The following is a 70,701-nucleotide window of genomic DNA, read 5'->3' on the forward strand; positions in this document are numbered from 1 at the left end:
TATATGTTACCTATGATTGAACCAAACATGTGTAGTAGATGATGAATTCTTATTTGTGAAGCAATGTGTGGTGACTGGTAACATTGCATGTACTAGCTAGTGGTCCGTAAATGTTGTTGGGCTAATTAATAGATCGGAAGCTATAATTCTTTTTTTTTTGGTCAAACGAAATATATAATAATTCACACGACAGTTTCGTTACAAAAAGTTAAATTCGATCAACAACAGGAAAAAACAATCATCTGATTGAGAAAATAAGCTCAACGGAACGGACAACGGTAGATTTTTCTATAACGGTAATTAGCTTTTGTTCTAATCACAACATGTCTCATATGCTAAGCAATTATTATGTTTATAATTCATGATTACAAATTACTGTACTTCCATAATGTTGTAAATGGCTGAATTTGGTTCTAAAAAGTTTTATTTCTTTAGTGGAAAAGTTTGAAAAAAAGAAACAAAAGAGGGTTTAAAGCAAATAGAAAAAGTTAATAAAAAAGAAAGAAAAAGGTAATAAAAAGGGAAACAAGCTACCTGAAAAGGGTCGCAACTCGCAAGGAAGAGTCAGAGGCGCGAAGGCTAACGAACTATTAACGTGGCGCCAAATCAACTGTCAGGAGGATAGGATCCAACCGAGATATCACTTTACCGAGTGGTTAGAAAAAGTTACAGTTTTCTCGGCGTCAGTGATTTAATGAGTTTTTTTGGTCTAACAATTTAAGAATGAGTTATTTTCAATTACATTAATGAAACTATACAAGTATACATAATGCCTTTACCAATTTTAATTCTGACACAGCATAACAGCCTTTAGCGCCAGAACCGTGCTCTGTTCAACAGCAACAAACCAATAGCATCAGGTTTGTAAATTGGTTACGTCTTTTTTTTTTGGTTAACGTCTTCTTTTTAACTTTCCATAAATAGTAAAAGCTATACTCGGAATAAAGCAATACCATATTACAAATTTATGCTGCCCCCTTAACCATATTACAATGACATTAGTTTGTTGTAACTAAGTTACTAGATGAAAAAATATTATATTATGATGAAGTATTGCTTTCGAAATAAACAACAGAATGTCAAAAGAAGAAAAACAACAGCAGATTTGTGTGTTTATCTAAAGATAGTGATATGCTAATAGATTCTTATAGAATTTTCATATGTACTATAGGAAAAGTAAAACAAAAAGTAATGCTTCAAGATATAGATAATCGCAGATTTGAATGTACAAGAATGAAAATCTACTTTATATATGTCTTGGGAACAAGCGGAAGATCGGAAAATCCGACAGACGTAATCTCATTTAGGTTAGAGGCGTGGGAGAAGAGTCTTTCTCCCTCTAATAAAAAAGGCAATAGTGAATAAGAAAAGAACAACTCATAGTAACGGAGTCCAATTAAAGGTGTGTGGAATCTTGTGGGTTGGTGATTGTCTAACTAAAATTCAACTACCACTTAACATAGAACATGATAACGCGACTGAATAAGCTTTACTTTGTAAAACCTAATTGTATATTGACGTTAATAAAGAGAAACACAATGCTGAGACAAGAGTAAAGCATGTATAAAACAAGATTAAAGGAAAAATATAGTGTACAAAAAGTAATATATATTATATATATGATATGATATTATATTTTGTTTGTGTGTATCAAGATTTTCAATGGTTACACAATTTAAGACAATGGGATAACAAAAAACCTAACAAAACTGAGACACAAATAGAGACCCCAAGGAAATGGTCTGCCGTATACTTTAGGTAAAGCGTAATGTGACTGCGTGCCGGTTTGCCCCACTCTTTTTGATGCCTTCCTTTTCCGTTTATTCTCGGCACTTCACGGTCGTCCAAGCCTTGCTTATATTTGGGGCTTAATACAAATCCTTAATTTCCCAATTTCTCATAATTAAATCATCTACCGTGGGGACGCCATGACCAGAAAATCTTGTTTATTTCATATCGTATTGTGTGTATCTAGGACCTTACGTTATAGGAGAGTTCTAATAAGAGATCTCTTTTTTATTTCCTTCCAAACTTTCCATAAATATTTTCAAGTTCTCTAAAAACCCTAGTTGAACTGTGAAACACAGTCAAAAGACTCAAAACCCATTAACGCAAGACTAGTGTCGGTGTCAGTGGGTGGTACTAGCGTAATATGACATTTGGTAAAACTGGAATTTGAACCATCCAAACAAGAGAGCATCGACATTCACATGTTTTTTTTTGGACAAAAACATTCACATGTTTATGTGATTTAAATAAAATTATTCTCAGAGTTACTGTCTTACTGTAATCCCTGATTAAGGAAGCATATCTTAATTAATCTCAAGTGGTTTAGGATTCAAACTGTCACCAGATCCAAGAACCCAAGATTTATCCAAGGAAATCTACAACATACAAAAAAAAAGTAAACTGAGTTGTATAACGTATGCAGAAAATTTAATAGGTAACATTATTAAATGATTCTTAACCAGCTGGAATGTTGATCTTTCAGTTAATGGTGTTAAAACGAATGAACAAGTGATTACTATGTTGTAAAACGCAATATGCATTACCGCTACGGTTGCCTTCTTAATGATGTGCTAGTAGTTTTCTTATACTAATGCAACATCATAAACATGTTTGAAACAATTGATTTCGCTTTTATATAGTTGTTAGTACATCTAAGCCTTAAAAAAATTCCAGCATCACATGATATGTTTTAAACTTTTGACTAAAATATGTTTTAAACTTTCTTATAGTTTTTCCATCATAAACATTTTGATGAACAACACTATTAAACTAGAACATTACTAAAGTCTGAATTAACTTATAATCATGTCCTAACTGGTTTATATAACAATTTTCCAGATAAAACTACACACTTAACACTCAGACACGACCAAATCAAATTAAGCATAATGTTAATTGCTGAATTTATTATGCTAGAGTCTTGTTCGTATGTTATGTTAAGTAACAGGTACACTGTGATTTGGAAGTGGAAGAAGACACACGTATCCTTTTCAACATCTACCACTACCAATCAAGAAATCAAACTCACAACAGCATACAAAAATATTTAATAAACCAATCAAAACTGAAAAAATAAAAAGAAAGAAAAAACCTCAACTGAAAAATAGCGTGATTTGCTGCTTTAGTTCAATCAAACGTGCCTCCTTTTTTTTTTTTCTTTTTTGCTGATATCATAATCACTGACTTTCCTTTTAATCTTTATTTATTTATTTTATTTATTTCTGTTTATAAAACAATTAATAAATGAGTAAAAAATGGGAAAGCGTCGGTAGCTCACGACCACGTAGTGGTGTGAATGTGTGATGCGAGTACAACACTTGTGAAGTGCAATAAAACCCCTTCTCCCTCTTGTCCTTCTCCTTCGTCTTCTTCCTCTCTCTCTCTTCACAGAGCTGCACAAACACAGAAGAAGAGCTTTACATAACTCCTTCTTCTTGTTCTTCTCCCTGTGTGGTCTCTTGGAGGTCAATGCGGGTAATGGGGACTAGAGATTCCACTCCACGACTGATTCTCTGGCTCTGCTTAGGGTTCTTGATTCTAGGCGTTGGGTTTGTTCAATGCGGCGTTACTTATGACCGTAAAGCACTTCTCATCGATGGACAGAGACGAATCCTCTTCTCTGGCTCCATACATTACCCTCGAAGCACACCTGATGTAAGTTTTGGAATTAAAAAAAGCCCTAAACTTTATTTCTGGGTTTTAACGAAAAAAAAAACCTAAACTTTTCTTTCTTGTTTTCAAAGGTATTAACTTTCTGTTGTTGTGGTTTAGATGTGGGAAGGTTTGATTCAGAAGGCGAAAGATGGAGGCATTGATGTGATTGAGACTTATGTCTTCTGGAATCTCCATGAGCCTTCTCCTGGCAAAGTAAAGTGGTTTCTTTCAGTTCTGTTTCAAGTTCTTACATTATGTTCTGTCTTTTTTTGACAATTAGTTCTTTTTTTTTCCTCTTCAGTATGATTTGATGGGAGGAATGATTTGGTGAGGTTCGTTAAGACCATTCACAAAGCTGGTTTATACGCTCATCTTCGAATTGGACCTTATGTTTGTGCCGAGTGGAATTTTGGGTAAGTAACCAAACTTCATGTGACTTGTCTTGTCTCTAATTATGCTGTTTCTCAACTCTTTAAGTTGTTTTTTTTCTTTGGCAATGAGCAGAGGGTTCCCTGTTTGGTTGAAGTATGTTCCTGGAATCAGCTTCAGAACAGATAATGAGCCTTTCAAGGTCTCTATGAGTTACATATATTCACTTAATCCATTAGATGTTTTTATGGAACTTGTGATATTAATGTTCTTGGGGATAACGTTGCAGAGAGCTATGAAAGGATTCACGGAGAGAATAGTTGAGCTGATGAAGAGTGAGGACTTGTATGAGTCCCAGGGTGGCCCTATTATCCTTTCTCAGGTTAATACTTTTTAATTGAAAAGATTAAATACTTTGATTAGTGATCATGAAGTAAACAGAAAGGTGTCTTGTCTTTTTATTGGAATGTAGATTGAGAATGAGTATGGAAGACAAGGGCAGTTATTGGGAGCAGAAGGCCACAACTACATGACATGGGCTGCTAAAATGGCTGTAGCAACTGAGACTGGTGTCCCATGGGTGATGTGCAAAGAAGACGATGCCCTGACCCTGTGGTGAGTTTAAAAGCTTTGTAATAACTTTACTGAGTATTTGGTTTAACTCAAAACTAAATTGCATTGGTACTGAAACTTATTGATTTTTGGTAACAGATAAACACATGCAACGGTTTCTACTGTGATTCGTTTGCTCCTAACAAGCCATACAAGCCAACCATATGGACAGAGGCATGGAGTGGCTGGTACAAATATATTCATTTACTTAAACGGACTAATCATTTTCAAATCTTTTTTATATTTTTTTGAACCGATGTATCTTTAAGGTTCACTGAGTTCGGTGGGCCAATGCACCATAGACCAGTTCAGGATCTGGCGTTTGCTGTTGCACGTTTCATACAAAAAGGAGGATCCTTTGTAACTATTACATGGTATGTAGAGTTAAACCTCTTAGCTAAACGTTTTGGTTTTAGATTTGGTTTTGCCTGAAGACAATCTTTCTCTGTTTCCCTTTGAGAACAGTATCACGGAGGACTAACTTTGGAAGAACAGCCGGAGGTCCATTTGTCACCACCAGCTATGATTATGATGCTCCCATTGACGAATACGGTAACCCCAGATTCATTGGAATATAAGGCTAATGGTATGCTTTATGTACTAACTGAGTTGTTGTTAAATGTTGAATAGGTTTAATCAGGGAACCTAAATATGGTCATCTAAAGGAGCTCCACAAAGCTATCAAGATGTGTGAAAAAGCTCTGGTTTCAACTGATCCTGTTGTCACATCTTTAGGAAACAAGCAACAGGTTTGAATGGGTTTAAAATTTTGATAAATATGATTTTTGTTTAGCTCCACCTCTTACTAAACTCTTGTCACCTTGTTTTTCTCAGGCTCATGTATACTCTCCAGAGTCGGGGATTTGTTCAGCTTTCCTTGCAAACTATGACACAGAATCAGCAGCGAGAGTACTGTTTAACAACGTTCATTATAACTTACCTCCTTGGTCAATCAGCATTCTTCCTGACTGTAGAAATGCAGTCTTCAATACTGCAAAGGTAAAGTGTATAATAATCATTATTGTTCTGAATTTAAGATACTCGGATTGTTTTTTTTTGATAATCATAGGTTTCTCTTGTTTGATATTCAGGTTGGAGTTCAAACATCACAGATGGAAATGTTACCCCACAACCACACGAACTTCAAGTGGCAGAGCTATTTGGAAGATCTTTCATCTCTAGATGACAGCTCCACGTTCACCACTCAAGGGCTCTTAGAGCAGATAAATGTCACACGTGACACAAGCGATTATCTTTGGTACATGACCAGGTAAAAAGAAAAAAAAACACATGTGCTATATATAGCTGCAATGTGATTCTCAGGACTTGCTAAAACCCAACATTTGGAATTTTTGTAATGTAGTGTTGATATTGGCGAAACTGAATCGTTCCTGCATGGTGGAGAGCTCCCAACTCTCATTATCCAGTCTACAGGCCATGCTGTGCATATATTTGTCAATGGACAGCTCTCAGGTATAATGATTTACCTCATTAACTTCCATTAGAGAGTTTCTGATATGCAAAAACGTTAATATAAATGGCAGGTTCTGCATTTGGAACAAGGGAAAACAGGAGATTCACTTATAGGGGAAAGATCAGTCTACATTCTGGAACTAACAAAATAGCATTGCTGAGTGTTGCTGTTGGATTACCAGTTAGTATTCTTTTTTTCTTCCTCGTCTTCTGCATTAAGTTTTTTTTTCTCTTGTCCTGATGATGATGATCCTTTGTGTTCAACTCTGAAGAATGTGGGTGGACACTTTGAGTCATGGAACACTGGAATCTTGGGTCCGGTTGCACTGCACGGTTTGTCTCAAGGAAGTTAGACTTGTCATGGCAAAAATGGACATATCAGGTGGGGCTGAAAAGTGAAGCTATGAATCTTGCATATCCAACCAACACTCCTTCTATTGGGTGGATGGATGCGTCCTTAACTGTACAAAAGTCTCAGCCTTTAACATGGCACAAGGTTGACTGAATCAAACATAACTCCTCCATAAAAGCTTTTTCTAGTTTATAATCTGTACTTTTTTTTGTTTTTTTTGTTTTTTCAGACTTACTTTGATGCACCTGAAGGAGACGAGCCGCTTGCTTTGGACATGGAAAATATGGGAAAGGTCAGATATGGGTGAACGGTGAGAGCATTGGGAGATACTGGACGGCTTTTGCAACCGGTGACTGTGATCACTGTAGCTACACCGGTACATACAAACAGAACAAGTGCCTATCCGGCTGTGGCCAGCCTACACAGAGATACTACCACGTGCCGAGATCATGGTTAAAGCCGAGCCAAAACCTGTTGTCGTATTCGAGGAGCTTGGGGGAAACCCATCAGCTGTTTCTCTGGTTAAAAGATCAGTATCTGGAGTCTGTGCTGAAGTCTCTGAGTACCATCCGAATATCAAGAACTGGCAACTGGAAAGCTATGGTAAAGGACAAACGTTTCATAGACCAAAGGTTCATTTGAAGTGTAGTCCTGGTCAGGCCATTTCAGCTATCAAGTTCGCAAGCTTTGGCACTCCTTTAGGGAAATGTGGGAGTTACCAACAAGGAGAGTGTCATGCAGCTGCTTCATACGCTATCTTAGAGAGGGTAAGAATGATAAGAATTGTTTACTTAAATTTCAGTCACACTCTTTTTGTTTTTTTTCTCTTAATAACCGTGTTGTGGTTTTGTTACATGCAGAAGTGTGTAGGAAAAGCGAGGTGTGCAGTGACGATATCAAACAGTAACTTCGGGAAAGATCCGTGTCCGAATGTGTTGAAACGGTTGACTGTTGAAGCAGTTTGTTCTCATGAGACATCTGTAACCAGCTGGAGACCTTGAAGACAACTATTGTTCTACAAAATGTATAACCAAACTATACAGAGAGAGAGGAAAAATAAGTAAGCTGAGTTAAAATCTGTGTCTGTGTGTGTTAGTTTTGAACAGAAGAACTTTGTGGTTTAGAGTAGTTTGAGTTAGGTAAGAGAGGAGAGTCTATAGAGTTGTGATGAGTCTTGGGCAATTCCGGGTCTTGTCAAAAACGTTTCTGCCCACCGGTTTACCTACGACCATTTTAACCGGTTATGGAGACTGGAATTGTTGGGTATGAATGAAGTCTGGTTTAATGTTTGGTTTTGATTTGTCTCTGTAATCAACGATGAATGTTACGAGTTTTCTATTGTGTGAGTGTGATCCATTTGTTTCAATTTTTTGTTTTTGTTTTGGTAAAACATTTGTTTCAAATTTACTTCTGCTTTCATTTCAACTTTTATTTCTCTGTTTTAGTTAGGTTTTATAAACCTTTTTAACTCGTTAACTATATATAAAACCTTTAAACCTTTTTTAACATAAAGCCTAGATTACGATTTTAAAAATAATTCAGTTTAGATTTTTTTGTTAACAAGTAAATATCTGTATTAGTTGTATTCTGTTTGGATTTTTATTATTGTGTAAAATACTTACCACATCTTAAATCGTAAAATCTGGTAATATTTTGCATTCAGTGGATATATCTAAATCGTAAAATCTGATAATTACTTGACAACAAAAAAAAATCTAATACTTTGTTACATTTCGATGATTTACATATCTATTTTCAATTTAAATTTTATTCTTAAGAAATATACCGTACCAAAGTTCAACAATAAAATATTCCTAACTAAATTCTTGCCAGTAGCATATTCCTAAACATCCGACTCCAGCTTATATAAAGACTAGTTAACCTATTTATCACACAATAAACACCAAACAATAAACACCAAAGCTCTTAAGCAATTAAAAATGAAGTCAATGAATTTTTTCTTACTCTCCCTCGTTCTTCTGAGCATCAACACCTTAATCAATGCTGGATTAACCAGCAAATACGTACGTCAAGCGCTACCATCGATTGAGATGTCTCTTGAAACGTTTCCTTCACCTTCTGGTCATAATGTTCCTGAACAGGTTTGGATTAATTTTTTTTTCAGTTGCATCACAATATATATCAAACCATCATTTTGTATTGATTTTTTTGGGTTATTATTTCAGGTTCATCTAACGCAAGGAGACCATGACGGACGTGCCATGATCGTCTCGTGGGTGACACCGTTAAACCTAGCTGGTTCCAACGTCGTTACTTACTGGATCGCCAGTAACAACAGCGACGTGAAGCCTGCGAAGAAGAAATCTCATGGTTCAACGTCCTCTTACAGATACTATGACTACGTTTCTGGTTTTCTTCACCACGCCACCATTAAAGGACTCGAGGTTTGTGTACTTTGTCATCCAAGTAACAACGTGTACTTCTTTTTATATGGTTTCTTAATGTTTATCTTTTTGTTGTTACGTTGCAGTATGATACTAAGTACATCTATGAGGTTGGTACCCATAAATCCGTTAGACAGTTTCACTTTACGACTCCTCCAATGGTTGGACCTGATGTTCCCTACACATTCGGGATTATTGGTAATGCACGGATCTTTCTAAAACTAAATTTTAAAATATTGTTTGCAAATCGATATGTAATGGGTTCATTTGGTTTTGTAGGTGATCTTGGACAAACCTATGCTTCAAACGAGACATTGTACCATTACATGTCGAACCCTAAAGGCCAAGCAGTTCTCTTTGCCGGACACTTGTCTTACGCAGACGACCATCCAAACCATGACCAGAGAAAGTGGGATACATGGGGAAGATTCATGGAGCCTTGCGCTGCTTACCAGCCATTTATCTATGCCGCTGGGAATCACGAGATAGATTTCGCTCCGGAGATTGTAAGATTCGCTTAGTCGCAATCAATTTAAGTCTCTTTTTTTTGTTGTTTTGGTTTTGTTCGGTTTAATTTGAATCTGTAATATTAGGATGAGACTCACCCCTTCAAGCCTTACATGCACCGTTACACTAACTCCTACAAAGCCTCAGGGAGCATATCTCCACTTTGGTACTCAGTCAGACGTGGCCCTGCTCACATCATCGTCCTTTCCTCTTACTCTGCCTATGGTAACAAAAAAAAATTCCCAAAACCCTAAAGATTTGTAATCTCTCTTGATTTTTTATCACGTAATCTCATTATCAGGCAAATACACACCACAATACTTGTGGCTGGAGCAAGAGCTGAAGAACGTGAACAGAGAGGAGACTCCGTGGTTGATTGTCATGGTTCATTCGCCGTGGTACAACAGCAACAACTACCATTACATGGAAGGTGAGAGCATGAGGATTATGTTTGAGTCGTGGCTTGTTAACAGCAAAGTTGACTTGGTCTTGGCTGGTCATGTCCATGCCTATGAGAGATCCGAACGTTTCTCCAATATTAAGTACAACATCACCAATGGCTTTTGTACTCCTGTGAAAGATCTTACTGCTCCAATGTACATCACTATTGGAGATGGAGGAAACATTGAAGGAATCGCAAACAGGTACTAAGAACAATGATTTGTTTGTTTTGGTGATATAAAACTAAACTAAAGTCTTATATTTTGTGTTTGCATTCAGCTACACTGACCCACAACCAAGCTACTCAGCGTATAGAGAGGCTAGTTTCGGTCACGCTCTCTTGGAGATTAAGAACAAGACCCATGCGCTTTACACTTGGCATAGGAACCAAGACAATGAGCCCGTCGCAGCTGATTCTGTCACGTTGTATAACCGATACAATTTACAGACCGATGAGTAGTTTGAATGTCTAAGTTCTTGTTTTTTTGTTATTTGATTTAGGATTTTATTTGTTTTCTCTGATTTTCTGTTTCGATTTGTTTTTTCATCAGATTTAATAAGATTGCGTTAGATTTTCTCCAATATTACACGGATAAATTTGTTTGGATCATCAAATATTATCTTCTTTTATATACAAACAAAATAATTACCTTAATAACTAATAAGGGATAAATAAGGGAAGTGTTGTCAAAAAAAAAAAATAATAAGGGAAGTAATATCTGGTGAGATTATAACGCGACGAAGACCACGTAGTAAGAGGAGGAATGTTTCAGACCTCATTGTCTCCACCGGAGATCACTCAGCAAGTTCCAAGTACGATTACAGTCTACAGATACGACGGTGACTCCTCTGGAAACCCTAAAATGCCGTAGCTTCTAGAAAGCCGGAGAAAACTTTGTGATCACGAAAGATGATACTCAGACTGCTCCAGGTCATCTCTTTCTCTCTTACACACAAATATAAATACAGGCATCACTTAGTTACAAAAATGGTGTTTGATGAGATGAAATTTTGTCAGGTATGCTTGAGAATGCTCGCGTGCATCCCAAGTTTCTTCACTTGAATGCAACTTCACACAAATGGGCTTTTGGAGGTAAGCTAAGAGATGATTGATCAACGAAAAAAAACTTGTACTTATTTTTTTAAATTAGTATATGGATTCGGATCTATGAGTTATATGGTTTAAAACAATTACGGATATAAGACTAATTAAACAATATATTTTTTTTCTTAATTATTTTGTAATGATGTTTGTTATTTTTATTTTTGTACTGTATTGCAGCAATCGCATAGCTAGTTGAAAATGCTGTTGACGAGGTATGCATGCATGCCTTAGGGAAACGCTTCTCTTTTGCTCATTATGTGTGAAGTGTATCTTATAGCATTTTCTTTTGTTCATTGTATTCTTCCTTAGATACAAAACGGTGCCACTTTTATCAAGATCGACAAGATTGATATAGTCAAAGACAACTTACCAGCTTTAGTTTTCCAAGACGATGGGGCCGGGATGGGATCAGAAAATGCATGAGCTTAGGCTACTCATCAAAGAAGTCTAATAAGACAATTGGACAATGTAAGTTTTTTTTATATGTATATTTTGTTAAAAGAAACGTTGAGCTTCTTTCTAGTTAGGTTACTAACAAGAGTTTCACCTTTTGTGTGTGTAGATGGAAATGGTTCTAAGACAAGTACCATGAGACTTGGAGCTGATGCCATCGTTTTCACTCGCTCAACTCGTGAAGGGTATTGACATATATTGTACATGTACATTCTGAACTTAGCGTGTGCTCTGTTTTTAACTTTTACTATGTTTTTATAGCAAAACTACCCAGTGCGTTGGTCTTCTGTCTTACACGTTCCTTAGGAGAACGGGCCAGGATGAATATGATGTTATTGTTCCTATGATAAAACCTTCAGCATTTGTTGCTTCTTGTTTTCATGTCTGAACTAGACATTACACTACAATGTTTGGAAACTCAAGACGGTCTCCAATGCAGATTTATATTGATGTATCCAAAGATGGGCTGCCAGACTGCCAGTGAAGTAAAAGTTGGATTCATCAAGGAGGCACCTAAAACTTCCAGTTATCGGATTCAATGTATATCACAAAAAACCGTCTCATTCAAGTACATTTTGATGTTGCAGTTAGTTCAAGAAAATCTTCAATCGTTAGAATTAAGCAATTGTAGCAACTTTGTTCATTATCTGAGATCCATTGCACCATTAAAAGGCAGTGGTGTTGTCAGTATAGTGATTTCTTTCCTTGACGACTCCATTGAATATGTTTTGTTTGAGGGAAAGACCTTAGAGGAGAGACTCATTATTAACCAAAATATGCTCCCCAGGAGTTCTTGAAGCAAACTTTATAGAACCGGCTCATGATAAGCAGGATTTTGAAAGGTCTTCTCTATTCTAGCGGCTGGAGGGGAGGCTGAAAAAGATTGTAGATGATTACTGATATCTTCTTCCTCTCCATATTTGTTAATTTAGGTTCCACACCACATTATCTTTGTTTGACTATTGCACTGCTTGTTATGGTAAAAAAACAGGAACAGAAACTGCCACGTTTTCGGATACAAGCATTATCAGATGCCTGCAGATAGGTCGAAAAGGGCAGCAATTTTATCAAAAAAAAAAAAAGGGGGCAGCAATACCTGATCAACCCCCTACTGTCAATACCCAAGGTGGTCCGGTAATACGTGAAATGTCTTAGTAAAGGTACTTCGAGCTGTACAGTTGCTGTTCCACCGCCACATATGAGAAATTCCACGGGTGCAAGAGTAACTTCCAACCCGTGCAGCTTAACCCTGAACCAGTATATACTGTAAGTGAACTTCATTTTATGGTTCAATTCACAAATTTAAATATAAAAAATAAAGAGACTGAAGTGAGAACCATCTTCCTAGGATACTACTAGAAGCAATTTCGTTGGCAAGTCAGAGGACGAGATAAATGAAGAGAACATACAACTCTTCATGAGGTATATATAAAACTCAACATGAAAAAAAACTCACTTCATGAAAAATGTTTTTACTAGGTGCGAGGAATATATAAAGAAAGAGACTGAAATGGAACAGACGGTAAGTTTGATTCCGTGTTATTAAACCAGAGACAAACATCTGTCCGGTACATAGATTCTAAGTTCTGACATATATATAGATGGATGATGAAACAGGTAAGGAACTTAGAAAAGGAACTGGAAGAAGCTAAAAGGAAATGTGCACAACTTGCTCTGCTTGTGGCTGCTAAGAGGAATGAGATGCAGCAAGTTTAGTTAAAACGTTAATTCTTTGGAATCTAAAGAGCCCTAGTTTGATTAAGAAATTATAAGTGTTTTTAAGGTAAAAATACAAAGGAACAAATATTGAGTTGAACCTTGTTATTTTGATTGGATTTGTATTATTGATTTTTTTCAATTTTGCTTTACGTTTGGACAAGTTTTAAATACTAGTGTTGGTTCCATTTGCTACACACGTGCAGGACAACTTTTCAGCTTGTCGATATCTCATATATATCTATTTTGCCAACATCTCCATCTATGGCAGTTCACTCATGTAATGGAACTGAGAAACAGGAATGCTCTTGAGATAACTAAGAGTGTTACACGAGACTGTCGATATTCATCATATATTTCTACAGGAGGTTTTAGATGGTTGGATGCAAGTTTGGAGTCATAAGCAGCCTGTCATAAACTGGATACACAGATATCTAGAGTGTACTGCTGCACCTATTTTCTGTTTTTTAATTATTTCTCATGTTTTGTTTTACATTTGGTTATGACATAGACTTTACCCTTTGTTTTGGGCTATATAGGTTATTTACTTTGGTTTCCTTAGGTAATACAAGCGAAGCATATTTCAGTGACAAAAAATGCTAATGGCTTTTAGACTTTCTAAACAACTTCTCTAGACCCAAACATTTTCTTTTCTAGTAAGTCGTATCCTTATTTAGATCTAATAACAAATCCATTTGATTGAGTTATAACAATTCACTTATTTTGATTTTGAAATTCATATCAATAACTCTCAAATCTACTCTTTTGATTTGAAAATCATTAAATTTATGGAAGATTTCTAAATCTAAGGTGGATTTATGAATCCATTAAACTACTAGAACCAATAACCCCCACTTAATTATGGCGTTCTTGCATTTTCTTATAAGCATGCGCATATGTAACTGCCAGAAAAACAGTTAGGATCTAAGGCAAGCCTCTAAAAATAGTTCTACTTAAAGTATCATAAGTTGAGATTGTAAGAACCAATTCTCTCTCAAAGTTAACTAGACTTGTGAGGACTAAAAAAAGTGGTCCTGCTTGTTACAAAAGTATGGATTTTTAATTTAATTTTATAGAGTGGGGACAATTACAGAAACCTAAGTTTTATCATTATGTATATATCTTAATTAAAAGAAAATCCATTAGACATAAAATTTCATTAAATGAATAATGGAGGAGGTAAAGGTGCAGTAGAATCTTCTGCAATCAGTTAATTTGCATCCCAACCCAACTGGATTAAATGGATAATGATTGTGCGAAGTGAAAAAAACACAATTCACATCATTACATTTTATATGGACCGACCGACCAATCACTAACAACGCATGGACCATATTCAAAATTCAACATCCATTGCCCTATTAGGTTATTGATTGAGCAGGATCCATAGCTCTTTAATTTTAACTTTATATTCCATGCCGATCTTTAAAGTGTAGTAGAGGGTTTGATTGTACTTTCGGTTTGTGTTTACCTTTGTTTAGATGATTAAAAAGCACGGCTAGCTTAAAAATAAAACATTGAAAATTTATACGAGTTGAATACAAATAAGGCTTTTGAAAATTAGATATAAATTTTATGATCGATAAGTAATGTACATATCCATTTACAATCGATAGTAAAAATGGCTCGAGAAATTACTAAATAAAAACAACCAAGTGGTAAGCTCCAGCTTTTATGAGTTTTGGGAAATAGTTTGGTTTCGATATGTACTTCCAATTAACAAAAATAAAATTACCAAGAAAATACAGAAGACTATATTAATACTGAAGGGGATATGTGTTAGGTTTGGTGCATAACTCTTATTCTTCTTTAACTATATTGTTATTATATGTTGATGTAGATATCCAATAGATTAGAATTTTCTCTAAAAGACTCAAATATGCCATGTTGCTTTCAACAAAAAGCCACATTTAAAGGCTGAGAAAATGACAGCCATTATAATAGAATTTCATTTTTTTTCCCATTATTGTCTCGTTCTTGTTCCCATTTGCTCAAATGTACTCCTTTCATGAAGCAAGCAAGCCATCCCATAACTAAGACCTTTTTTTTGGTCAAAAGACCTTCTAGTACTCCTTTGCTCAAATGTTGCCTTAACATAAACATTTGCATATTTACAACTTTAAAAAACAAAGCCTTAAAATAAAAGAAATGCTAAACTTTTTATTTATAAATATCATCAGCGACAACAATCTCAACTTTTATTTGTATTACATCGATTCACTCCCCTCAAACGATATTATTCGTTATTTATTTATAAACATAAGGGAAACCTAATAAATTACTACCAAATAAGAAAATCCACACAGTAATAAGGCTAGCCTTTCTCCAGCTTCTGCCACATAGGATTTGAAAACAATTTTAGAAGTGACATGTCATTAAATGAAAAATTCTGAAAAACCAATGAAAACATTTCGTCTCTCCACGTCGTATCCTATGTGGTCTGTTTTCTTTGCTTTCTCTCTCTCCGTCAATATTGTTAACCCGATTGAACAAAAATTATTTCTTTGCTTTGGAGTTAGCGATCCTTCTATCTGAACCAGATCATGGAGATGTGAAATCATGGGCCTGATGCAATCTGGATGAACTCCAGGAAGAGTGAGGAAATTTTTTTGACCGGCATCTCAGCCTATCCAATGATGTGGAGACGGTGACCAAGGAGGAGATCGTAAATTCTGTGAATTGAAAGTCCGAGAGAATTCTCAACAGGGAGGTGGCATGATCCACGATTTGAAGTTCCACCGCCTGAATTGCAATATCGAATTGGTCACATGGAATGGCTTTAGATTTCGGGTAAGCTTTTCCAGCAAAAGCTTCGGGATAGGCGTCGAGAACTCCTTAACAGATCACCGGAGACGTGGCGTGTGAGAAATCTGAATTTGTCAACGGCTAAATCAATCCAGGCTTCCCGTTTTTGTCGGAGACTGACGGAGCCATTGATGTGCCTATTAATGACAGCTACTTAATCGGCTAAGTCACCGGTGATAGAGCTGGTGAGTTCTCAGCGGAAGCTACTTTGCTTGCTAACATGGCACATGATTGCTGACAATCAGCTTGCCTCGAGCCAACACCATTAAGGAAGCTAAACAACTCATACTTGTAACTGCAATGGACAGACGCATGTTTTCCATTTAACGCGTTAGGTTCGTTGGAATCACGGGTTTGTTAGATTTTATCATTTCAAAGAGAGTCGGGATGTGATGACGATATCGAGCAGAAGCTGGAAAGTTTGATATCAAGGTTTGTTAACTGAGATCAACTCTGATTTCACAATGAAAGATTTTAAACAAACCTTTTTGCCATTTCACTGATAAAGTGTTTCTTGTGTGTTTCTTTAGGGTATCATTAGGCTAAGATTGAGCAAATACCAACCTAATATTATTAATAAGCTTAAGGTGTGTGTTAGATGGTTCCAACAAGTAAGCGAATCCATGTCTTGGAGAGGAAAGTATGTGTTTTCCAGAATCTGCAGAGAAAGGACGTAGTGTCACATGGAGGAGTTCGGATCCACATGGTAATTACATTTTGATCTTCGCTTTTTCTTACCCGTGTGATGTGTGATTCAAGCATTATAACGTCGTTGAATAAAGTAATTAGCCATTCTTTACCAATTCAGTTTGTGATCAAAATTTTATTTAGTTACATTTTGAAACTTTAGGTCTTGGGTTATGTATACATTGAGGTTGATAGACTATCCAAAAACTTATATATTTCAAGATCTCTAGAAGAAAAATAATATGAATCCCTTGCCTTTGTTGACCAAATTTTATGCATATGGCCGATCTTGTTATTAAAGTTGGTAGCCAAGTTTATTAACAAGAATGAAAAAGGGTATGTTAGAAAACTCAAGAATTTACAAACATTTATGTAAAGAATATGATCAAATATATCGCAGAAGAATTATATGTAGAATAATTTTCAGAAATCAATATTCATATTGGTGATGGATAATATTTACTGCAGTCGCTTTGCAAAATCATTTTTTTAATAATTTGCCAATAAAAGCTAAAAGCTAATACTCTTATACTATATTCTTATTAATTTCATTTGTATCATGTAATGTTTGTGAACTATTGGTTCCTTCGTTTCATAATCTTCGATATATTGTCATGAACAAATTGACCAATTTTCAGAATTATCCATTTCACTAGCATATTCAAATTTATTTTGAAATAAAGGACATATATTTGATTTGGTTTCATTACTATGAGTCTAAAATGAAATCTTGAAGTATGAACAACAAGTACACACGAACATGAGATGAAACAAATTCAACCACATAGATAGATGATAATATTAAAAAATCTTGAAAATAGTGTTATTTAAGTTTTTTTTTTGTTAAAGTAAAAACAATTATGGACAGAAGAGTTCAAGTAGCATTAACATTCAATCAAGATTAATAAAAAAATCATCTTCTTAAAAATATTTGGATTATAAATTTCGCGGCGTAGCGATTAATTACCTAATGTGTTCAAAAAAAAAAAAAAAAAAAAAAAAAAGCGATTAATTACCTAGAGATATCATTAGGATACTTCATTATGTTTGCTTTGAACTACCTTCGTTATCTTTTTAAGACTTTATACTTATACAACATAACAGAAGTTTCATTGTTGGGATCCTGATTATACTGGTTTACAGTGATCTCGTAGATTCTTTTAAAAAAAATTTTGTGGAATGTACCAGCCACTGTTGTTGCTCTCAGACTGCAAGTGTCGATTTTTTTCCTCTCACAAATTTCAAATCGCTTGATCTCAGATGTCTTAAATAGTTTATTTTTAGATTGTTGTTCTCCAGATTTTTCTTCCTTGATGACCTTACGGGTGAAATCACGTCTTGCACGAGGTAAAACCTCTTGACTCTTTTTTTTTTGTGGTTTAGAGGATATAATACTTGTAATGGTTCAAGTTTTCTTGCAATACTTGTAAAGCCAAAACCAAACGCGCAGCTTACAAAACCATACAGTTTAATTTGGTTAGCTGTGGTGCCAGGCCGGTTCAACCTTCTGATGGCCCTTGAGGCAAAAAAATATTTTGGGCCCTATAATTAATTTAGTTTGGTACTATAATTTAAATATTATTTAAAAATAAATATAAATTTAAAATAAATTAACTAAATTTATTATTTCGTTTGTATTTACTATATCATTAAGCATTGTCTAAAATTAACACAATAAGTACAAATAAAAAATCTGAATCTTTGTTAAAAAAAACAAAATATATGGGCCCTTTATGTCACTAACTTTTTTAGATTTGTGTTGGGTCTTGGGGCGGGTGCACCTCTCGCCCTACCCATTAAGCCGACCCTGTGTGGTTCCTGCAGTTGTATATCCGGTGCTATTACTCACCAAGTTGATCATCAAGGACTTCTTATTTTTGAAGGTATAATATTGGTTCTCGCAGATCAGTTCTTGATCCGAAAACAAGAGATTATATTGATGATAACGAGTGTCGAGATGATGATGACAACATCGAAGAGTTCTCTTTTCCAAAGGGTAAAAATACATTTCAGCTTTGCTTCAGTTTACCATTTTATGTGTGAAATGAATCTTGCGAAAACTTTACTTCTGTAAAGAAAGTAATCAGTCGTTTTTTGTTATTCGGTTTAGAGTTCAGTCTCTTATAATAGCAATAAAATGAGATAATTTTCTACTCAAATAATATATAATGTGAATTTAATTTATCAAAAAGTTGGTTCGAGATGGATGAAAAATAGTTTTACTATATTCTATTTTAGAATACTTCATGTTATTTGTCTCCTTTGATAATATACAGGTTTGCAAGAGATACTTTTACACGATTGTGAATCATACTTTCTTTCTTTTTTTCTGAAAAATGATTGCTGTGAATCATACATTTGATACCAAAGATGATACGAATATTTTATCGGCATATCTGCATAAAAAAATGAAAAATACTTGGATTCACCTCTAGGGTGAACTTAAAGGTCCACCAATCATATTGTTTCATTTTGTATGCAAATTGTTTTTAAAAAGAAAACAAGTTATTTAGTATTTACTTTTAAAAATAAAAAAACAAAATAAACAAAAAATAGTTAAAAAAAAAAAGAAAATTAATATTATTAACCCTGTCTGCACTAAACCCTGAATCACAAACTAAACTCTAAACTATAAACACTAAACCCTAAACTCTTAGGTAACCCCTAAACCCTTGGGCAAACTCTAAACTCTTGGATAAATCTTAATCCTAAGTCCTAAGCACTAAACCATAAACAATAAATCCTAAATTTTTAAATGTACCCAAGAGTTTATGATTTATTCAAAAGTTTATTATTTAGTGTTTAGTGTTTAGGACATGAGTTTAAGATTTATTCTACAGTTTAGGTTTTATCTCAGAGTTTTGGGTTTACCCAAGAGTTTAAGGGTTACTTAAGAGTTTAGAGTTTAGTGTTTAGGGTTTTGAGTTTAGTTTTTACGGTTTAGGATTTAGTGTAGACGGTGTTAATAATATTATTTTTTTTTTCAAACTAATACTATTTTTTTGTTTGTTTTATTTTTTATTTTAAAAATTAAATGTTAAATATCTTGTTTCCTTTTAAAAAAAATCTGCATACAAAATAAAATAATATGATTGGTTGGTGAACCTTTAAATTTACCCTAGGGGTGAACCCAAGAATAACTCTAAAATAATATGTTTAACGTAATGACGTAAATAAGAGCAACATCCCGACAAAACTTCAAGCAAAAGACATAAAAAAGAACTCCAACTAATAAAAAATACAAAACAAATACTTCAACTGAAGAAATTACAAAACAAGAACTTCAACTGAAGAAAATACAAAACAAAAAAATATCAAAAGCGAGCCAAATAATTATTATAAATTTTTTTTTGAAAATAATGAATAGAATATGGAAATGGAAATAATTTATACAACAAAGAAAATATAAACAAGTGAATTTTTTTAAAAGAATTTTATATGATAAAATAATAATTAAGAAACTATATAAATCAAATAAACACCTCTTTATCTGAGTGGTGATGTTTATTTTTAATGTCTTTTGCATTTCAGTTAATATATGTTATTTTAAAATTAAAGTAGAAAACATAAATTATAAAACTATTGTACAAAAAAAATTGAACTAATGAAAAATAAACAAAAATATTTGTTTATTAAAATAATATAAATTCTGTAAAAAAATATTTTTGCCAAACTAAATTCTGTAAATATAAATGAAATGTTATCTATCTAAAATACATGAAAACTAATTTGTAAAATATTTATACTAAAGTTAGCGTTTCACAATATAAACTAAATTAAATTTCTAAACATAATTATTTGATTGAAAAGTAAAATAAAATCCCGCTGCGTAGCGCGGGTAATAACCTAGTATGAAGATTAAATAAACTGAAAGAGAGTCAACGCAGAGGAGAAGGCAACACTGGGCTCAAGAGACCTCTCGACAGGTTTAAGGGACAGACAGCAAACGTCTTCTTCTTCTCGGGCCTTTCCCACTTGTCATTTTCTCTTCTCATTCTTTCGTTCTTTCTTTTAATTTTTTTTTATTTAAAAAACCCTTCATGACTAAATTTCACCATTTTAATAGCATTTCCTTTCCAAAACCTTCGGATTAGACTAACTTGGATCGATCCGATCCTGATAAAGGCGATTTTAATTTGATTTTGATTTTTAGAGTTTAATTTGGTTCAATTGTGTGGTCAAGCGGACGAGTTTACTATTAATTATACAAAAGCATAAGAAACGATATAGCTATTGTTTCTTGTTCTATTCTGATGTGACACCACTGATTTTACAGGGGAGGATTATAAAAGGACTGATATTTTTCTTTATCTCAAAAATCCAGACCAATCCAACAGATATCTGGTCCATCACAACATCTTCAACTGTAGAATCCACGTTGATGTATGTATTAACATCTCAAAATGTTTTTTCTTTCCTTTAATCTCAGATAACTGGATCGTCTAAACCTCAAGGTTGTTTTTTTTGAAAATAAAATAAAAAATAAACGTTATTAAAATAGTATTTGTAGTATATCCCTATAACCATCGGATAGCATGGAATTCGTGTGAAAATGAAAAAAAGTTGCACCGGTATTTAATCAAACTGTACGCATTTTATACTAACTTATATAAATTTTAAAATTTTCATTTTTCATATCTTATGAGTTCTGAAAAAAATAGAGTATTGTTTGTCCTTTTTCCTCACCGAAAGTATTTGATTAACGATATGCAGTGCGAAATGGCAAGTATACTGTACATCTCATTTTACACCTATATTTTTCCAATCTAAATGTATACCTCCTGAGATTGCATAAATCATCTAGATAGCAAGTTTAGTGATATAAAACGATGGTACTTCATTTTCCATATTCTGTTATTTTGTGTCAGAATACGTGTTCACAAAGTTATTGTAGAGAATGCAAATCATGATATTCTTATTCATAGATCTTATTACATTATTTTACTTCGTCTTTTATAGAAACATAAATAATTCACGGTAAAAAGTTTGGAATACGAAAAAGTAGACGTAGGTGGCGCAGTGTTCCCTTGTATAGCCGCAGAGAGTCCAAAGAGTAACGTGCGTTTTTTTCTTCTTTTTTCACCTTTCCTCAGTTTTATTGTTTTTTTTTTGAAGATTTCCTCAGTTTTGTTGTTGTTGTAAATATTTCCTTTGATTATTCAGATCGCTCGACAACTAATATTTGTATGATCACTTGTTACAATCAATAAAAATAGAGCCTCTTTTTCACTGCCCGAATCTCTCTGTTTCCATAAACTATTCTATGGTATTTTTTATACACCACATTGATCATTAGTCTATTCTTAGTATTAGTTCACCTAATCACTGATTTTCTTGTGCGTGAAAAAATTAAGAATATCTATAAATTTAATAACAAAAATACTGACTTAACCAATGCAAATCGGTCTAGTAGTCTTGAAGAAACTTCGGTCCCAACACGGATCCGAATTCTATTCGCTCTGACCTCAAAATGATTTAGACTTCGTGAAGGTACAGACGCATGTTGGTTCTAAGTTCAAGAGAATTAGTCGGTTGGCCACAGCCGCCGAATCACCTTCTGATTAATAAAAAAATACTGATTTTCTAATGCACTACAATAAATAAGCTTCGCTAAATCTCCGACCGATAAATTCTTTGTGAACGTAAAGAATGAATATGAAAGAAATGTATGAATAATATGGTACGAATGAAATGTAATGTTTGTTCCTTATCAAAATTAATAAAGAATGATTTTTTTTATTTTTTTCCATAGAAAAGGAATGAGAAGAAGAATAATGAAAAATTAATCTTTTTAAAAATGATAAGAAATTCAATGTTCACTTTATTCATTGATCACCATTCAAAGCCTAAAAAAAATTGGGAAAATTGTTTTTTTAGGCAAAAAAAAAACAATAACTATGTTCTATTAGTCTAATTTGTCTTTTGTACCATTTTTTCTCTAATACTTTTTACTGTTTTCTAAAATAAATTAAATAAATAGTTTTACAAACAAAAAAAATCAAAAAATAGTAAATACTGATGAAATACCTATATAACCTTATTGATATATTTTTCAGTTCAAAAAATATTTAAATCATAATTTCATATTTTGTTCTAAAAATGTAGAATTGACATTCTACATAGTAAAAAATGTAATGTACTTTTTCATTGAATCTACTATGTTTAGAATACGTGTTCTACGTAAATAATAATATTCTAAAAATATTTGGAAAACACATTCTACGCTAAACCTATAGTTCTAAAATCTGTAGAAATCAAAATCTACACATTACTATAAATCTAAAACCTGTAGAAATCAGAATCTACATAATACTATAAATCTAAAACTAGTAGAAATCGATCTCTAACATGTTTATTGTATTCTATCTATTTTAGAATGCATGTTCTACGGATAAGGATAATATTAGAAAAGAATGTTTGGGAATATTTTGTTTCTTTATTTATTAATACAAATGGATTTAAAAAAATATTTTCTTAAATTTTGTTTTTAAAAAAAATCTTAAAAAAAGAAAATATTAAAAAAAGGAAATTTGTTTTTTGGGCTAAAAAATAATTGAGATTTTTAAATTTAAAAAAATCTTTTTTAAAAAAAATTCTTTAGTAAAAGAATCTTTTTTAAAAAAAATCTTAAAAAAAAGAAATCTTAAAGAAAAAAGAAATTCGTTTTTGGGTTAAAAAAATAATTGAGATTTTTAATTTAAAAAAAACTTTTACTAAAAAATTTTTTTTTGTGAAAAAACTTTATTTTAAAAAAAAAAAGGAAATTCGTTTTTCTGGGCTAAAAAAAATAATTGAGATTTTATTTTTAAAAAAAAATTTTAGTAAAAAAGTATATTTTAATATTCAAAATTAGTTTTTAATTGCAATTTCAAAATTTTAATTGAAATTTAAGGGTGTTATTGACATTTAGAAAAAAATAGCCTAATAAGACATAAAGTAAGAGAAATTAGATCAAGAGGACATAGTTATTGTGTTTTGGGACTAAAAAAACAATTTTCCCAAAAAAATTTAGTCATAAATATACTTAGGGAAATAATATTATAACATTCTTTATTTCCCTTATTTAGAATATATTTTTCTATTTGCATAAGAATCTATTAAATTTTAATTAAAAATTTATAGTAATGATTAAAATAAGTAATTATATTTCAAAAAGTCATATGATTTATGGATATAAGTTTGTGTTATTTAACATAAAATTGATTTAAATGATATTATAACTTTCTAAAGCTACCTTAAAGTAAGAGAGAATCCTTAGGCATCTAGGTGAGCAATTAATATTCTTTGAGACTAGACAAAACGTATAATTAAGCGGTATTAGCCATAATTAATACTAGGATAAACTAATACGTACGGTCACTTGTGCTAAGTCTTTTTGTTTTATATAACTATGTAAAAATCAGTGTTAACTTCAAAGAAAAATATTTGATAAAAAAAAATAATTACACTCTTCCATGTTAAGATGAAATTCGCCACGTGACAAACTCTAGTCCATGGGATAAGAACAAGAAACCTTGGACCGTGGATCATCCCCCGTGGGTGTGAGACTCTGAGTCGATAGAAAGAGAGAGTGAGAGAGAGTTTTTTGTTTTTTGAGCAAAGTGAGAGAGAGTATTTGTTTAGTTTTTTTTTTGTCACGAGGGTATTTGTTTAGTTTTTTTTACTTTCATTCGGACAGAACTAGAAGCGATTTGTTCAGACAAAGCCGAAGTGAGAAAGAGGAAAGCAAAGCTTTTCACTTTGGTTTTCACAGAATCTGCAAAACCCCAAATCAGAGAGACTTAAATTCTAGGGATGAGCAGAGCAGAGCAGAGGAAAGAGAAAGCTAAAGAACGCGGCGGCGTTGCAGAAATCTATTGAGAAAAAAATAAAAATCATAAACAGAAAGCTTAAATTCTTCTTTTTTTTTTGGACAAACTAAGCTTAAATTCTTCTTTTTCTTTCTTTTCTTTTGTTTCTTCTTCTTACTTTCTCTCACTTCAACTACTCATTACCAAGAAACACACTTTGCTCCAGGTGAGAGAAATTAGGTTTAGATTGAAAGAGCAAGAAGATCCACGAGTAAGAAAAAGCTGAACTTTAGTGAGAAGCAGGATACGGATTTCATGGTAATTAGGGTTTTGAATTATGGATATTGTTTGGTCAAGATTAGGGTTTGAAGTGTTAAGTCTTAGGAAATGGCTGGGATGTACTCATTAGGAGGTAACAACAACAACGGAGACGAAGAAGGAAATCAACAACAACAAAAGACAAATTGGGTTTGGTATAGATCAAACACAAACACCAATAATATTAACCCAAGCTCGAGCGTATGGCAGATTCCACCCGAGCAACAGATTCTCATGCATCACCATCAACCACATCCACAACAACAAAGCATAGATCTTTATCCAGGTCATCAGATTGACGTCTCTGACTTAGCCACATCGTCAAGATCCATCACCATAAGCTGTCGGGACTGTGGAAACCAAGCCAAGAAAGATTGCACTCACATGCGTTGCAGAACTTGCTGCAAGAGCCGCGGCTTCGACTGTTCCACTCACGTTAGGAGCACGTGGATCCCCGTTGCGAGACGCCGTGAGAGACAACAGCAGCTTCATATCTCCACAGCTGGAGACGGCGGTGGTAGCGGCGGTTCCAGTATCCCTAAACGTCATAGGGATACTGCTCTTCCGGGAACATCCTCCTCTCGCTTACCATCCGACTCAGCAGGTTTTTAGTTTCCGATTTGTTTTAATTATTTAGACGACTTCAGATTCCAACCATATTTGATGTGTTTTTAGAACAAAACTCGGATACATTTAAAAACACCTATTAACTATCCATTTACTACTTCAGTTTCTTTTGTTAATAAATTCAAAATATAACATTCTGATTTTATGTTATTTTATCAAACATTTTTAATTAGTAAATTCCGTTGGAGTTTGAGATTTTCAAAAGATGTTTGATAAAACCATTAATTATATGTTGTGTTCTGTTATGAAAGTTGTCTTTCACATATAAATTAATTTGAAAACAAAAACGCTACTAGAAAAACATTAAATTAGGAGCAAGAATCTATTGTTTATGTGGGGTTTTCCGGGTGTGTTGTTTGAAACTTTTGTGTATATGTTTTTAGGGTTAGAAACGGGGAAGGCGAGTTTTCCGCCCGAAGTGAGCTCGGATGCGCTTTTTCGGTGTGTAAAACTGAGCGGCGTAGACGACGGAGGAGATGGTCAGTATGCTTATCAAACGACGGTTAACATCGGAGGTCATATCTTCAAAGGAATTCTATATGACCAAGGTTCTGAAAGCAGCCACATGAGTGGTGGAAGTGGCGGAAGCGATCATCATAGCTCTTCCGCAGGAGGCGGAAATACGTTTAATACTCCAGCGATAGCCGGCGGTGGAAGAGGAGGAAGAGGATCCTCGGCTATGTTTGTAGATCCTAATTCTAGTAGTTACTACTCAAGTAACATGATGACTATGTTCGTGCCACCAGGTACGCAATTCTATCAAAACCCACCAAGATCTTGATTAAATCAAGAACTCCAGATTTTTATATAATATATTGAATCTATATATGTAATGTGTGTGTTTCAAAAAAAAACAAAATATAATGTGTGTTTCGAGTGTTTTTTTCATGAGCCCTATGTAATAGATGGACGATTTTTCATATCGTATCAACATCTGCATGTTTGTTTGTTTGTCTTGTAATATGTGTTTAATTTTATGTTTCTTGTACGGTAATGAATATTTATCATAAATATTTATTATTGGTGGTTTACATGAACATGAAGTTTTGTTTTTTTGGTTCTCGATGTTGCCGGTTGCTTCTCTCATTGGAGTATTCTTATGTTATAATATTTGATAAATTATAATATTTTCATATGGTAGAGTGAAGTCTATCTAGATTAGAAGGTAAAGTGGTAAACTAACTAAAGTGAAATCAATAGTGACAACGACATGAAAGCGAATGAGGGCAAAAAAATTCAGCATATAATAAGTTACGATTACCGTACTGGCCGGTCTCATTTATTGTCGATTCTACACATAGTGTTCTACTTCACAATGCATTGGTGCTTGAAAAGTTATACTGTAGAAAGTGAAGAATGTTTAAATATAACTAATCTCTCTCTTTTTTAGCAACAAATATAACTAATCTCTCTCACACAAATATATATATATATATTATATATATATATATATATATATATATGAACTCGTGGATTAATTATATAGGTTGTTCTTGCATCACAGGCCTACGGTTAGAGCAATATTGGTATATAAAACCAATTAGTTCTAGAGCATATTACCATAAGATTTAGTTAAGCAGCTCCTAGCTAGTACAACCTTTTCCTAGAGTTAAACTAGTGTTGCTTACCTTAGGTTACACAAAAGCACTAAATAATTAACGTAGCGTTCCATAAACTAACAAAATACGGAACACTAATCTTTTTTCTCTATGAAGTCTTTCCGACACCAACAATCGATTGTATAATACCAACAAATTTATATACTACAGTACCGAAAAATCAACTCGTGTTGTATTCCATTTTATGCTTCTATAGAAAAGAAGCTATTAGTTACATTTTCAGCGTGTTCAAGAAAAAAATTTACATATTTCAGTATATAAAAGACTAAATCAAAGAATCAGTATATAAAATACTAATATTACTTAAATCTTAATAATCTAACTGCGAATAACTAACAAGTCCCAATTTCCCGGGCAATTAAACAGGTGTGCAACTATGACTACAAATCCATATATACATGTTCACTTTATTGATCACAAATACAAGAAACAATTAGATCACCTGACGTTACGTAGTTTAGCCTGGGGGAACGTACCTTGACTCGCAAGTTACCCATCCTCCTTGGTTTTGAATTCTCCAAGAGCGAAGGGCACAACTAGAAGAGATATGGTTTCTGGTTGGATTTGAGTTCAAGAAGATACATATACAACCAGAGGCAGACAAAGAGAGAGAAGTAAAGATGAAACTAATAATAATGAGGGAGGTTGAAGAGGTTGAATATAAAGAGGGGCAAGTAAGGACGACGTACCAACCAGAAAAAAAGAAGCTAGCTAGGGCTTTCGGTAGAGCTTTACTTAGGGTGGGGTGAAAGAAACTGCCTCAGTGATGCAGTGACCTATTATTGTGGTGTGCGCGCCCATGCTTTTCATCAGCTTTTTTTTCTTTGGACAAGACACATACACACATTTAGTTAAAAAAAAAAAAAAAAGACACATACACACATTTATGTATACGACCCCTTTGTTTGTTTAATATTAATTACAATATTGCTAGATGAATATTAATAACTTTTAGGTATCCCAGTATGCTCATTTTCTAGTCCAACTGTTCATAAGTATCATTTAGCATACCACTTAATTCACTAAATTCCATATTAATGTTTTACGGAATTCAAAATTAAAATTGTATACTAATCTTGAGACCTATCATGGAAAATACTGCGATTGTCTTGCAATCAAAAATTTGTACAACTTTTTAAGTTAATAATAATACATATTTATCGTTAAATCACGTATGTAACCGCGGTAAATAAGAATGTAACTTGGTTAAAATATAAGTGAAAGTTGCTTATATAGAATATCTCATAGCTTAAATGACATATATTATCAAACTTATTAGGTGAAGATATGAAAATCAAACATAAGAGTGATACAAATCAATCACATAATATATATTGCGTGTGTTTCTCTTCTCGCTCCCTTATTTTATTTTTTAAGACCAAGCATTAAGAGGACAAGCTTGAAGTAAGCTTCACGAAATGCGAGTCTAATAAAGGTGAGCTTGAAGGTGTTCCATGGAGGGTATCGAGCTTCAAGATCCATTGCTAAACTTCCTTCCATTATTGCCTTCTCGTGACTGAAACATTCAAATGAGTATTTCCCGTGATACCTTCCTGTTCCACTCTCTCCCACTCCTCCAAAGGGCAACGCATCACACATATACTGCAATTCCAATCACCACTCGAGGACATGAGAAAGGCATGTTTTCTAAATGAGTAGGAAGTCATAGGCCCGAAGGCCCGTAAGTAGATCCCTTTAGACTGGTTTCGTTTCATGGGGATTAATCTTTTGGGTGTGTGGAATAGTTGAGAATATGACATATATATATTATATATACCTGGATCATGACGTCGTTGAAGGTAACACTTCCAGAGGATGTTTCTGACAAGATTCTAGTTTTAAGTTTGTCGTCCTTGGTGAATGCATAGATGGCAAGTGGCTTTGGTTTTGACTTGATGAACCCTATGCTTTCTTGGATGTCACGTAACTTCATTAAATCAGAAGAAATAGACACAAAAAAACAGCAATAATTAGTCAATTATTTACTCTACTTAATTAGTAACCTGTATGACTGAATACTTTAACTATGCTTACTGTGATGATTGGGAGAATTGGACCAAATATTTCTTCATTCATTATCTCAGAATCAAGAGGAGGATTCAACAAGATCGTTGGCTCAACATACCTGTCAAACAAACCTAGGTTAAAGGACTTGTAAGACAGATACCGTGTGACGCAAGAAACATGATTAAATCAAAACTATACAGCTTCTCTTCATCCATGGAGCCTCCATAGACGATTGAAGCTTGAACACGAGGATCATTAAGAAGACGAGACAATCTCTGAAAATGTTTCTTGGTGACAATCCTAGCTAGACATCCTGATTCTTTAGGGTTTTCTCCAAAGAAAGACTTTATCACCGGCTTCAACATTTCAATCTAATAGAAAATAACCAAACTCTTAGAGATACTAACAGAAAGAGCGTTTGCATTTGTGTGGACACGTACCAGAGAAGACGCAAAACTCTGTTCAACAAGAACGTAATCAACGGAGATACAAGCTTGTCCACTGCAAGATCCCCATTTTCCTCCCGAGATCCTCTTCACAATGGACTATATACTCATGACCGTTAATAAAAATTCAGACACAACATTATGTAATATTGGATGTAAGAAAATAGAGCAAAGCACATACCTTCATGTCCTTTGAAACAGAGTGGTGATCAATAATGGTGGGACATTTTCCACCAAGCTCCAATGTCACAGGAGTCAAATGCTCTGCAGCTGCAGCCATTATAATCTTTCCGATTCTTGGACTCCCTACAAACAAACAACAATTAGGCATATTCCACTAAAACAAGCATGTTAATGAATGAAGACTCACGTCGGTTGGAAAAATAAAACTAATATATAAAGAGATAAGTCAATCAAATTATGGCTAATTTTAACTTTTAGGTATGAAGTACATTATAAATCTGAATTTAACAAATTATGGAGTGATACCAGTGAAGAAGATCTTATCCCATTGATGCTGCAAGAGGATAGTCGCGACATCAGGTCCTCCTTCGATAACTTTGATGGCTTTAGTGTCTAGATAAGACGGGATCGTCTTGGCGAGGAAGGCAGATGCGTTAGGGCTCAGTTCAGATGCCTTGAGTAGCACGGTATTTCCTGCTGATATTGCCCCAATCATTGGGTCCAAAGACAAAGCTGACCACAAACAATAAAAAGCACTATATTAACTCTTAAAAGATTTCAAAAAAAAAAAAAGAAACTGATTCAAGATCCAAACTCTTACAAATAGGAAAGTTCCAGCTAGACAGAACAAGAACCGTCCCATACGGTTCTGAGATCACTTTCCCTGTTGCTGGGTAGAACAACAGAGGAAGGTTGCTCTGTTTTTTCATCACCAAGAAAACAATTGTCCAAACAAAAATATGATTAATCAATATTATTATCTTATACTACAGTTGTTAACGTATGCGCATTGTGTAGGGTTCTTACCTTTCTGGGAACAACCCATTTATCAAGACTGCTTAAAGCAGTAGTAGCTGATCTCATGACAAAACCAAGCTCATCTCTAAAAGCTTCAGTACTGTGTTTGCCCAAATCTTGAAACAGAACCTCGCACATCTTGTCTTCGTTGTCTTTGACCATCTCGATTATAGCTTCAAGCTGTGTCTTCCTCCACTTCACACTCCTCGTCCTACCGCTCGCAAATGTCTCTCTCATCTCTCTCAAGCTCTGATCCACAGTCTCCTTCATGGCTTCCATGTCTTTTTTTCTCTCTCTAACTCTCTCTACTCTGTTCAGAAGCAGAGTTTGGTTATTAAGAAGCTCTCTGCTTGTTTGTTTGATTGCCTCTTTTGGAGCTAGAGTGTTTCATTTTCAAGATTCAACCACTGATAGGCGGTGTTTAAAAGTGGAAAGGAAAAAACTAGTTGGGAAAGTGATAAGGTAAACATTAAATAGGTTCTGCTATCTTAGGTTTAAAAATCGTTATCATGAAGTTAGAAGTCCTTGTCTTTGAATTAAATGTTAGTATAGTTTATCGTTTTCTACAATACATGTTAGATATTTCTACAAATACTTCATACTCCCTCTGTTTTTATTTGTAGGTAGTTTTAGCAAAATAGATTTATTTCACAATATAAAGTGTTACAGATTCCAAAGCAATAAAATAATATAATTAAAATTTATTTAACTAGAAAGTGTTACTTTTCCATTAAATGTTCTTTTTAAAAATAACAATAATTTCACTTTCTAATTAAATGTTCAAGAAAAAATGAATGTGTCAATAGATAAAGCAGCGTATTTTGCTTGCTGATTTCTAAAAAGTTTAAAAATCTTAATATACGTGTTTTTATGTTAAACTACCTACAAATAAAAACAGAGAGAGTATATTTTTATATATGAAGTATATAAATCGGTGCCATTAATTGGTGCGTCGGAACGTCGATTATTGACCCCGGACCTTAAATGCTTCGCCGCTCGTAACATCAATTTTTTTTTTTGCTAGTGAACCGGCCATCAAATACATATGTAGTTGGGAGCTTCAGAAAGTTTGCATATTAATTGGAAACCTCAATAACTTTGCGTAAGTACTACGTCAATAATTAAGAGGTTTTCTACTGAGTTTTGGACCAATTTTAGATCTGTGATTATCCTTATGTGGTGTAGGCGGTGATAGTTGGCAAAACAGTCATACAATTCTGATCCGATCTTGAAACTGAAAATACTACAATATATTTATCATATATTTACGGAGAAAATGTTTTTTTTTTTTTTGAGAAAATGATATTTTTTTTTCCTTCAGAAATTATATATTGAGAAATCGAAGAAAACATATAAAGTTTGCAATAGAAGCACAAACAAAATAACAGAACCCAAAAGAAACGAAAACTCCCTACTCCAAACTACAAAAGCTTTTAAAAACTCAACACAATCTGCAAAACACCAAAAAACCAAAACCAACGCCTCCTCCATGGCTAGACGTTTCCTCCATACCTCAAAACCACACCAAAGAAACAATTAGAAGGTCCTGCTTTCATTGACAAAGAACTCAAACAACTATTCAGGATGGCCCTTAGTCACATAAACTCTTCCTTGTCGAGTTACACTTTGAGCAATGAAAGCTGTCTCTCTGTTTTCCTCCGGTGAGAAAATGATATTTTATATATTATAATTAAGGAAAAATATTTTTATTCACCCTTACTTCTAAATTATAGTTTATCGATCAGGAATTCATGATATAAAACTGTCCATTATGTACGGTTGCTTCTCTGCCGACACACATGGCAACCGCATTGAAGAACATTCATCCTACTTTTTACTGCCTTTAAGAGATCCGGCCCATATGACTAACTAGGCCTGTATTGTATTTTTTATTGGCCATGACTAGATCCGAGGAAAAAATGGAGCCCATTGGACTAAATAGGCACGTACTGTATGCTTTTTATTGCGGTGATCAGATCCGAAAAAAGATAAGAACAGTTCAAGATAAAAATGGAGCCCATTGGACTAAACAGGCCTGTATGGTATGCTTTTTATTGTGATGATCAGATCCAAAAAAGTTAAATAAAGTTCAATACAGGGGTGTTCCGAGAATCGAACTCGGGACCTCTCGCACCCGAAGCGAGAATCATACCACTAGACCAAACACCCGATTGATAACAATCCTGAGTATATCTATTAAGTAAACTAGTATATGATAAATTCAATATCAATCCAATGAAAGAGTTAGGAACTTCTTTAATATTATTTGATAGCCAAAGATTGACATAACATAAAAAGTAAACATTTTTTCTTAAGCCGTTGAAAGTGAAAAAACTGGAACTATTGTGTAACTATTGTGTAACTATTTTTCTTAACTTTTAAACAATCAAAATTCAATAAATATGATTAATTTCTTTGAAATTTATAATTTATTATTATTATTATTTTAAATGCATTGAAAATATAAAATATATGTTTTGAAACAATTTTTTTTTAAAACATGTATCATTTGAAACATAAGGGGTATAATTCTTTTTTTTAATAAAGACTAGAGTGATCATTGTTATTATTTATACTTTTTGATTCGTGTGTAGATTTCATTTGATAATAATTTAATATGAAAATTAACTGATAGTGTGATTAAAGTAAATTTTTATTAGATGTGAAAATTTGACAAGTCAAGTGAAAAAAATACGGTAGAAACTCTATAAATTAATATTCGATAAATTAATAATTTATATAAGTTAATAAATTTTCTCGGTTTTGAATTGGGTCGGTTCAAAATATAACATAAATCGATAAAATAATAAGATTATAAATTAATAATATTTTTATATATACATTTCATATAAGTACAAACTAAACACTATATTGTTGGTTTTATATTCACAGTGAAAATTCCTCTATTGTTTTTTAACATTTCAATATATTTTGATAATATTTAGTAAAATTTTATCGAAAAACTATATATAATTTATATGAAACACAAAAATATAAGCCAAGTAATATAATAAAATAATATGAAAATAAATTTCTTAAATTTTATTAATGTATACATGGTAAAATCAAATATATTTATAAATAAAAACATTCAAAAAAAATAAAAAAGGAAAACTTTTTGTAAACTAATATTCCATAACTTAAAAAAATTTTAAAATCTCAATATTATTAAACTACAGAGGTTTTACTGTACTTAATATTCCGATTGATAACATTGACTAGTATTAGCGATGGATATGCGTAAAGTGACGGAAACCACAAGGCACCGAAACGTAACTGATAGGCCCAAACCCATTTCTTAGCGTCACTGATTATGATAAATAAAATGAAGACTATATCAATTTATTTAGCTAAATAAGTAAAGAAACATTATTATGAAGTCAAAGTCTAAAAAGTAAAAACCTTTTAATACGTTTCGTTTATTAAAATAAGCCGCCAAAAAAGAATAAAGCTCATAAGACAAAGTAGCATTAACCTGGTACTATTTAAACAAATCTTATGAATAAGCTCAAAAGAGCATATGCACATGTGGAATGTCGCGAATCTAACCTTCATGATATTAAATGTGAACAATGAAAATGGTTGATTACTTACTCGTTTTTGTGTTCTTTTTTTTTCTTTTGGTTAAATAAGTACGCACACTAGATGGATAAGAGTATTTAGCCATGAATAAACTCCGCAAAATTAACCAATCTTTCTAGAAGAGAAAATAGGGAGAACATAAAAAACCCACTTCCAAATAAAAGGATGAATTGTTCAGAGTTTCAACTTTCAACGTAAATATTCTTCTGAAATTAATCAATTTTTTTTGTATTAATTAATCTTCCAGTTGCTGCTATAATCCTAAGATACACCAGATAGTTATTGTGTGTCGGAGTTTTAAAATGTATGAGGTAGCTAATACAACTTAACACTAATTATATCAATTAACATTAGACTGTATATGCGTCTTATCCAGAGCCGGTTTAGGTGGGGACAAACGGTGCGACCGTCCCGGATCCACTCCGATGTCCTTCCATTTTAATAGTCAAAGAATCTGGATTTTTTAAAATATATGTAATTTTATGTTAAAAGTATCTATAAAAGGTTAAAAATTATATATATATATATATATATATAATTAGTTTCATCACAATTTTCTGAAAATATACTCATAATATTGTTCTTAAAAATAAAATTTATCAAAAACTTTTTTTTTAAACTATTTATCAAAAACTTTGAACTGATATTAATTGAAGAGTCCGACTTTTTTTTTGCAATAGGGTCCGTAAAATTGTTGTGCTGGTCCTGCCTATCAGTATTGTCTATGTATGATAAATTTGACATTTTCACATATTAACATCTATAAATCATCACTATTGAAAAGTAGTCTGGAGTTTGATTCAAAATCTTCCTATTATCAGCCCTTTTTCAAAAAAAAAAAATTCTTCCTATTATTGAAGAGAAAACGCTAATGGAAAGAGTTTGAGTTGCTAAAATAAATATCGAAGTGATTATTTTTTTCTCAAGCAAAAATGGAGCAATTGCTTTCTTTAGATTTAACTAATTTATATTAATGTAGATGAAAAGGATATATTTGTCCTTTGTGGATAGCGGTTGGCTTCGGACGTCGGCCCTATATCGTGGTCGAGGGTCCACACACGAGGGAAAACATCATTTTGGGAAAATAGTTTTTTTTGTGTGCAACATATACAATTAGTTTTATAAAATATGAGATGTATATAGAACAGTATAAATTTTGTATTTTATATCTATAACTTAAAAGATATTCTAAAAATACAATAAAGGATTAAAAGAGTTCTTAGATGCTTAGGATTTTTATAGTATTTCCTAAATATTATGACTAGTTTATTACAATGTAATATTGATTAATAGAATATTCATCAAATTTAGCAAAAGGAAAGAAACCAAAAAAATTGATACATTATAGACAAATATAGTTTTAGTTTGGATTATGATAATGTAACTTTAAATAGTAAAAATAATTCCTAAATCAAGAACATTAGTTTGTTCATCACACTTTCACACTACCTTTAACATTTTTATTCTATTATACCATTTTTTAGTCTTTTATCTTTTTATTGAACTTGTTTCTAGTTGTATCTGTAAATTTGTTGGCCATCTATTTAAATATAATTAGTTGTTAAAAATACCAAAAATAAATTATATATTTTTATTTAATCATTAAAAACTATTGTTTATACATTCCTTATTGTTTGGGATTATAACATGTACAAGGTTGTTTAAGTGTTATTAGTTGAAGATTCTTAAACTTATCAATCGAACTAACAATAATTGATTAATTTAATTATTAAAAAAACTCAATCAAGAAAACTTTCACAAGATCAACAACTTCAGTTTAACTTATTTTAGTATACGTCATTTTAAACAAATAAGAACCTTGATTGAAGATAAAACTGATCATTTCGCTGACCAAAAAGGAATAAAATAGATAAACACTTGCATGCACTACCTACTGCTACCTACCAAACATTATCTGCACCTAATTAATTTAACTTAAATAATGCTCAAATTAACTTACAGTATAATAAAAGAACTATAGAAGAAATTTATAACTTTTTCATTTATTTAGTGAATTTTAATATAAGTTCTAGTAAACGAAATTGATGAAACTTTGTATAAAAATGAAAGGCATAAACTGTAAAGTTATTTGTTATAGTTTGGAATGGTCAATTTGGAAAAATTCACTCTAATATATTTGATTTCAACTCTTCAAAATATTCAATTAATTTAAATTTATTTGTTAATATTTTAGTAAAGATTAAATGTAACAGAGCATTTTCTATAAAGATAATATTATATTCATATATTAAAATTTTATCATCAATACATTATTTTGTAATATAATATTTTAATGAAATATACTAATAATAATTAACAAAATCTGATAAATTTTATTAAATTTTAATGGTTGATCATTATTAAATAGTAATAAAAAATTATTATGGTAAAACAAATTTTATAACAATGTTTGTATATAACAGACATATATAAAATAAAAAAAAGTTTTTAAAAAACTCTAAAAATTTAAATATTCTTTGTCATTTTAATATGTGAATTCATCCCATTTTTATCTTAATTTAATAGTACTATAATAATTTATATTGTTAATCAAAATTTTACATTTTGACCCAAAAAATCAAAATTTTTACGTATTAGCCTGACCATTTGAAATACGTCAACGAACATATAATTCTAAATTACATATATGGTTTTACCAACCTTACATTTGATTGGGCGGGGAATCGTAGAAATTTTGTGGCATCTAATTAATTAATTTAAGTAAAAAAAACAATCTAATTAATTAATTTATATGATTACAGAACTGACGAGTTTGCCGACTGCCAAACAAGCATTGTTACACACACCGTCGGGATACGAATGTGACATACAAAATTATGATCTTGGAGTTAACTAGTTGACTAAGTTTCAGAAGAAAAAAAACTAGTTGACTAGGATTTTTCTCCTTTTTTTTGTAACACTGACTAGATTTTCTCCTATACTGTTTGCATGTATCACAGAAACTCGCTGCTGAAGCTGGGAAATTAATATATAAAAAATGCTGGGAATTTAAAATTAAGAGACTAACGAGAAGTAGAAATCAAAATATCACTTCTTAAAAAAAGATAAACAGTAACAATCAATTTTCTTCCATGACTATGCTATAGCTAAATCGATTATGCATAAATCCTTATCTTAGAGCCAGAGTCGGCCCTTCCTAGGAGCAAGGAAAGCATATGGTTTGACTCTGGAAAGGATTTACTGTTATTAGGGGCCAACTAATGTACAATAATTATATATATATATATATATAATATAACTAATATACACATATATAATCAGAAATATATCCATTGGTGGTCCTTGTTCAAAAAGAAAAAAATTATTTGCTTTAAAATGCAACTAGATTCTGATTCGTTATTCAAAAGACGGATATATATTTTATTTTGATAGAATAGTATATTAAGTAAATAAAATACATAGTTAGAAATAATATTTATCAATATATCATATTTCTGAAGCAAATTTGCAAGAGGGTGGGCACTAATCACCTCGTCGGTAACCGATCAGACGGATAGATATATTTAAATAATAACTAAATCTGTGTAACTGAAAGTTAATACATTACTTATAAAATCATAAAATCGTATAGTACACTGTTTAGATGTGTGTGTTCCAAATTCGAGTGAACACTGAGATGAAATCAATATTACACATGTTGTAGTTTCGGGTCTGAAAAATCAGGGTTTCGATCCAAACCTTCTGATAATTAAAAAAAAAATGTTTAGTAACGACAAAAAGGTGTTTTATCAGTCTATTAGTCAATGTCTAAGATTTTAGCTATTAGTTAATCGGTTATTGGACATTTTATTATCAAAGTATTTGAAATCAGCAGGTTTAATATTCAAATATTGCTTGTGCAAAATTATTTTCCAACTAATAATTAACTGTGTGGAATTGAAAACAAAATAATTAATCGTTAACTAATGAACGGAAAATAACAGTTTCCGTTAGCCTTGTAATTGTTAAATATTATAATCATAATTTTACACAGTCGAAGATTAGTTAGAGAATAAATATGCATTTATAACATTAAAGTATTTTAATATACAGACTGAAAATACTCAATGAATTAATTAAAAAAACAATTTCTTCTTTTTAATAGAAACTCACAGTTTAAAATATTCTTAAGTTACATATAAGTGTATAACCAATATAAAATATTTTTGCCTTTTGAAGAATTTATAAAATTTTATACAATAATAAAATAATATAAATAATTATAGTTACATCGTATTGATGTACTTCATAATTATAAATAACTTAGGGATGATTTTGTATAGCTTAAGCAACCATGTACATTGGATCTCTATTTTAGACAATCATATGTAATTATTTTACTTTAGACAATCATATATTATACATCAACAATACAACGCAAATGTAATTATCTTATATTACTTTATATGCTTAAAAAACTAAAAGTCATTGCCTGGAATTAAGTTTCTTGTATATTGGTACAAATTGAGAAGTTTTTTCAACTAAAAATAATCTAAAGTGATTTTATAAACATAAAGTACATCAACAATACAATATAACTCTACTTATTTAGTATTATTTTATATGTCATTGTAAAAACTCAACAAATTCTTTTTAAAAGTAAATATCTCGTATAATAATTTTATTTACTTGAAACTATTTTAATTATAATTTTTAAAAAAGAATTGATGTTTATGACTTCAATCATATAAGAAACGTAACAGAAAGAGAGTTTTTAATTCCTCAAATAATTTCAATCGATATATTAAATATTCAAATATTATATGTGTATACTTATTTTTCAACTAATCATTGACGGTATAAAATTATGATTAGAATATTTAACCGTTAAAAATTGATGGAAATCGTTATTTCTCCGTTCATCACTTAACAATTGGTTATTTCATTTTCAATTTCACACAATCTAACTATAGCTTAGAGAATAATTCACAAACAATATTTGAGTATTAAACTTGTTGATTTCAAATACTTCAGGAATAAAATGTCAATTTTCTAATCGGGACTTCTAGCTCTGGTGGTAAAGGATTCATGACCGTGAGTACTACCACCTGCATTCGAATTCTGATCACTGGAGAATTAACATTTTGGCATCGCGAGAAAAAGAACACCAACACCTGACAACACGTGAATAGTCTGGACCACTTCTGTGGAGTCAGGATACCTCTGCATAATTCAAAAAAATGTCAATTTTCTAAACTTGTTGATTTCAAATTCACCGTGTGAAGAAACCACCATGGCCAACCACCGCTGAATGCTCCACCTTGCTAAATCAGTCACGCACGACCGCAGCGTTTGGACATGAGTTAATTGTAGTAGTAATTAATTAATCGTCTGTCTGTACTCACCGCTTGTGGTAGGTCTATATCTCAGTTTTAGAGCGTTTTATTAATATAATAATATTAACTAATAGACCTTTTGTACTTGTTTGTTTGCTCTGATTCATATTCTACTAAAAGCAGCAAATTAAAGTTGTGGATATTTGTTTGGTGGACATATAAGAATATCTCGACATTTTAAAGTGGAATCTTCTGTTTATGTGAAAGTAGGAATAAAATGAAATGTGGATGTCTAATCTTTGAGAATATGATTACTGACCATTTGTTATCATTCACATTTTATATCAGAACTTTTAAGAATATTTCTTTTACTTTCTTATATGTAATGGTTTTATATATTTTAAAAAGTTAGTACAATATTGCATTATTAAACAAAACTGATGTTTACTGTCTTAAAATAAATTACTTTTACATATTTATGACATGTTAGATGATTTTTAGAGTAGATATGTTTATTTCTTATCAGTTCAGAAAAATAAAATCCATTCACCTAAGCTGTCTTTTGATATAAAAATTTGACATTGAAATTATAATGAGTGTGTACTATATAAGTATAAAAATCATTAAATCAATTAGTATTTTAATATATTATGTTAAAATATTTTTCGGTTTCAGGATATAAATATAAACAGTTTAATATACTAATAAATTTTAATCCTTTAATACTCAAATATAGTTAATCTATTAATACTAAATATGGATAATTTTGTTAAAAATATTTTAAAATGTTAAATTATTAATTAAAGTTTGGATAATCAAAAAATATATATGTTGTTTAATTTGGGTGTGGAGACTTCGCATTGTTTCTAAAATTAAACATTTGCTTACATATAAATTATATCTAATTTAAAACTACTATGTAGTAAGGGAAAAAACTTATATTTATATCATCAAATATTGTAGCGAACCAGTCATATATATTTATTTTTATCATAATGTTCGAATCCATTAATTATTATAATCTGTCTGTTTTACTATTATTTTCATATTAATAAATAAATAAAAGGTACGAGTGGCGAAAACTAAGTCACACTAGATAAATAGAAATATGTCTATAAATGGGACCACACTTTGATTATAAAACCCACCTCTCTAATCACATCCCAAAATGGCGAACTTTGCCTAGACCTCTTACAAAGAAAAAAGAAAAGAAAAATCAGTATGGAGTCTTCTGTATCACAAACACTAAGTCAAGTATTCGATCCCACGACGACTATTCTCATCGTCGTCTCCGTTTTCATATTCATCGGCCTCATCACACGACGGCGAAGGTCTTACCCACCCGGTCCACGTGGATGGCCCATCATAGGCAATATGTTAATGATGGATCAACTCACCCACCGTGGTTTAGCAAACTTAGCTAAGAAATACGGCGGCTTGTGCCATCTCCGCATGGGCTTCCTTCATATGTATGCCGTCTCATCACCTGATGTAGCTCGACAAGTCCTCCAAGTCCAAGACAGCATCTTCTCGAACCGGCCAGCAACGATAGCTATTAGTTATTTGACTTATGACCGAGCCGACATGGCGTTCGCTCACTACGGACCGTTTTGGAGACAGATGAGGAAAGTGTGTGTCATGAAGGTGTTTAGCCGTAAACGTGCTGAGTCATGGGCTTCTGTTCGAGATGAAGTGGACAAAATGATCCGGTCGGTATCTAGTAACGTTGGTAAGTTAGTTATATGCGGCTAAATATGTAAAAACTAAAAACAACAAACATTTTTCTCTCTTTTATACGTATTTTGACAGGCAAACAAATATAAATTGTAGGTAAGTCAATAAACGTCGGGGAGCAAATTTTCGCCCTGACCCGAAACATAACTTACCGAGCAGCGTTCGGGTCAGCTTGTGAAAAGGGACAAGACGAGTTCATAAGAATCTTACAAGAGTTCTCTAAGCTTTTTGGAGCCTTCAACGTAGCGGATTTCATACCATATTTCGGGTGGATCGATCCACAAGGGATAAACAAGCGGCTCGTGAAGGCCCGTAATGATCTAGACGGATTTATTGACGATATCATCGATGAACATATGAAGAAGAAAGAGAATCAAAACACTGTTGATGATGGAGATGTTGATACCGACATGGTTGATGATCTTCTTGCTTTTTACAGCGAAGAGGCCAAATTAGTGAGCGAGACAACGGATCTCCAGAATTCTATCAAACTTACCCGTGACAATATCAAAGCAATCATCATGGTATTATTTTTCAAAAGACCACTAGGCATAGTCATTATTATTAATGCGTCACACCACAGAAGTGATAGATCCATCTCAAACCACTAGTTTCATATTTTTGTCTAAATCAGGAAGGTAGCTTTCTGTATTTACAAGTAGTCCATATGAATTAGAGATCTTGAGTAAGCATTAGGGGAAATGACGTCATTTACTGATAGTAAAAACTCTAGAATATTAAGAAAAGACCTAAAATACAAAACATGCAAAAAATATGTACAAAGGTAATATAAATCACACGTAAATATAAACTGACCGTCTTTGAGCTAACAATTTATTTATTTTAACACTTTAAAACTTAATTTGAAATTTGATATAAAATAAACCTAATTTGAATTGATTTATTGAATTTAATAGGACGTTATGTTCGGCGGAACGGAAACGGTAGCGTCGGCAATAGAGTGGGCCTTAACGGAGTTATTACGGAGCCCCGAGGATCTAAAACGGGTCCAACAAGAACTCGCCGAAGTTGTCGGACTTGACCGGCATGTGGAAGAATCAGACATCGAGAAGTTGACTTTTCTGAAGTGCACACTCAAAGAAACCCTAAGGCTACACCCACCTATCCCACTCCTCCTCCACGAAACCGCCGAGGACACTGAGATCGACGGTTACTTCGTTCCCAAGAAGTCACGCGTTATGATCAACGCGTTTGCGATTGGACGTGACCCTAAGTCTTGGCCCGACGCCGAAACGTTTAGACCGTCGAGGTTTTTAGAACCGGGAGTAGCGGATTTTAAAGGAAGTAACTTCGAGTTTATACCATTCGGGTCGGGTCGTAGATCGTGCCCGGGTATGCAACTCGGGTTATACGCACTTGAGTTAGCCGTTGCTCATATATTACATTGCTTCACATGGAAATTACCTGATGGGATGAAACCGAGCGAGCTTGACATGAACGACGTGTTTGGCCTCACGGCTCCTAGAGCCACTCGTCTTTTCGCCGTGCCTAGCACACGCCTGATTTGTGCTGTTTAAGTTATGGTTCGTAGCACGTGGCGGGTTAATATCAAAGCAATCATCATGGTATTTTTTTTCGAAAGGTTTGTATGGGTGTGAGAAGTCAAATGTAGCACTGAACATTTGTGGATGTTATTATATGTGTGAATGTGTATCACGTGTGGTCTGGATGAAAACATTAATGCTCTTTTTCGACTTTCCTTTTCTTTTGTTGGGATTTTTCCTTGAATGAAATGTAACTGGTAAAATCAATTTTTTTTTTCTACAATTACCTTTGCATATTACGTAGGTAAACAAACTATTAAGAGTGCATTTGTCAGAAATTTTATAGCCTAGGCTCAGATTTCCATCACTATGAGTCTATGACTTACAAGAGTTTGGCTACATGTAAAACCAAGTCGCTTTTCAAAAAAAAAAAACATGTAAAACCAAGTTAAAAGCTCAATTTTAGATATGAAGAAGCTGCTATATAGCCTTTAGTCAAAAAAAAAAAAGCTGCTATATAGGGCAAGTTGGAAATCATAACTTGAATTTTAAATTTTAGTTATTGTTTGTCACTTCTCAGTTTATATGCATGTTAAAAAGCCAAATCACCTTAGTTATTAAACGAACTAGTCACTTGTAAAATATTTTATATATTATCACTACACCTACCTTGACGAAAGCAATAAATTACAAATCACTTAAATACGTTAGATTTGTAGTCGATATACACACGTAGCACATTCATATACATACATACGTACGTATGTATCATACGTGGACTATCGAATATCACAAAATAATTGCGTATATGTATTATTCTCAGTATTGAATACGTCACAAGCAAAATATATAACCAATACAGAAAATTTAGAAAAGATAATTATTGCCTGTAGGCTGTAACTAACAAACAAGCGGTGCCTCCTTGACATACATTTTGTGTGTGTGTTGGAACTTGGAAGCATACGAAAATGACGATTTTACAGACAAGCAATGTGTTGGGAAGAATTGAGTAGATACCGTAAAAGTAGCTCTAAGCCAAACTATTGTTGAAGCTTAACTATCTAAGTGACATATTTGCAAACAGTGGCGGAGCCAATGTATTGGTAAATGGATCAATTGACTCATGTGAATTTCTTATTTTAATTTCGTTTACTTGTATAATTCTTTAAAATCAAGATTATTATTGCAAATTTTAGCTAAATAATCTCTATGATCTATGTTAACTTCAGAGTTGACTCTCCTAAAAAGTTTTCTTAGCTCCTCCACTATCTTCAAAGAGGTTGGTTCGAGTAGGGCTTGTCTTTGTCTTCTAGAGAAGCCAGCTTCTCGACCCATCAACCATTCAAGTCATACTGTTTCATTTTTTTAGAGAAGCCAGCTTCTCCTTGACCTTGCGCTTAAATTTTGGCCTTTATTTTTTTCATAAATAGTTTTACTTCTGATTGTAGGGACAATTCAGTCAGGCGACCCCATTTCCTTTCATTGGTATGGATACTTAAAAAAAATGCAGTGATGAGGGGATTGGAATAGATCTATATAACAGTTGAGGTTGAGCAATGCATGCATGGTTATAATTGTAATAGAAGAACATAACTTGACACCCTCGTAAATGAGACAGAAGCGCTGTTTAAAAACATGTTACTACTAACTTATGGAGTTATTTTTAGTTATTTTAACATGGTAACACGATTAAAAGAGAAATTAATCGGACCTCAAAGAAAAAAGTCTTCTTTCAGACATAAATACAAACATCAGAATCCACATTTTCATTTTTCCTTTTCGATTTTTTTTTTGTAATTTAACCTTTTCGACTTTTTGAGTAGAAAAGGACACGAGAATAGTAGCTATGAAAGACCAGCATGGTCAGAGAAAACGGTAATATATGGTGGTGGACTCCGCACGACGGCGTTTCAAAACAATAACAACGCATAAGTTGTCGTCTTTCACCGGCGTCGAACGTTCAGACAAAGACGATGACAATTAACAAACAAACAAAATAAAAGAAACCCTTAATGTCTACGTACAGTTAATAACGACGCTTTTTTTTGTTGTCGTCTGTAATTCAGAACATGTGAACAGAATAAAAATAAATGCGAAGACAGAAGGTCCTATTATTTGTATCATATACGAATCTGTTAGGATCTCACATCTTTGAGTTTATAAATGGAATATAAACAATATGAAGAGAGATCTAATGATTGTCAAATTTTGAGTCTGAATTGCTTACATAAAATCACCATACCTACGTTTGTCGATTTGCGATTTGCTAAGTTGTCCGGATATAGAGATGGGGAGTGACCGTCTACCATATTGGCTCACACAGTTACCTGTAATGTTGAGATGGGGAGATGAATGTTTTACATACGAACGATTAGCTCTCTTACATTTTCTCTATACTGATGATCATCAAACCTTCTCACACCAATCTAAAAATCATTGTTGACCTTTCAGTTATTGTTTGGTTGAAAGCGATCTGACAACCTTCTTGAGAACAATTTCTTCAATATACACTCGAAAACGAATCTTATTTCATCATCTACTGGATGAATTATGCATTGTCATATGGTATAGGACGAGAGAAAGAAATGGCTTAAGATATTTAATTTAGACTAGTCCTTCATTTTTCAAGCATTTGCAAGTTTATTAATCTGTTGAAAACACATGAATGCATCACCACCATTTTTTTCTGTATATGTACAAAACATTGCATCTTGTTTTTTTTAAATATATATATTATTTATAAACCCGTTTAAACGGGAAATCAGTTTCGGTTACAAACCCGCTTTGAACAAAATAGCCCAATTTAATCTTAGTATAAACCAGTTTCGTCGTCCACTAAACTCGGCACAATCCGCTAGCCATCTTCAGAATCATTAGGAATCGAAAACCGTTGCACCCTGTTTCCATCAACTCCAGATAAAACAAAAAAAAAATCTTTATAATTTTGGCTCGAACGGCATATAAAATAATGTTGAAAAAATTAAAACCGAAAGGTCTCCGTTTCTAAATAAGCATCACTTTAACATTTTTTACATAGATTAGGAATGTGACAAAAATATATGTAAATTTTTATTAATTACATCACTCTAACTAATAGTATTTAAGATAGATAAAATTATTTATAAAATCAATGCAGTTTGTAATTAATTTTCAGCTAAAAGTACGTATAGTTTGTATTGGAATTGTAAAGTGACACTTTTGTGTAATACTATCTTCGTTCCATAAAATAATATTTTTGAGAGTTTTCACGTTTATTATAAATATAATAAATGTCCACAATTTAATTTGCTATTTATTTTTCCATACACTTTCTAATAATTATCCACCAATAAAATTTAATCAATTTGAATATTTACAATTAATGTTTTTCAAAAAGTATACAAAGTATCTTAAAAATATAGAAAATAGATCTATCTTTGTGGAACAAGAATAAAATTTAGAAAATCTTATTTTCGAAAATCGAAAAGGGTTTGAAAAAAATTTAAAATGACATTTATTATGAGACAAATGAGTGTCACGGAAATGCAAAAATAAAAATTAAGAAACGATTTATAGCGAACTCAATGAGTTGTCAATGCTGAATTTATTACCATTAAATTGTGATGATGGGAAATTGGAAACAAATAATTAGACTTTTGTTTTGTTTATTCTGTTTCCAAAAGATAAATATTAAAAGAAGATATTTTTTAAAAGATACTTTTGTAGTTTTTATATATTTTATTAGTTTTATTTTTGAACTCAATATATTATATTAGTTAATGATAATAAATTGTAGATTTATTAAAGATGAATTTATGGAATCACTAATATTTTAATTTATTTAGATTGCTAATCATAATGTATTTGTAACTAAATTGTTTTTAATATATGTAAAAGGTGAAAATTTATCTGAAAATTTATTAATTTTTAAAAAGGAATAGTATTTATAACACATTAACCTGCTTATAAAACTTATAACCAATAAATTAATGTGGGCTCGGAAAAGAAAGCTTCGCAACCTTTCATCCATTTTCTTGTAATACAGTCATCAGTGTCAACTTTTTGACCTTTTTATAATAAAAAGAAACAAGAAAGTTCAAGGAAGACATTTAGTTATTCAGCACGAAGACGTTTCGTACAAATAGATTACAAAACAGAGGCTCTCGTCTTTCGCCGGTGTCTAAAAATGTTGAAAAACAATGCCGACGACTACAAACAAACAAACCACAACCTTTCACTAAAATCTTACGTATAGACCTTTTTTTTTGTTAAGCTATGCAAACATGTAAGGTTTGGTGAAATGTGATCCCTATTTGATGTGGTTTGGTCGTTTAGGCCATTTTTAACTCAAAACTTTTTTTCTTCTATAGTTCCCATTAAAATAGAATAATTCTATTATAAAATTATTCTTTATTATAGAGAGGAAAAAATAAAGTTATGTTATTTTTTCACTCCACTCTATTTTAGAGGAAATTATAAAGAAAAAAAATATACTTGAATTGGAGATGCAGTGTCTCGAAAACAGAGTAACAAGTGTCCACTACAAGTCTATAGGATTCGCTGAGTACTCCATAGATACGAAGAGCGACCTTTTACCATATTGGTTACTTCCACCTGTAAAACCTTGCAATGGAGAGGTGATACGATACGATTAATGATTAAAACTTAACAATTATCGAAAACGATCTCATACCTTTCTGGCTTTCTCTCTTTCTTTTTGTGTTAACACCATTACTAAGTAAGTATTCAATCAACTAATTCTATGGATAACATTGAAAGAGACTGCTCACATTTTTGATACTAGTGATGCAAGTCCGTTGGACTATTCCATGGGAGAATAAACTGTGGAAACATAACGTTAAGGATTGGACGAATACTACCAAGTTAGGCAGACCATTAAAATTGAATACTATAATGGAAGTGCTATGTAATGAATGTACTTAGCTCGGAATCCAACCAATCGTTTGTTTGCATAAATATCAAAAGAACAAAACTCATCTAAGATTCGATTCCAAGAATAGCATCAACAGCTTTTAGCTAAGGCTAACTCTTGCACCACCATTCATATAGAAGCATCACTCGCTTCTTCTGCCAGTAGCCTCATGAACTACAATGTATCAAAAAGTAGAAGTTAATGTACAATAACTTATCAAAGATATCAAATCTATAATAAGAAAATACAAATTCCAGAAGAGCACAATGACATCATCAGAAGTTAAAAAAAGATCAGAATTGTTAAAAAAGAAAAAAAGACTCCGTTGCCGGTACTCGAACCCGGGTCTCTCGGGTGAGAGCCGAGTATCCTGACCAGCTAGACTACAACGGATTGGTGTTCATTCAGGTATTATAACAACTCTTCACAGTATTAACAAAGACACCAATCTAACAACACCAATCTATACCCTGCTTGAATCGTGAATCAACCTTGAACCTATCTTCCGTGCGTGCAACTACAGCACAAGTTTCATAGAAAAAAAGTTCGAAACGTACATAGGAGGAGGTTAAAGTTACATTGATTACAAGTTTGAAACATCCATATGATGTTTTTATTCGAACATATAAACGAGTGAGAGGTGCAGACTCTAGATGGAGCTCCTAAGCACTCCCCGACACTCCGAGAGCCACAAGTCAATGTGTTCTATTATATGTTGCCTCACTTTGTTCACTGCATCTGGTGAACTGCAATTCTTAGAATCACCTGAAAATAAAAAAAAATAAAAAAAAAAATAATTTTAGTACTTTTTGTCTTTACAGCTCAGAGATCCACAGAGGCTTGTAATATATATATACCTTCAATGATCATTGGAGACTGAGGGCATCCACGAAGATCACTTCCATGGCCACAGTTGTGACAATTCACAATGTAAGAAGGCACTATGTCATCACCAAGCATTAAACTTGTTAAATGTTTTTTTACAGAGAGTTATTGTCTGAAAAGTAAAACAAAGGCTTACAGTCAGGAGATGAGGTCTGTTTGGATGCATGACGCCACGGATCTTGTGACCCATTTGTGAATACGATTTTAGTCGCTGCAATTCTATCGCCACCGTAGTACAGGTTCGTTGCATCAACTTCAGGGTAAACACCTTCCCCAAACAGACTCTTGCACAGGTCCAAATGATACCTAATGTCAACAACAACTGTACGCAATGAATGGTAACTTAAACAAAGCATGAGGGAAGTAACGAACGAAGCATGTTTTTTTTTTTACTCTGTATTGATTTGGTGAGAGCGGATGCTATCGTTAGCAGGAGCCACCTGGAAATAAGCAACTTCAGTGCAAGTTTGGAACCACCAAAGCCTATCTGCACTCTCTGGAGTAACTGCAGTGTCTAGCAGATGTTTCCTGCTATATGTTTTAGCGCTTAACCCGAAAACTTCCACGCAATACTCTCTAACATACTTAGCATATGCTTCCTGTACTTTACACACACACAAAACGCAATCTATGAGTTCTTCTTCTTCTTCTTCCACGCTTTTAACGTAATATGATCAGTGATGATTGTATGTGTTACCACTAAATCACTGCCGTTCTTTTTAGCTTCCACGAGAGGGACACATAGTTTATCTGGGTTTCCATATTGGACCTGTCAAAAGTATCTATAAGTAGAAAGAAAAATGAGATTCATCTAAGTTTCTATATATATATCCTTACTGCAACAACTTGTGCATCCGCAATCAAGTACAAGAAATCAGCATCAACATCAAGCTGCAGATATCAGAAACGTTATCAGATTCTCAGACTTCCAGAATGATTTGGATTCAGAGGAGAGATAGAAACAGCTAGACCTCGGTGGCATTGAAGAGAGCTTTCATAGCCTTGTTGTTTACTTTAAGCCCTAGCTCCACGAGCTTATTAATCTCCTGTAATACAGGTTTACACTCCGGTCCAACTGACTCGCCTATCTGCTTCCAACAAAACTTTGATTCTATATAAGTAACCTAAACTCTTGATATGGAAAGACACAAGGAACGAAGGAAGGTTTTTTCACCTGTTGATCATATTCATAGTATTCGTAGACAGCACGAACAACAGCAGAGCTAGCGAGGCTTCCACAAGTTAGATGAGGGAACTTGAGACGGAACCAAGCACTCAAAGCTCCAGAGTAAGACGCTCCGAAGAAGAACCATGGGTTATCAACACTCCCACTTCTATTCAACTTAACATTCAAAGACTCCTGCATCCATCCACATTCCACACACAAACAACCTCACTGTGAGTTACAGTCTTACATACAAACAGCTTGTTGTAGATCATTAGAAAAAAAACAGCAAAGAAAAGACTTTGCCTGGTAATATTCACGGAAAGCAGCTAAATCGGAAAGAGCCTGTTTAGAAGAAAGAAACTTGAGATTCTCACTGGATAATGAGTTAAAAGGAGAGCTCTTTCCGTAGTAACGGTGCTCAAGCGAAACAACGCCTGCTTCAAACTTCTTTGCCAACACCTTAGAGAAAAAAAAAAAAGAACAATGTTTATCAGAGAAACTAACTTTCTTTAAATACAATAAAAAATGAGTTAGGAGGAGGAATCAATACACTCAAGTAGTCATTTGGGATCCCATTGCAAGGACCTTCACCACAGATCATCAGAAAGATTGGTCCATCTGGAACTCGTAAATGGTCGAGATACTCATAGTATCTCTGTCCGAATTTGCGATGGTCCTGAGGACACAAGAAAAAAAAAAAACACAAACAGAGAAATCTAAAAAGTTTCCACCTTTGACCACAAATCGAACAAGAAAAAAGGAATAAAGATGATTCATTTATACATAGGGAGAGAAGTGATCGAGGGTTTGGTTGAACCAGAGCTCGTCTCTCGTCAAGTACTTGCCGCTTGCGGACAAACCATGAGATATCCTTCGAGGTTGTAGTAATCCATCGGACAAGCTCGTGGATGACAGAAGCACTGTGAAGGTCGTTAGTAAAGCAAAACCGATCGCCGTCGTCATATCTCGCCGTGAAAATTCTATCGCCGTTAAGTTCAAAGCCAACGGACAGCAACAGAAGAAATAACGGCTCGGTAATGATTAAAAACAGAACTCGAAACTGATAAGTTTTGGTCAAAAAGTCAAAATTCTCAAAACAGGCCGTCTATGATTCTTAATGGGCCCAATAATGGGCCTAATCTCAGGCCTCCATTCAAAAATCCAGCAGGCCATCACCTTTTGTAATGACAGATCACATTACATCTCCCTTCAATATTGGCAAATGTAACTAACTAATTTGCCTCTGTAGATTCAAGGAATTATATATTTTTGCTGTTTTAGAGAAAAGGGGAAAACCATTTACAAATGGTCTGATACTAATGTTGTTTTTCTGATGATAACCTTCAATTACTTTTGACCTCACATCATTTGAAATCAATATACATTTGATTATATCATTCGTCTTTTATAATTAGCTTAATCATTCTAATATCAAAAAACCGGTTCATATGAAGACTTGCAAAGAACACCAAAGTGCCTTGCTGTTGTCAAATCCATCAATGACAGTTTAGCTTTTACTATATTCTCACATGTTATTATCACTCACATTCAGACTCTTACAGCACATTCGTATCCTATATAATGATCAATCATCGTCTCTTCTTGTTCACGACTTCAAGATTTAGTCTATTATTGGGTATCGTTTAAGCATATCGTGTAACTGGCGTCAGCCATAGTTGATATCAGAGCTATGCTTGCATCAGACTAAACATACAATCGATAAAATGAAAAAAAGAAACACGCTAGTCTTACCGGAGATTTTGTCGTTGTTGGGTTAATTATAGAGAAAACCATGTGTTTAATTATAAATATATAAAATCAGCAAAACCCTGATACATGTTCGGATATTTTTAGACTATTGCATACTTATAGTGGAAGATACTACATATCTATAAAGTATGATAAATGATCATATATATGAATATATTTAGGAAGTTGACCATTAAAGTTATTTTTCTAAATTTTCGAAAATATTAAATTTATCAACATATGTTAGTACAGATTTAATTTGTAAAAATAAAATTTATAGATGTTTTTTTTTTTTTGCTTAACATTTGGAAAATTTATAGATGTTGCAATGAAGATTGTAGATTACACTTCTAGGATAAGCATAATGAGAGTACTATACATATATATTCATATTATGTGTGCCCGTTTGTGTATGACGCATTATGTTAGTGGGAGGAGACAAAAGGAATGAGTGATTCTCAAGATTGTTGTGTGATTAGAGAGAGCTATTTACAAGTTTAACCTGTTTAGTGAACATATATAGATACGTGTAAAATTGTTTTAGTTTTCCTAGATAGGTTAAAAATTGGTTTATGTTTTATTTGCCTTTGTTAATTAGTTCTAGTGAATGTGATCATGTCGATCTTAAACTAACAACTAAGATATATAAAAACTTACTTTTCGGCACTCACGAGTTCAAAGTTGAAAACTATTTTCTCAAAATTGGCAGTAGATATGTTATCGTTATCACATGCTAATATACTATATGCTAAGTGCTTGTGAATGGACGGCGATTTATAATATGTAGTTAGTTATCTTGTTTTCAGGAGTTATCCAAAGGCAAAATTTGTATGCAAATAAATTTTCAAACAACAACATATTCACGTTCTAAAAACACACACATATATATATATATATATATATATATATATTGAAATTGAATTAGTTTTCAACCCATATAATAGAAATATGTAAGGATTTTCACATATATATTATCTAATTGCTCAGAGCCTCAGACTTGATACGACTCTATAATTATTAAATTTGCTATATGATCCAGTATAACGCATAAAAATCACAATGATTTATTCTGAACAAATGATCTTACAAAGAATTTGGGCAAGTTGCAACTTACAACTTACAACTAGAGTCTGTCTAGTTGTAAGTTGTAAGTTGCATTCTCATGTTTTTAATTTGAAAATCGTTTAGCAAAAAAAAAAAAAAAACTAGAATCTGTTTTTTGCCGGTTACGCTAACATACTGATTTCGTTTTTTTTTCCTATACATGTTTAACAATCTGTGTGATTGTTCTACTATATATATATATATTCTATATACAGAACATGAGCTTTTTAATATTAAATATATGTATTATATTTACGCTTTGATAAAATATATACTAGATCGCGAGTGGTTGATAGCTCCGGTTTTGAAAACTTGGTATATCCAAATAATAGGTAGGAACATAAACTGTAAATGTATTATATGGGGTAACTCAATTTGCGGTTTCTATACCTGTTATGTTCCTTATTCAAGCTCTCATTTTTGCCACTTTTTATGTTCAATAAATCCAGTAGAAACATGTAAAAAATAACAAAATAAAATAAAAGCTATGCAAGGAGTTCATTCACCGGCCAAAAGCTCAGAGAAAGGTCGATGGGACCCACTTAGGATGATTAGTTCCGCCGCTTGATTAGTGACTGTCGGCCGACCCACCACCGTCCTACGTGGACATCTCTTCTTCCCTCATACTATTTTAGTTTTACCTCTCATCTATTAACACTTGCAAAGTACCCTGTAGTTATTTTCACAGTAGCAGTCGACATAAGAAGCCAAAAGGAAAGTAACACCTTAAACCAAAAGCCCCTTATTGATTTCTGAAAACTAATCAAATTATGGTAAACTAAATTATAATTACCAATACCGTCTGTAACTTTAAATCATAATGAGTTCATCTATAACCGAAAAGAACTAGAAATATACTAACATACTCAAAAGATAAATAATAAAAAATACTAATATACTCGGAGAATAATATTGGATTTATGTGATATTTAATTTTCATTTTCCAGAACGTATGACACTTAATTAACTTAGAAAATTAATATTTTCTTGAAAAAGAAGAAAATCAATATATTCCTCCTCTTTTTACTCATGAACTCTTATTAACTGATCATTTATCATCATCCTAACATCAATAAAGCAAGATACTTCCTCTGTTTTTTAAAGATGTATGTTTTGGTATTTTTACACATATTAAAAAAACACATTAACTATACATAATTTTTAGAAATTATCAAAATCCAATGCATTTTAACCAATAGTCTTTCAATAAATTCAATCAATTTTATTGAAATTTGCAATTTTTGTATAGGAAACATAAAAAATACATCTTTGTGAAACAATTTAGTTTTCTAAAACATCTATCTTTAAAAAACGGAGGGAGTACTATTAACAAATATAAATTTTTGTTGATTAATATGATGGAAAATAATGAAAGAGTCAACGTCAAAACAACGGCAATAAGTGCACATTTGAGCTCAACAAGTTATGCCTAACCACGTTTAATGAAATTGTATATATGACATAGGTCCAAAGCATTCAGGACCAGATCGTTTCACTTTGTTAATTGTTATATGTTTTTCTGGTGGCATGTCGTTTGCAAGCTCTTCACTAATTCATGTTTAGTCTTGTTCATAATGGATATAGGTAGTGCTGGGTTTGCGGGTCGACCCGCCCCGACCCGCCCCGCCCCGCTGCGGGTCGATTCATTTTTTCGATTCAAAAATTCGACCCGCTTAACCCGCATCTAAAAAATGTAAGACCCGCCCCGCCCCGCATAAATTAGCGGGTAACCCGCGGGACCCGCGTGTAATATAAAAAACAATAAAAATAATTATTTTAGTAATATTTTTTGAAAAAACAATATAAATAATATATTTTAATTAAATTTTTAAAAATATTCGTACTTTTTATTATTATTTTTATAAAAAACATAATTTTTATTAAAAATAAATCATATTTTAAAAAGAATTTTTTTTTTTTTTAATTTTGCGGGTTGGCGGGTACCCGCCGTTTAAATTCAGTCGACCCGCACCCGCCCCGCGTTAAAATCACTCGACCCGCACCCGCACCCGCAAACAGTTTTTTTCAAATCACTCGACCCGCACCCGCTCCGCGGCGGATCAAACGGGGCGGGGCCCGCGGATAATGAATCAAATTCCCAGCTCTAGATATAGGAGACCTTCTACCAAAAACATAAGTTATACCATAAGCTACACTAAATATAATTTTAGTTCAACATACTCTTTTGCTAAAATAAGTGGATTGGTCAGTAATTAATGGTTAATAAAAAAACGTAAACTGTTTCGAATCAGAATAACATATGCAAAGTTTATATAATAATGTTGAGACTATGATATACACATAAATCTTTCATATGCTGGAATGACGCTCTCGGAATATATCAAATCATTTTTGGTACCAAAATAAGATTTTAACTTTATTTTTGTTTCGTCTGATATGTATATACTAGCTTTATTTATCTTCTACGTAAAGACAATAGCTCAACAGCCAACCAATAACCGGCGCGTAATGGCTTCTGTTCGATTTCACTCCCTTCTCGTTGGTTCTTGTCGTTATATCATTGGAGAAGAAAAGACCGTCACTAGAGAAGTCTTTAAAAACGAATCGACCTTTTATAAAAGCTCACAAGCATGTGAAGCGGGAGGTTGTTTAATCTCTGCCACGTCTCAAAGGACATACTCTGTGGTGCCAGCGTGGCCTGTTCCAAAAATGTCAGAATGTATGCAACATTAAAACTCGTGATCTCATTGGTCTGACGGATAATATTTTATTGGTTTGTATGAAATAATACAATTTGCAGAGCAGTTCGCAACTCGCAAGTTTGAAAAGAAAAAGAACCAGTCCATGTATTGCATACAATTACAAATGATACATTATTGATATGGACAAAATTAATTATGCCCCAAGCTGAAAGAATGTCAGAATTAGGTGAATTCTTATAGATAGATGCAATGTACATTAACCTCTAAAATGCATTTTTATTTTTATTTTTCTGCTTTCTCATGACATTAGTTAGATCAATATATAATGATTAAAAATACATAAATTAAATTATAATTTGGACCAATAAAATGTTGAACACGGCACCATCATTTGATTGAACAAACTGGATAATTTATTAATTGTATGTGTATGTGTGTAAACCCCAGGAATATGCAAAAATCTTGCAAACGTAGATTTTTTTAGCTTTCTTAAAAATATATATATAACTCCATGTTTAATAATGAATCATCAAAAACATCAGAAGTAATAATTTTGAATTTTTGATATCTTTAGGTCCGGTTTAGAATTACATAAATAAGAGTTAAAATATATTTTTTTGTAGAAAGAGTTAAAAATAATTATACAAAGAATGGGAAGAGAAGCGGGAGGAGGGTGACGTACGCAAATGGGGACATGGAGAATGCCACGCGCAATTGAGAGGTCCACACTCTCTACTCCTTTTATATTTCACCAAATCATCAATCTCTCACTCCCACTCTTACTCTTTCTCTCACTTCATATTCCCCTAAGTTTATAACCAAACCATTCATCTCTCTCTCGGTGATCATCATCTTCTGCACATCCATTTTTGTCTGATCTCCTTCTTCTTCCTCGATCTCCCTGTTTTCTTTTCTTACAGTCGACTAAATTGGATACACACATATGTTTATATATGTGTGTGTACTATTCCACAAGTCAAAGAAAAGGTAAAGCTGATTTACAAGGGATCTCAAGATCAAAAGAGTTAATTCCGTCGTCTCAACTTACACACATGTGCGTGTTTTATTTTGTTCACTAAAACATTGATCTCATTGCACCCCTTTTCCATATATTATTTAGTCCTTTCACTTGACGTGTTGCCCAATTATGCATATGTAATCTGTTGATCTTTTTGTTGGAAAATGTTTTCTTCTAAAACTTCAGGTATTTTTATTTATCATCTCTTAAGTAAGTTTTGGTAATTATTTGTCTATCCGCAACACCCGTAATAATATTATTTTACTTTTTTTAATGGAAACTCTTTTGATCATTTGTATCTGAATATGATTTGTGTTTGTATATGCAATATCTGTGTGTGTAATAGTTCTATATAATACAGTCTTGCGTACTTAAAGCTTTCCGAAATGAAGATAAAACAGACACATGCAGACTTTGAAACCTTTTAACAGTTTTTGCTCAGACGAGGATTTTTTTGTTATCAATTTGGAAAAAGCTACTTTTGTTTGTATTACACAAGACCGAATATAATATGTATAATATATGTAGTTGGATAGGTTGGATTGTTCAAAATTTAACATTCATCAATGTTTTAGCACATATGAAATAATGTTCAGAAAGATAAAACAGTCCGTTTTCCGATAACACATATGATCATCGCCATCATTTATTCACAAACCACGTTGCAACAGGAAAGCTTGTCCGTTCTCTTTCAACCTCACATAAGCTCTTATGCATGTCATCTTTACCATATCTTCTCAACCTTTAAAACCTGACTTTCATGTTTCTATGCCACCTTCTGATCACTTTTTAAGATACGTAAAAATAATAACTATGTACCTTTCTTAGTAAATGTGATTTTTTTATCTGTGGAAAATAGTAATGAAGTTGAAACTAACTATTAGGTGAAATTATTACACTTTTTAACAAGAACAATTTATTTTCAACTTCCATTCTTGACAGCAGCATGCATACACATCATTAATATAGTGATCATTTTGGTAACGAACCATGTCATGCAGAAATAATGGAATCAGTGGATCAGTCATGTAGTGTTCCTCCAGGATTCAGGTTCCATCCAACAGACGAAGAGCTCGTTGGTTACTATTTGAGGAAGAAAGTGGCATCACAAAAGATCGATCTTGATGTCATTAGAGATATTGATCTCTACAGAATCGAACCATGGGATTTACAAGGTTAGACACTTAGATATTTCAGGGTTTATTTTCTTAATATGACAATGTCAATGCCAAGATCTGACGAACATTTGTTTTATATATGATAGAAAGATGTCGAATCGGATACGAGGAAAGAAACGAATGGTATTTCTTCAGCCACAAAGATAAGAAATATCCAACAGGAACAAGGACAAACAGAGCGACCATGGTTGGTTTTTGGAAGGCCACAGGTCGGGACAAGGCTGTCTATGACAAGTCAAAACTGATGGGTATGAGGAAAACACTTGTATTCTACAAAGGAAGAGCCCCTAATGGCCAAAAAACTGATTGGATCATGCATGAATACCGGCTAGAGTCTGATGAGAATGCGCCTCCTCAGGTATTCTATATTTTACTTGATTATATTTTCGAAGTAGATAGGATTATTTTGTTATACGTACGACATATCAATTTAGCGTTTCCAGTTTTTAGGAGACATTACATGGAACTTGTTGGGTTTTTCATGGGGCTTGTAAAGCATTTTGGGGGGTCTCAGTCTCATAAGCTCTTTTATGAGACACACTTAAACCTTTTAGGTAAAAGTCGAGCATTTAATTAAGATATATGTCAAATGTTCCACCTTTTATCACAAAGCAAAAAGTAAAAAGACTGTACTAAAACTTCAGTTCCATATATGTAGACCAAAGATCATTCCTATATATATATATATATATCACTGTTTATGTGAATAATATTTATTTATAAGTGTGCTTAAAGTCTTGAAAGTCTAAAATGATTAAAAGGATTTTCATGCTTAGGAGGCTCTCTTCCAATTCTTGACACTGTAATACTAGTAGTTAAGTTATATTGTTAAATTTAAATTATTTATAAAAAATGTTTTGCTAATAAAAGCATATATCTAATTCATTCAGTAATTTTATTATAGCTTACTAATGAGTATGTACCTATATATGCTGGTAATGGTAGCTTTCTTCCTTGTGTTCTCAAACTTTAAACGCATGCTTTTTATTGTGTCTCACTACACATATAAGCATGATAATTATTCTTTTTGTTTGGTATTGCTAAAGGTTAGGCTTATTTACACCAATATGATAATTAAACCATTCCTTATGATAATTGTGTACGTATTGTAGGAAGAAGGATGGGTGGTTTGTAGAGCTTTCAAGAAAAAACCAACGACCGGTCAAGCCAAGAACACGGAAACTTGGAGATCAGGTTACTTTTACGACCAATTACCGAGCGGAACTGGCTCGGGTATGGAGCCTCTCAATTACGTACCTAAGCGGAAACAAAACATTTTTTCACAAGATTTTATGTTCAAGCAAGAATTAGAAGGGTCAAATATCGGTTTAAACTTCATCCACTGCGACCAATTCATTCAACTTCCGCAGCTAGAAAGCCCTTCACTTCCTCTTATGCAGAGGCCAGTGAGCTCAACGTCAATAACATCACTGGAGAAAAATCATAATAAATTCAAAAGACCACTAACAGAAGATGATGAGAAGTTCAACGAGCTAATAAGTAGCAAAAGGAAAGATAAGAAGAAGAAATCATCAGTGATGACAACGGATTGGAGAGCACTTGATAAATTTGTTGCTTCTCAACTTATGAGCCAAGAAGATGGATTTTCAGATTTTGGTGTTCATCAAGAAGACGACAACAACAAAACTGGTCAACGCAATAACGAAGAAAGCAGTAACAATGGTATAGATATGCCTACATCGTCGTTATTGAGTGATGGAGAAGAAGAGAACAGGTTCATCAGCGGGCTCTTGTGTACGAATTTGGACTATGACTTAATATAGGGATTTTTGCATGTTTGATAAAAGATAATGATATAGTATGGTGTAACGTTTTTCTATATAGGTAGAATAAATTGATATAATATAACATTTATAAAAATTTGTAAAATATTTATTTTTATTTTTCTAATTATATGGATATTATATATACTTTTCGTGAAAATAACTGGGTGTGAAAGAGTAATCATTATGATTTTGTGTCTTTGATAAAAAAAAAGATGATTTTGTGTCTTACGTTGCTATAACTAGGTTATTAGGGTTTTGATTATGATTTGACTACCAAACTAAAAGAACACCGCAGAAAAATTTTAGTGTAGTATCCCGATGGGCTTATTTAAGTTATTGTATTTTTCTTTTGGTATAATAATACAAAAAAAAAAGATTTCAATTAAGATAGACATGTTTTGTTAATTTTGATATGGGTTCGGCGTCTCACTTAAATATTGGTCCTTCCTCTCTTCTCTTCACTATTCTCAGAGTATGGTTCAGTTTCTTTCTTGATATGGTCCTCTTTTGTTGGCTTGTTGATCACAACTTTGTAATCAATTTATTTTTAAAGGAAAACTTAACCAATATTCTAGATAATTTCAAAATCACAGTATAAATAATATATATTATTTTTCAATAAGATATTAATGTTAGTATATTGGTATATGTAATTAGTTAAATGTACATATTAACTCGTAGCTACAATCTTGAAGGTTTTCTTAATATAGATCCTTGATTAATCAAATATTGAGGTTTACAAAACTATTTACAAGTGTACAAAGAGAATCTCATATCTAACAGTATGTAAGTTCAACTAATTACATAGATACATGTTGAAAAAACACGTTAACAGATCAATATAATAACATCAAATTTCATAGAATTGGTTTTTGAGAGGGCTTGTTAGAGAGATAAAATAATTAATTAATGATAAGAATAAATAAAAACAAAGTGTTGGCCCAAAGTGGGCTCATGAGTTTGTCGAGCGTGCGGTGTACAAGATGGGGAGTCCGTTGGGCATGCTTTGTCGTCGTTTCAAGAGCCCCTTACCCGTTTCTTCCTTTTTCCAAAATTTCAATGTAAATTTCATTTTAGTTCTTATCAAATTAAATAATCCTTGTCGTAAATCATTTTGTTTCTGTATAATGCGAAAGAATAATTGTGTATATTATCTGTCTTAGTCTCTTAGATCATATACATGGAAACATTTTGATCGAGTAGTTGGCTTAGTAATAAAAAAAAAGTTTATTTACCAAGTCTCGTTTAGACTATGCAACTTTACAATTAGAAGCAGCTTCCATTCACAAGCTAGATTAAAATAAAGTCGAAGGAATCATCAAATTGGATGGATATCGGTATCCCTGGTCTACGATAGTTTTCTTAATGTCCAATTTGCTTAAACCTGATATTTCATGGATGGAGTTTAACCTATATATATATATATATATATATAGCAAATGCAACTAATTGATAGATATAAGATAAAATCGTCTGGACATGCTATATAGTATCTGAGAAGAATCTTCAACACATTAGATTAATCTAAACAGAACTGGATAATTTCTTGTAAATAAATATATATTATAGTTATTATACATTCTTGTTAAAAAGGTGGCCAAAATCTTAGCAATGGACTTTTACTTGATGGTATCTTTTGAAGCGGAAGGATGTGATTGAAAGAAAGACAAGGCTTCTGATTAGTCCATTTCATACTTAGAGTGGACCAACTAAATCACTCTAATCTCATATATGCAATCGGCATTTTGCATTCTTTATGTCTCCTTTTTCCTAAAGATGTGTCCATGACTTCATGATTTTGTATAATTTTATAGGTGGCGGCAAAGACAGCGTACATTTATAGTGCAAAATACATTGCGAGTATTTTCAAACTATACACTATGCGATGATGAATTCAGATATACGAGAGATGACGAACTCAATTAGTGCGGAATTGATTAGAATTATGAGTTTATGACAAATCAACCAATCTTACGATCCCAAAGATGAAGTATCGTTCATATTATTATCATTTGAGGCTTCCACGTAAGTATAAATAGATGGTCAGTATGAATATGATTAGGAACACTTGTGCACCCTTTCTCAAAAAAAAAAACACTTTTGCACCTTTACTCAAACTAATGATTAATTTGTGCTTTTTGTTACTTCCCAAAGAATATAATTCATTGAATTTTTCGTTTCCCTGAAATTTATGGCTTTACTTTTCATACCTTTAATCAGTTTTTGATATACACAAGCCATATTTCTAATATTTGTAATTTATACAGTTTAACAATATGACACTACTCACAAATATCTATAACATTTTTTTGTGGTGAAACTATAATTTATTTCTTAATATATAGAGACTAGAGAACGCGATGATTTACATATCTTGGAAGATTTTTTGATGATTATGGACGTAATTTTTGTAGACATTACGAAAATCTCATATAACTTGTTGTTTTTGCAGTTTAATTCAAGCAAGAACTTAGATTAAAAAAAAAAGAACTTCGATATAGACATGTTAATACGTGTATGGTTAAAAAAAAGAACATTTTTTTAATACGTGTGTGGTATGGTTTGAATATACCTAAACATGCGACTACAATAGGATGTGGGTTAGACCCACTGACCACTTCTAGTATCTACTGTCTCTTTTGGGCAAATAATAAGAAAAGTATCTCAGAATCTTGACCAGTGGGAACTTGATCCAAAAAAGGGAATCGCTGGTTTGCAACCAGCACATGTTGTCGTCTAGTATCAATCAAATTTCAGACAAAACTAACATAATAAAAGTAAAATGACAAAGCTTTGTATGTATGGTCAAGAGAGAGTGAATAACCAATGATGCCAATTGCAATGATGTAGTTTTTCTACCGCAGAAGATTTGATCAAAAATCTAAAGTATAAAACAGTGGCAAGAGTAGCCCATCATAAATTACAAAAAGTCCATATATATAAGTAAATAAAGAGCCCAACATACGCAACTTGAAACCAGGAAGTAGAAAAGATTATAAAAGCTCATTTCAAAACCACATCTGTCTTATACGAGATGGGAAGTGATAAGCTGCAAAGCATGGAGATTATTTTCTTAAATTTCAAATGCATAATAATGCGAAGGTTTAACTCCGAAAACATAGATTCTACTTGATAGAGAAAGGTCTCAAATAACATTGTAGCAAAATCTTAAAGTATCAAAACAAGGTCTCAGTAGCAAAAACCAAAAAACAAAAGTGAACAGATTCATCATCTTCAATCCTCTTCTCCTTATTCTTGCTTGGAAGCAAGAGCAGCAGCTTGACCTCTGAGACGACCAGTTCTCCTTGCAGCAATAAGACCAACCTTTTGCCCAGGGGGTGCATCACGACGAACAGTGCTGGCGTGACCAATATGTTGATGGTTACCTCCTCCGTGAGGATGCTCAACAGGGTTCATAGCCACACCACGAACCTTAGGCCAGCAGTTCCTCTTCACACGGTACTTGTGGTACGCGTTACCCGCCTTGAGCATTGGCTTCTCTGTCCTTCCACCTCCAGCAACTTGACCAATCATGGCCCTGCATCCACTTGGGACAATCTTCTTCGATCCAGATGGCAACTTAACCCTGTCAAAAGACCAATGTGCGAGATGTAACTGTAAGAACCAAGCTCAAGAAACAAAACAAGTATAATCTTGAAATGACGACGTTTCGAAGACCATTTCTAATCAAATCAAAGGCAATCATGTAACAATACACTACAATAAAAAAGACATAACCTTTCAATAAAAACCAAAAAGACATAACTAAGCAAGTTTAAATCTTGTAATGAAGAACTCAACCAAATGATGAACAGCCATTTCTATAACCATTTCTAATCCAATCAAACGCATTACAACCATAAAGACACAACCTTTCAATCATACAAACCAAAAAGACATAACCTTTCAATCATACAAACCAAAAAGACATAACCTTTCAATCATATTAACCAAAAAGATATAACCTTTCAATCATAACAAACCAAAAAAGACACAACATTTCAATAACAGAAAACCAAACCTGGTCGTGTCGTTGTCAGGGTTGTGTGAAATCACGATAGCGTAATCCCCAGAAGCTCTAGCGAGCACACCACGATCACCGACATGGTGCTCGACGTTGCAGACAACAGCTCCCTCAGGGATAGATCTGAGAGGAAGAACATTTCCGACAACGAGAGTGGCCTTCTTACCGCAGTACAAGAACTGTCCGGTGTACATACCCTCGGCGGCGACGAAGAGCTCCTTCTGCTTCTTGTAACGGAAAGGATGACGGAAGGCGACGCGGGCTAACGGAGCACCACGTCCTGGATCGTGGATGATCTCCGTGACGACACCCTTGAGGTAACCGTTCCTCTCGCCGAAGTCGAGGCTCCTGAACTTGGCAGGGCCCTTGCGGTGGTGAGTGTGGGACTTGAAGACGGAACCAGCTCCCTTACGTTGAGCTCTGATGACACGTCCCATGGTGGATTGTGATGTTCTTTCGTCTTCTGAAGTTTACGGCGAGAGCAAGGAACTAGGGTTAGTGCTTATGTAGATGGTGTACTTCACTCTCGAAACCCTAGTGGGCTAAATGGATCTACTCTTAATGGGCCTAGTATAAACTTTTACGAAATATCGGAAGAAATGGGCCTACTAAACTATTATCTTCTTCGTTTAAAACTCTAGTTTTAGAGTCCTTCGTATGTGTACTTGTTGATATCCGGTTTGAGTATGTGGAAGACAATAGTTCTACTGAAGACTAATCTTTGTCTTATTACTTGCTCAACACAACAAGACCTGTTAAAAGCTCAAAAACAGAATTCACTGAAAACTGAATAGTTTTTTCTTTCTTTTTTTCACAAACTGAATAGCTTTTCTATTTTGGCGTATGATAAACTTAAATAAAAACTTGTATGATATATTTTGTCTGTCAGCTTGTATGCTATACTTGATGAGAGTTGTAAATTCTGTATGCGATATACTTGAGAGTTGAAAATTGAAAGTTGATTTGGATGAATTCGGTACTTTCAGTAAAATTTAAGTCATTCTTCTGGTTAAATCAAACTAAAAACTATAAAAATAAAATGTAACTGCTAATGTTAACAACTTCCTAAATAGTGTAAAATACCGACATCAAATAGTTCAGAGTTCTAGAAGTTTTTCGTTTGATCCATTTTTAAATTCAATTTCTCTCTTCGCATTGTTTAACTTTGAACATTGTGTGAATCAATGAAATTACTCTACCAGATAAATGAAAACATGTTTTCACAGGAAGCACTGGTTTATATTTTATATTTATAATTTTTCTTTTTGAAACCTTTTTACTATTTATAATATTTCAGACAAAACAAAAATATTATCCTTTTTACTATCTATTTTTTTGGTAGTCTAATTTGTCCGAAAATTAGGGATGGACAATAATGATTAGCGTTAGTACACATATACTATATCATTACGTATGAAAATTCCCATCACAGTAAAGGATAATATATCTAGGGATGGACACTAATCGGATATACAGGTTTATGAAATATAAGTGATCCGATTTGTTTTATCTGAATAATTAATTATCCGATACAATTCGATCTGCCACCATTTAGATTTTTGGTGTCACGGATATCTGGATAATTTTAGATGTTTGATCGGATATATGATTCGATCTGTAAAAATAAATAAAAAGTTTAAAAACAATAATATATAAAATAATAATATTTTATTTAAAAATTAAATCTATTTATTTTTAGAAATTCTAATAACTAATATAATGAATTTATCAAATAAAAATACTGCAAAATTTATATAAACATATAAATCTTTAAATATATGTATTTATATGCATATAACGGATCAGGTTGGATATACATTCCTAAAAATATTAGTATTTGTGATTTATTTATTTTTTACGGATATTATATTTTAGTATTTGGTTTGTTTCGTAGAATCGTATATCCAGATTTTTCGGTTCTAGTTGAAACGGATAACGATTTAAATCAAAATTTACAAATTTTGATCAGCTCAAGTACATCTATAGAAAGATTGATTCTCTCTTATCAAAATTTACTCTCACTCTCTCTCTCTCTCTACACAATTTATTTATCTAGATTTGTATGTACACATATACTAATCAAATGAATCATCATCTTTTACTTTCGAAAATAAAGTTACAAAGCGAACAATAGTAGCTAGTGGATATTTTGTGAGATATATTTTCTTGCAAAAGAAATTTGTGAGATATTTTGTGAGATATTTATTGTATATATCATTTAACAAAAAATATGTTATGAAAAACATAAGGTCCCTCTCAAGTTTTTATTCTAATATATTATATGTTCCAATCACATATATAATCGATCCTGACAGAATTTACCTACGATAGAAGAAAAAAGTATATATATCATCTTTTGATATATTAACCCGGATGATCAGAAAAGCACAATTTATTTATGTGTAATTATTCTCAATTCAACTGCCTAATAATATGCTTATACGGGTTGACAAATCTTGAAAGTCGGCTAACAATTTACAAATATTTGAGTAGAAACTACTATATAGAACTCGGATCTCATTTACTAACTTGCCTTTACTTGTGAAGTTGCCTTTGCTTGTGTTTGTGTATTTTTTTTCTGTGTTTGTGTATTTTTATTTTAATGATATCACATATATACAACTTGCAGAAACAAAAATAAACAACTTCTTTTAACAGTTTTCCTTATGTTTTTATACGGACATGAAAAAACTCACAAGTCACAATCAAAAGGTTTTCTACTAGATTTCTGATCAAATTTTATTTTGTAACCTAACGTTCTATTTCAGGACGAACAGAAGGTAAAAAGGATGGACGTGAAGTCTAATTTATTGATTTGGACTTAATACAAATAAACTAGCTATTCCTCTCAAGAACCAACTGTCAGCAAGACACGTTGACTTAAGGGGAAAGTCGCACACCCAAAATATTCAAAATATATAGTCAAGAACCCTGAAAATACATATCGCTATAGCAACGAATATTGAGTCGATGCTTGACGCGATGCCCGTAGCCCGCCATTAGATTCCGAGAGATTACCAATTGAGGTAAATCAGTATCTCTCTAGGTCGAGTTCTTTCTGAACATGGAGATAAGTGATTGAAAGACAACTTCATCACAAGGGATAGTGAGACCCATGTCGTGCTCAAACCCAAACTCTTCTTCGGCTAGTTGGAGGAGTGTCTGAAAGTCAGGATGAGCTAGACATGAGATTGGCACCACGTAACGACTCCGGTCTTGCCCAACGTAGACAGGGAAGTGACCTTTTGGCACGTCTTTGATGTAGCAATTACCTTGATTCTGCTTTCCAAGACTTGAGCATCTCTTCAAGATTTTCTTTAGCGATGCTGCTTGAGACGTTGCCACTTTGCTCGACTTCTTTATCGCCATAAATTGAGCTTACAGAAGCCTAACTTGGTTAGAGACAGAAAGGAGAGAGAAGAATAATTTTGTATGTTTGAATGAAGGTGTGGATGTGAAGTTGAGGGATAGAGTCGTATGTATAAGGGCGCAATAAGAAAGAGAAAAACTGAGAGTTTACTAAATAATAAGAAAACTTTTATACAGAGATTATATGTTTTATTTTTAAGGAAAATAAACATTTAAATCCTCAACTATTTGAAATTGGCAAGTTTAATCCCGAACTATCACTTGCATGATTTTATTCCCCAACTAACAGTTAATTTGACAAATTAGTGATCAAAAAGTCAACTGTGAAATCATAAACGATTCTCGTTAGTTTTAATCAATTATCTCCGGCATTGAATTTGAAAATTCGAAATTTCCAAATTCAAATCTTTAATTTTGAGTGAAGCTAAGTGACAGAAAGCGGTTTTCTACGGAAACAAACATCATCAGAAACCATCTTTCCGTCACGAGAAATCGTCTTCACTCAAAGTCGTCTTCACTCAAAGTTAAAGATTTGAATTTGGAGATTTTAAGGTTTCCAAGTTCATTGGCGGAGATAATTGATATAAAACTAACGAGAATCGTTTATGATTTTACGGTTGATTTTTTCGGTCACTAATTTGCCAAGTCAACTATTGGTCGAAGAATAAAATCATGCAAGTGATAGTTCGGGATTAAACTTGCCAATTTCAAATAGTTGAGGATTTAAATGCTTATTTTCCCACGCAATTTACCATATTTAGTAATTTACCCTAAACTTCACTCTCAGTATACTAGGTTATATGGGTTTTATACATAGTAACTCTCAGTTTAAAATTTTAGAGTATTTGCATTTCATACCCACACAATTTACCATATTTAGTAATCTACCCTAAATACATTTATTGCCCCACAATTTTGCTTACTCTGTTGTCACTTTTTTTCTCAAAGTTTTACTGTGTTAGGTAAATCTCTAATATCCAACTTCTTTTAGTATTTTAAGCAAATTCACTCAAGTATGTTTAACTATGACTAGGTTATATGGGTTTTGTACATAGTAACGAAAAACATGAAGTATTTTCCTTGGTATAGTGAAAACTATAAACCCTAAACTTATACAATCTATGTAAAATATAGATATAAATCTCGCTAAACTAAAAAACTTTCAATAATTTAAGTTGGTCTGTTGGAAATTGGCCACCTGTAATAACTCCATAGACCAAAATCGATTATCACGTGAACATTTTTATCACTTTGTGGCGTGGCATGGCATGTGTGGTGGACGATACGAACAAGCATTGTCAATCTGGATGGCTTCTACATTAGGCTGTTCTAATTAGTTTTCGATAGATATTTCAGAAAAAATTGTTACACACGTTGTACAAAAGCTTCTATGACATGAATAAAATTCAACACATTCAAAAATTAAAACTAAAAAACATTTTTAAAATTAAAAAAAAGTGTTTTCACCTCTTTGCTGAACGGAAATCCAAACAATGTAAAATAGTCTCTCACCGTGAATTGAATATAGGTGGCGGTAGTTATAGCCACAATTCCTTTACTACTACATCAACTAGACGTTGATATTCAAACACAGTTTGATTATCACTAACTGAATGTCCAAGTATATACATTGTTACTTTCTTACAAGACACTTCCAGATGGCCCAACGTTACCAAATATCCAAGATTAATTATATGCATCAATGTATAATTGAAGTCATGACTAATCCTCCAATAACTTTTTACAAACTATATCAAGTGATCAAAGAAAGCATAAAATTCTTTTTTATTTTGTTTGTAATGGTACTTTGAAAGCAAATATCACGTTGGAGGTAGGAAATAAGAGCAAATTTAGAGATAAAACCATAAGGAAAATGAGGAAATATAAGGACATCTTTCAAAGATTACATAAATGTGTGGTCGGACACAATTTTTTTCTGTTCACACTAAGTTCAAATAATTCATGTGTTTTTTATTTAAGAGGCAAAATTTCATTTATGTTAAAACGGTATAGAAGAAATCTTCTAGTGTATTATAGTTTAGCATTTTTCTTCAACAAACATTTTATTTTAAGAAGAAATGTCTTAACCTTAAATTTACCATACATTATAAAAGACTTCTAAGAAAATCTAATAATACGTAACTTCTTGGTAGACTTCTTCATAATTCTTCTGCACCTTAACCCTAAAGTCAAATATTTAACTAATTAGCAGTAAACACTTCAGTAGACATAAAATCAACATATAAAGTATTTAATATATAAAAACTGAATAATTATATGTCAAGTTTTAATTTCAAAAAAAAATCAATAGTTCAAATCTAATCCTAAAATACAAATATTATTTGAACATATGTTACTAAACTCTAACCAATGGACAATCATGATTTCCAATATATTTTCAATCTTTATATTTACATGATTTTAATTTATTTTTAATCAAAATATTTTAATTTTTTGATTATTTAATTTAAAATTAAATGCACATGATTAGATTTATCGAGAAGATTTTTTGTCCCGAGAAAATTTTGAAGGGCTATAATAGTAAAAATATTTACAGTTTTTGTTTGATCATAAGAAATAGTTTCACTACTTTTATTTATAAGATTATTTTTGAATTGAATTGAATTTGAAATATATATTTCTATTGAAATTCAAGACTTGGGGTCTTTTGGCAGATTGTTAGAAGATGGTGTAAAAGAATTAATGCATACAAAATTGAAAGTCTTGTATATATGGTAGGGACATGCACTTTTCCCTACAATGACTTCATTGTGTTACTTTATCTCGACATAACTCTACAAAACAATACACGTAGTGCCCGTTTTTTCTCACTCTTCTTCAGATTTGTCTCTATTGAAACTTTCAAGATTTGTCTCAACGGTTAAAATCCAGGTTGATTCAGTAGTTTTTGTCAGTTGGAATTTCTTGACAAAAGTGACTGAAAAGGTTATTTGTTTGTATCAGTACAACATATATTTTAGAGATGTAAAAGCTAAATTTGTAGTCGAAACATCAACTAGAACATCTAAATGTGTGATAAGTAACCAAAAACAACCTCTGTAGACTGTAATCTGTAATATCTGCTCTGAGGGTACGTACGTATGGCCATATGATTAATTAAGAAGTAGCCAATTTTTTTTTTGACCTGGATGTAGGCATGTAGCCAATATTTTCTTCTTCTGTTTTTTTTTTTCAAACAAGGTTTATTCAAACAAACACAATATGTGTATAAAACTAAGTAGATCAATTAGTCAGACTCTTTTAACGTTTTATCCATAATTGAAATAAGGTAATAGCATATGTATATGTTACACTCGGTACATCTCACATTCGACCAATAAATATACTATTGTAATCAAAATTTCAAAAAAAAAATCCTATTGTATTGGAAATCAGATGAAAAAATGAAAATTAGGAGAAATATGAAATAAGACTAATTAATCATCAGTTTGTACAACTAGTCAAGTTACAACGGAAGACGTTTAATTTATATACAATGTCTAGTTGCTTCCGAATTATTTTGATTTTTCAAGTTTTTTAAAAAAAGTTTTTTTTTGTTTCAAAGATTTTGTTAGATGTTTCAAGAAACAACGACAAACATAAATAAATATTGAAGACGATCTTTCTGCCGACAAATTGGAAAATAGGTTTACAAGTTTGGCTTCAACTGAAACATTAAATAGGGGAGAGATACAATTGAATTTGGCGATTTTTTTTAAACACTTTGGGGATATCTTCTTATTATATGGAAAACATTAAAAGAGACACCGAAGCTTCTAGTTCTAGTGGTAAAAGGCTTACAGCTGTGAGTTTCGACATCTTCGAATCCCGGCTACTAGAGAATTAACATTTTGGCATTGTCAGGGATAGATGATCGACATGTAGAAGATAGGATTCTGTCATCTTTATAGAATCTAACATATCAAGAAAGAAAACAAAAATAAGAGATGGTGTGTGTAGGGACAAAGGAGCAGTAGACAGTGAGAGAGTTATATAATCAGGTGGAAATGAAAGGAACAAAACTTAGCTGTCCTGAATTGGCGCCTCTGTTGTGGTTATAACTTATAGACATGATCCCTCACGTTCTTCGTTACACCACATCCAATTCATCATCATCATCATCATTTCCACTCTTGACTTTTAGCCAGCACAAAGTTTACTTATTTGGATCAATTTAGATACGTGTTAACGGTAATGATCCTATCTATTATTTGTTGTTGAATGAGTCTTAGTTGGCTTCAGTCCCAGACATTAGAAGACATATCAACGTAGATATATATCTGGAACCTAACTGATCTTACAATTTTGATTGTATGAGACTACTTTGATTGTTATATATATATATATGGTGTTTCAGAAAAAAATTATGTA

General features: G+C 32.7%; 8 protein-coding genes, 2 non-coding genes and 2 pseudogenes across 11 annotated transcripts; 6 read left to right on the forward strand and 6 right to left on the reverse strand.

Annotated features, from left to right (window-relative positions):
* Positions 1-3,291: 3,291 nt before the first annotated feature.
* On the forward strand, positions 3,292-7,837 carry LOC130511913 (beta-galactosidase 3-like; annotated as a pseudogene).
* A 521-nt stretch (positions 7,838-8,358) lies between these two features.
* Positions 8,359-10,404, forward strand: LOC130510494 (purple acid phosphatase 6-like). The gene is made up of 7 exons (XM_057006857.1): positions 8,359-8,571; positions 8,656-8,874; positions 8,961-9,072; positions 9,154-9,380; positions 9,468-9,606; positions 9,683-10,025; positions 10,102-10,404. Exons 1-7 carry the CDS (start codon positions 8,410-8,412, stop codon positions 10,280-10,282), a joined length of 1,383 nt encoding a protein of 460 aa, XP_056862837.1. The 5' UTR covers positions 8,359-8,409; the 3' UTR covers positions 10,283-10,404.
* Positions 10,288-11,968, forward strand: LOC130511963 (protein MICRORCHIDIA 1-like; annotated as a pseudogene).
* Positions 11,969-24,025: 12,057 nt separating this feature from the next.
* On the forward strand, positions 24,026-26,327 carry LOC108852319 (protein SHI RELATED SEQUENCE 2-like). Its single transcript, XM_018625819.2, has 2 exons — positions 24,026-25,300; positions 25,707-26,327. Exons 1-2 carry the CDS (start codon positions 24,766-24,768, stop codon positions 26,102-26,104), a joined length of 933 nt encoding a protein of 310 aa, XP_018481321.1. The 5' UTR covers positions 24,026-24,765; the 3' UTR covers positions 26,105-26,327.
* A 1,803-nt stretch (positions 26,328-28,130) lies between these two features.
* LOC108849649 (aldehyde dehydrogenase family 3 member F1) lies at positions 28,131-30,805 on the reverse strand. The gene is made up of 9 exons (XM_018623235.2): positions 30,386-30,805; positions 30,180-30,276; positions 29,885-30,091; positions 29,577-29,701; positions 29,390-29,494; positions 29,148-29,320; positions 28,977-29,067; positions 28,720-28,869; positions 28,131-28,544 (listed from the first exon to the last, which is right to left on the reverse strand). The coding sequence occupies exons 1-9, from the start codon at positions 30,653-30,655 to the stop codon at positions 28,308-28,310; spliced, it is 1,455 nt and encodes a 484-aa protein (XP_018478737.1). The 5' UTR covers positions 30,656-30,805; the 3' UTR covers positions 28,131-28,307.
* A 1,668-nt stretch (positions 30,806-32,473) lies between these two features.
* TRNAP-CGG (transfer RNA proline (anticodon CGG)) lies at positions 32,474-32,545 on the reverse strand. The gene has a single exon. It is a non-coding gene; the product is annotated as a tRNA-Pro (tRNA).
* A 7,840-nt stretch (positions 32,546-40,385) lies between these two features.
* On the forward strand, positions 40,386-42,756 carry LOC108849143 (cytochrome P450 84A1). Its single transcript, XM_018622656.2, has 3 exons — positions 40,386-40,963; positions 41,065-41,492; positions 41,886-42,756. Exons 1-3 carry the CDS (start codon positions 40,456-40,458, stop codon positions 42,504-42,506), a joined length of 1,557 nt encoding a protein of 518 aa, XP_018478158.1. The 5' UTR covers positions 40,386-40,455; the 3' UTR covers positions 42,507-42,756.
* Positions 42,757-47,705: 4,949 nt separating this feature from the next.
* TRNAE-CUC (transfer RNA glutamic acid (anticodon CUC)) lies at positions 47,706-47,778 on the reverse strand. Its single transcript has one exon. It is a non-coding gene; the product is annotated as a tRNA-Glu (tRNA).
* Positions 47,779-47,888: 110 nt separating this feature from the next.
* On the reverse strand, positions 47,889-50,472 carry LOC108849004 (probable serine protease EDA2). The gene is made up of 11 exons (XM_018622492.2): positions 50,222-50,472; positions 49,989-50,114; positions 49,742-49,897; positions 49,445-49,630; positions 49,242-49,358; positions 49,108-49,161; positions 48,968-49,039; positions 48,664-48,869; positions 48,407-48,576; positions 48,243-48,326; positions 47,889-48,150 (listed from the first exon to the last, which is right to left on the reverse strand). The coding sequence occupies exons 1-11, from the start codon at positions 50,399-50,401 to the stop codon at positions 48,035-48,037; spliced, it is 1,467 nt and encodes a 488-aa protein (XP_018477994.1). The 5' UTR covers positions 50,402-50,472; the 3' UTR covers positions 47,889-48,034.
* A 5,271-nt stretch (positions 50,473-55,743) lies between these two features.
* On the forward strand, positions 55,744-59,042 carry LOC108853695 (NAC domain-containing protein 76). Of its 2 annotated transcripts, none has more exons than XM_018627113.2 (4): positions 55,744-56,008; positions 56,974-57,147; positions 57,237-57,508; positions 58,263-59,042. In XM_018627113.2, exons 2-4 carry the CDS (start codon positions 56,979-56,981, stop codon positions 58,932-58,934), a joined length of 1,113 nt encoding a protein of 370 aa, XP_018482615.1. In that variant the 5' UTR covers positions 55,744-56,008; positions 56,974-56,978; the 3' UTR covers positions 58,935-59,042. The 2 variants fall into 2 exon arrangements, with proteins under 2 accessions (XP_018482615.1, XP_018482614.1); XM_018627112.2 differs by having other exon boundaries at positions 55,744-55,941.
* A 2,998-nt stretch (positions 59,043-62,040) lies between these two features.
* On the reverse strand, positions 62,041-63,450 carry LOC108855843 (60S ribosomal protein L8-3). Its single transcript, XM_018629757.2, has 2 exons — positions 62,959-63,450; positions 62,041-62,523 (listed from the first exon to the last, which is right to left on the reverse strand). The coding sequence occupies exons 1-2, from the start codon at positions 63,396-63,398 to the stop codon at positions 62,187-62,189; spliced, it is 777 nt and encodes a 258-aa protein (XP_018485259.1). The 5' UTR covers positions 63,399-63,450; the 3' UTR covers positions 62,041-62,186.
* Positions 63,451-65,784: 2,334 nt separating this feature from the next.
* On the reverse strand, positions 65,785-66,414 carry LOC108853151 (protein SMALL AUXIN UP-REGULATED RNA 9-like). The gene has a single exon (XM_018626602.2). It carries the CDS (start codon positions 66,328-66,330, stop codon positions 66,004-66,006), a length of 327 nt encoding a protein of 108 aa, XP_018482104.1. The 5' UTR covers positions 66,331-66,414; the 3' UTR covers positions 65,785-66,003.
* Between the last annotated feature and the right edge of the window lie 4,287 nt (positions 66,415-70,701).

The sequence above is a fragment of the Raphanus sativus genome, chromosome 4 (genome assembly GCF_000801105.2).
Source record: "Raphanus sativus cultivar WK10039 chromosome 4, ASM80110v3, whole genome shotgun sequence".
NCBI lineage: Eukaryota > Viridiplantae > Streptophyta > Magnoliopsida > Brassicales > Brassicaceae > Raphanus > Raphanus sativus.

What these genes read in the sequence shown, in the direction of transcription:
- LOC130510494 (XM_057006857.1), top strand. Translation starts at nt 8,410, where the DNA reads ATGAAGTCAATGAATTTTTTCTTACTCTCCCTCGTTCTTCTGAGCATC. An exon ending in GTCATAATGTTCCTGAACAG is followed by an intron (nt 8,572 to 8,655) that starts GTTTGGATTAAT and finishes TTATTATTTCAG; the next exon opens with GTTCATCTAACGCAAGGAGA. An exon ending in CCACCATTAAAGGACTCGAG is followed by an intron (nt 8,875 to 8,960) that starts GTTTGTGTACTT and finishes GTTACGTTGCAG; the next exon opens with TATGATACTAAGTACATCTA.
- LOC108852319 (XM_018625819.2), top strand. Translation starts at nt 24,766, where the DNA reads ATGGCTGGGATGTACTCATTAGGAGGTAACAACAACAACGGAGACGAA. An exon ending in CTTACCATCCGACTCAGCAG is followed by an intron (nt 25,301 to 25,706) that starts GTTTTTAGTTTC and finishes ATATGTTTTTAG; the next exon opens with GGTTAGAAACGGGGAAGGCG.
- LOC108849649 (XM_018623235.2), bottom strand. Translation starts at nt 30,655, where the DNA reads ATGGAAGCCATGAAGGAGACTGTGGATCAGAGCTTGAGAGAGATGAGA. An exon ending in AATGGGTTGTTCCCAGAAAG is followed by an intron (nt 30,277 to 30,385) that starts GTAAGAACCCTA and finishes ATGAAAAAACAG; the next exon opens with AGCAACCTTCCTCTGTTGTT. An exon ending in GGATAAGATCTTCTTCACTG is followed by an intron (nt 29,702 to 29,884) that starts GTATCACTCCAT and finishes GTTTGTTTGTAG; the next exon opens with GGAGTCCAAGAATCGGAAAG.
- LOC108849143 (XM_018622656.2), top strand. Translation starts at nt 40,456, where the DNA reads ATGGAGTCTTCTGTATCACAAACACTAAGTCAAGTATTCGATCCCACG. An exon ending in GTCGGTATCTAGTAACGTTG is followed by an intron (nt 40,964 to 41,064) that starts GTAAGTTAGTTA and finishes TATAAATTGTAG; the next exon opens with GTAAGTCAATAAACGTCGGG. An exon ending in ATATCAAAGCAATCATCATG is followed by an intron (nt 41,493 to 41,885) that starts GTATTATTTTTC and finishes TGAATTTAATAG; the next exon opens with GACGTTATGTTCGGCGGAAC.
- LOC108849004 (XM_018622492.2), bottom strand. Translation starts at nt 50,401, where the DNA reads ATGACGACGGCGATCGGTTTTGCTTTACTAACGACCTTCACAGTGCTT. An exon ending in CTTTCCGTGAATATTACCAG is followed by an intron (nt 49,631 to 49,741) that starts GCAAAGTCTTTT and finishes GGATGGATGCAG; the next exon opens with GAGTCTTTGAATGTTAAGTT. An exon ending in CGGATGCACAAGTTGTTGCA is followed by an intron (nt 49,040 to 49,107) that starts GTAAGGATATAT and finishes TACTTTTGACAG; the next exon opens with GTCCAATATGGAAACCCAGA.
- LOC108853695 (XM_018627112.2), top strand. Translation starts at nt 55,908, where the DNA reads ATGTGTGTGTACTATTCCACAAGTCAAAGAAAAG. An exon ending in TTCCACAAGTCAAAGAAAAG is followed by an intron (nt 55,942 to 56,973) that starts GTAAAGCTGATT and finishes CATGTCATGCAG; the next exon opens with AAATAATGGAATCAGTGGAT. An exon ending in ATGAGAATGCGCCTCCTCAG is followed by an intron (nt 57,509 to 58,262) that starts GTATTCTATATT and finishes TACGTATTGTAG; the next exon opens with GAAGAAGGATGGGTGGTTTG.
- LOC108855843 (XM_018629757.2), bottom strand. Translation starts at nt 63,398, where the DNA reads ATGGGACGTGTCATCAGAGCTCAACGTAAGGGAGCTGGTTCCGTCTTC. An exon ending in CCTGACAACGACACGACCAG is followed by an intron (nt 62,524 to 62,958) that starts GTTTGGTTTTCT and finishes GTCTTTTGACAG; the next exon opens with GGTTAAGTTGCCATCTGGAT.
- LOC108853151 (XM_018626602.2), bottom strand. Translation starts at nt 66,330, where the DNA reads ATGGCGATAAAGAAGTCGAGCAAAGTGGCAACGTCTCAAGCAGCATCG.